The 71,058-nt window shown below is 45.7% G+C and overlaps 3 protein-coding genes across 11 annotated transcripts in view; 1 reads left to right on the forward strand and 2 right to left on the reverse strand.

Annotated features, from left to right (window-relative positions):
- ZNF544 (zinc finger protein 544) overlaps positions 1-3,021 on the reverse strand; it is a 27,612-nt gene extending 24,591 nt beyond the window's left edge. For 5 of the 6 annotated variants that reach the window (XM_032388577.1, XM_032388576.1, XM_032388575.1 and 2 more), the window contains exon 1: positions 2,523-3,021. The gene's annotated coding sequence lies outside the window, so the exon portion shown is untranslated. Of the gene's footprint in view, positions 1-2,448 lie in introns of all 6 variants that reach the window. The other variant, XM_032388574.1, reaches the window with a different exon arrangement.
- Positions 3,022-20,210: 17,189 nt separating this feature from the next.
- ZNF274 (zinc finger protein 274) lies at positions 20,211-44,506 on the reverse strand. Of its 4 annotated transcripts, none has more exons than XM_032388582.1 (8): positions 44,155-44,506; positions 43,606-43,677; positions 42,757-42,883; positions 41,901-41,996; positions 26,494-26,976; positions 23,299-23,399; positions 22,000-22,126; positions 20,211-21,538 (listed from the first exon to the last, which is right to left on the reverse strand). In XM_032388582.1, exons 2-8 carry the CDS (start codon positions 43,636-43,638, stop codon positions 20,637-20,639), a joined length of 1,869 nt encoding a protein of 622 aa, XP_032244473.1. In that variant the 5' UTR covers positions 43,639-43,677; positions 44,155-44,506; the 3' UTR covers positions 20,211-20,636. The 4 variants fall into 4 exon arrangements, with proteins under 4 accessions (XP_032244473.1, XP_032244471.1, XP_032244472.1 ...); XM_032388580.1 differs by having other exon boundaries at positions 22,000-22,147; XM_032388581.1 differs by having other exon boundaries at positions 22,000-22,147; positions 43,606-44,506.
- Positions 44,507-70,838: 26,332 nt separating this feature from the next.
- Positions 70,839-71,058, forward strand: part of ZNF329 (zinc finger protein 329) — a 15,773-nt gene continuing 15,553 nt past the window's right edge. Inside the window, exon 1 of the mRNA XM_032388615.1 lies at positions 70,839-70,925. The gene's annotated coding sequence lies outside the window, so the exon portion shown is untranslated. The remainder of the gene's footprint in view (positions 70,926-71,058) is intronic.

Below are 71,058 nucleotides of genomic sequence, written 5' to 3' on the forward strand. Positions count from 1 at the left end.
CTAAACTTTAGTGCAATATCACTAAGAGAAAGACATTTTTTAGGGATAAAAGTTGGGCTGTAGGCTGGGCGCCTGGGTGGCTCAGTTGGTTGGGCAACTGCCTTCGGCTCAGGTCATGATCCTGGAGTCCCTGGATCGAGTCCCGCATCGGACTCCCTGCTCAGCGGGGAGTCTGCTTCTCCCTCTGACCCTCCCCCCTCTCATGTACTCGCTCTCTCTCATTCTCTCTCTCTCAAATAAATAAATAAAATCTTTAAAAAAAAAAAAAAAAAAGTTGGGCTGTAGGAAGATATAATAATCTTGACCATTCATTTGCCCAACAGATACTATAGCAAAAATATAAAGCAAAAACTTGGTAACATAAAGATGAGAAAAACCACATGGGAAACGTCAACCTACATTTTTTTTTTTTTAATTTATTTATTTGTCAGAGAGAGAGAGAGAAAGCATAGCAGGGGAAGCAGCAGGCAGAGGGAGAAGCAGGCTCCCTGCTGAGCAAGGAGCCCGATGTGGGACTCGATCCCAGGACCCTGGGATCATGACCTGAGCCGAAGGCAGACGCTTAACCGACTGAGCCACCCAGGTGTCCCACGTCAACCTACATTTTAGAATTTGACTGATTAAGAAGACAAATTAGAATATAAAATAAAATTTATATAAATTTAAATTATTTAAAATATAATGTCAAGCTGAATTGTATATACAGTTTTTTATTTACACACTTGTGTGCTAGATAGAACTGTTTGGTTTGCCCAGGGAAAATAAACCGTATTGTCCCCATTTTGTGGATGAGGCAACTGAGGCAGAAAGAGCTTGAATAAAACTTAGTCAAGGCCTCATGGCTGAGGACGAGGAAGCCAGGAGCTCTACAGCCCACTGCCTTGAGCACACTGCCGTCCTGGTTCTCTGCCTCTCCCTCTGGGACACCCTTGCCCAGCCCACTGCCCCTGCCCTCTTCCTTGAATCCTCCATCAAGGACCCACCTCAGCCTCTCTCACTCAGGAGCTCTGCACGATCTGCCTCAGGCTACGGGCCACCCTCTCTGCCTGACCCTGATGGTTTCTGAGTCCTAGGTGGTATGAGACTGTCTCTATTGCACCCACAGCAACCAATCCATGTTCACACTCACCCTTCCCACCCCTCTCACTATTATCTGATCTGTGCAGATTCACTCCAATCAGTGGCCGTAGACCTCACCACCTTCCTGGCACACAGACTCCTCTAAGCCCACACCGTCCCAAATGGCTCCCTTCAATTTCTCAGGGGAGAGACTTTCCTTCTGATCGAGTAAACTCCTGCATCCCAGTGCCCCCCCCAGCTACTTCCATGCTCCTGTTCCTCACAGCTAGGCCCTCAGAGCAGCCAACACTCCAGTCCCCCCGTCTTCACCCTGTCCATCCTCTCTCTGCCCTCTCACTCCTAAACACACACACTACAAATGTACACCACACGCAAGGAAGCTGACCAAGATTCTGTATCCATCCGTCTTGTTCCGACACTCCTGCCCATCCCTGGGCAGTCTCCCACTGCCTGTGACCATTTCCACCCTCCCAGCCTCTCCTTCCTTGTCTGGAGGAATCTGAGGGCAAGGGCTGGGAAAGCTACTCTGCAGTCACACTGCCTGCTTTCCAAGTCCCAGCTCCACCACTTGCCTCTGTAATTCCTAGTTCTTAAACAGACCTCCTTAACCTCCCTAGGCCTCAGTTTCTTCTTCTGTAGACATCTGGGAGAATAGCTGGTCTTGTGTCATGGTGCTGCTGCGATTAAATGAGTTGCATTTATAGAGCTTAATGTCATACTGACACACAGGACACAGCAGACTTAGTCACATCGATTATACTTGAACATAAAAGCCCCCTTCTATTCCTCATGCTGGACCTGAGAAGGGGCTGGTGTGGCAGAGTCCCTCGGTCTGCAGGGCTGGGGCGGAGGCTGCTTTCTCCTTCCTTTTCCAGTTTGCTCTTTCCCTGCCTGTGGGGTGGGGTCTCAAGTGCTGCCCCAGGCTTCATGTTCAGCCCAGACCTCCCTGCCCCTGCCATTTCCTCCTCTATTTCCAGCCCTACATCCCATAGACTCCTCAACTCAACACATCTGGGTGACCAGGAATTCTCTCTGTGACCTCCATCCTAGTTCCTCACTAGAAATGGAAACTCAGAGTCCTCCTCAGCTATTCCCACTCCCTTTGCACTCTCTCTTGCACTGAGTCATTTCTACAGCCAGATGATTCTACTCTGAGGCTCTTTGAAATCCAACTCCAAGCCCTTACGCACAGGACAGCTTCACGTCCCGGCTCTTTACACCTCCAGCCCCTCTCTCACCCAGCCCCTAACACGGGGGCTCTTTACACCTCCAGCCCCTCTCTCACCCAGCCCCTAACACGGGGTATCAACGAACACAACCAATACCGGCACCTCAACACCGTAGACGCAGAGTTTGCTGGTGCTCTACCTGGACTGCCTCTAATTCTTTGTTCCCTCGGAAAACATGCACTTTGTCTTCAAACTGAGTCCAAGATCACGTACCAGTGGAAGAAAACGTGTCCAAGTTCTGAGGCTGGGCTGGACGCTGGGGAAAAGAAAGCCTCACTTGCCGGGGCCGCTGCCAGCAGGCTCTGGGCTACCAGCTCCCGCACGGAGCGCCTCCGGGGTAGGCGGCGTTAACGAGCCGAGGGAGGAAAAAAAGACGCGTCTGGGTGGGCAGGCCCCAGATTCCCATATGCCGGCCTGAAACCCCCAACAGCTGGCCTCCTTTGCAGCAGGAGGGCTTCCGTCCCGGAGTAGGAGAACCTCAGACAAGGTCCCATCCAGCCGCGCTCAGCTGCAGGGGGGTCCTGGCTGCACAAGCTTCCTCCCGGTCTCTGCAGCCGGAGGGACTCGCATGCGACAGGCCCATGCGCAGCCCGGCGGGAGAAGGGACCTCCTCCGGCGCGGCGCAGGTCCCCGCGGCCCGCCCTGGCCCCGCCCAGCCGGCAGCTGAGCCTCCACGCCCCGTTTCAGGCTCACCTGAGCGCGCGGGGCAATGGCGGTGCTTCCGGTGGGCGGCGGAAGTGCGTGCGCTCGGCGCAACCAACTGCAAGTCCCAGAAGGCAGCGCGGCGGCGGCGCCGGCCGTTTCTCCCTGACTGCGTCGGGGGCGGGGTGTCTCGTCCCCGGCGGCGGCCTGACACTCGTTATAGCGGCTCGTGTTATGGTACAGACAGTTGTTCTTCTTAGGCTGTGCTCCGTGGAGTGCCTCTCCCCGCAGCCCGGGTTCACGACGCGACTCACTCTCCGAGGCCGCGACGCCAGAATGGCCGGCGTCGGCGACCCGCGTCGAGGCCTGGGTTCGTGTCGGAACTGCGCTCGGCCGCACCCTTTCCTGGTCGGCCTTTCAGTCACCTCGACCCGCTGTGGAAGTGAACGCAGACGCCTTGAAGGGGGCTCGGAACGGCTGTCGGCGCAGAACCCGCTACAGCGAGGCAGTCCGCAGCCATCCAGGGGAGCGGCCGGTGTCGAGTGTGGAAGCCGAGAGCGGCTAGCTATGAGCGGGCCTCCTGGGTTTAGGGTTGCTTAGGGGAGAATTATTTTGCTTTCTCCGGTTGGCCCTAAGTGGGACGGGCAAAAAATAAAAAATAGGGGAGCTGGCAGTTAGTGACCAAGTCCTGTTCGGGCCCTCTTGCTGCAGAGGTTATGGGTCCGTCCTGTTCCATGTGGTCTGTTGCTGAGTGTGCGGTCTCACTGCGTTGTGGGGTCAGAGTCTGAGACCCGCCAGCAGCTGACCCACCCCGGCTCTCAGAAGGGAGACCACAGGAACCTTCCCGGGCCGGCGGAAGCCACTCTGGATCTGCGCAAACCTCGTAAGCTCCTCAGTTGTTGTTCCCTTGTGTCTGGGGTGCTCCTGTGACCAGCCCTCCTTGCTTGGACTCTTCCTGGGGCTGACCCAACGGCCGTCATCTTCTTAAGTACTTCATGCTTGTTAGCAGCACCCTGCCATTTGTAGATTCTTCCAGGAAGTCTGGAATATAGCTTCCAAAGGGAGAACCTTGACGAGTGGGCTCGTGCCTCTTGCCGTGTTACTGAATTAGGCAAGGGCATTCTGGCCAAGGAGAAGTGACACATCTGCTGGGGGCTCCTGGGGAAGTTCCCTTCACAAATGGCCATAAGACACTAGTATGTCCTCTTTCATTGTCTCTGGACAGTGTTGTCTGCGTATCATGTGTAGAACAGTACTGCCATGTCAGCACTTGAGGAGGCCCAAGAGGCAACGTCGACATGCTGAGAATGGCAGAGCAGAAAGATGGAAAGAACCAGAGTTGGCAATGGGATCCTCTTGGAGTCACTGCGTCAATTAATATTGCCTGTGTCCACCCTGGGACTTTTCCTTATGACATCATAAATGACCTTGGTTTTATTACGGGAAAAAAAATTTTTTTTTTTTTAACAAAAAAGATTTTATTTATTTGACAGAGAGCACAAGCAGGGGGCGCCACAGGCAGAGGGAGAAGCAGGCATCCCGCTGAGCAGAGAGCCCGATGCGGGCCTCGATCCCAGGCCCTGGGATCGTGACCTGAGCCAAAGGCAGACGCGTAACCAACTAAGCCACCCAGGAATCCCAATTATGGAAAATTTCAAACATATAAGAGTAAGGCAAATAGTGTGATTAAAACCCATGCTTCCCTCCATGCATTTATCCAACTTCATTTACTGTCATCATTCGGCTTTTTAAATTTAATCTTATCCCCACTTGCTCCCAGCCACCACCGGGTTATTTTGAAGCAAATCCCGTATCATTTCACTCATAAATACCTAAGATTCTATCTGTAAAAGAGAATGATTTTTGGTAGAATAGGAAAATCCATAGAGAAAGTAAATAAGTGGTTGCCTAGGGCTGGGGAAGTCTGAGGGAAAACATGAGTGATTGCTACATGGATATCAGTTTTTTTGGGGGGTGACGAAAATGTTCTAAAGTTGATGGTAGTGATGGTAAAACTATATTAAAAACCATTGAATTGTACACTTTAAATGGGTGTATGTGAATTATGTCTCACTAAGACTAAAAATCAGTACATATGGGGGTGGGAAGATGGGTTAGCCTGGTGATGGGTATTGAGGAGGGCACGTTCTGCAGGGAGCACTGGGTATTATGCACAAACAATGAATCATGGGACACTACATCAAAAACTAATGATGTAATGTACGGTGATTAACATAACAATTAAAAAAAAGAAAAAAAGAAAAATCAGTACATAAAGGGGCACCTGGGTGGCTCAGCCAGTTAAAGCATCTGCCTTCTGCTCAGGTCATGATCCCAGGGCCCTGGGATTGAGCCCCATGTGGAGCCCCCTGTTGAGATCCCTGAGTGGGGCTTCCTGCTCAGCGGGGAATCTGCTTCTCCCTCTGCCCCCTGCTCATGCTCTCTCTTGCTATCTCTCTCTCAAATGATTAAATCTTAAAAAAAAATAAAATCAGTACATAAGGGTGCCAATATCTATTGGGGAAAAAAAGATACAACGGGGAAGAAGATGACTTTTAAATACATAACTACAGTCATTAACACACCTAAAAATATTAGCAATAATTCCTTAATACCAAATATCCAGTGTTTACCCCACTTGTGTCCATTTTTTTACATTTTGTTTATTTAAATTAGGATCTGAACAAGGTTCACACTTTGCGTTTGGTTAATGTGTGCTTAAGTCTTGTAATTTATGGATTTCCCCCACATGTACTTTTTCCTTTTGTTTCTGTTTGTTGAAAGCAGGTAAATTTTTCCCATAGGATTTACTACATTCTGGATTTTGGTAATGGTATCCTTATGATGTCATTTCTTGTTGCCTTGTTTTTCCTGTAAACTGGTAGTTGGATCTAGAGGCTTAATCGGATTCAAGTTTGTATATTTGACAATCCGAAGTGTTGCATGTGTGTTCTTTTGTATCATATCACAAAGCGCGTAGAGGCATCTGGGTGGCTCAGTTGTTGGTTAAGCGTCTGCCTTCCAGCTCAGGTCATGATCCCAGGGTCCTGGGATCGAGCCCCGAGTCAGGGAGCCCACTTCTCCCTCTCTTCCCTGCTCGTGCTCTCTCAAATGAATAAATAAAATCTTTAAAAAAGAAAGAGAGAAAAAGAAAGAAGAAAGGAAGGAAGAAAGCGAAAGCACAATGTCTGGTGCACTTCTGTGATGTTTATTTTGATGAAGTGTTGACAGCCTGATTCACCTATCATAGAATTGTCCAGCATTTTTGGCAGAATGGTTTTAGCAGTCATTGCTTATACCCGCTATTTCATTAGGAGTTATAAAATGGTAGTTTTCTAATTATATCATTTCTTTTGCATCTTTTTGCTGGAATTCTTCCATAAGAAAAAACTTTCCCTTAACTAATTTTTTGGTTACCCTGAGGAGGTAGAGTTTGTTCAGGAAAAACAGGATAAATGCTTCATTCTTTGCCTTTGCTTTGAGAAAACAGATGTGCTAGCAATCTCCAAAGGTAGCCAGTGAGTATGTTTTATATACATAGATTTTTAACGTATTCTGTGTGTTTTAATCTGCTGCAGTGAATAATTAGATGCTTCGGTTGTCCAAATGGTGGCCACGAGCAGCTCCCTCAAGCTGGCTTCTGTGTTCTTTTGACATGATCTGAGTAGGTTTTGATAACTTTGCTTTCTAGTCAGAGAAGATGTCGCAAGGCTCATTCTGTAAATTTCCTGCCCCTGCCCTGGAATTAGCTACTTCTCTGAGGAACCCTGGTTCTTTGTAGTGGGAAATGTGTTTTAGAGATCTGGGCACTAGGAGTACCATTACTACTAGGGTAGTTATTGTTATAAACCTCTTCAGTGGACAAAGTTGGGATATACATTTTCAAGAGAAAACACATTTTGGATTTATCTTGATAATTCTAATTCAAATTTAGGAATTACTGGGCTTTAATTTTTTATTATTGCTGAAATCTTGGTTCCTAATTACATCAGGAGAATTACTTGGTTTATGTTTCAAATTATCTTCAATATTATTAGGGAGAATTCAAGATTTCTGTGCAATTCTTTTTGTCCTTAGACTATATCTCCACAGTGAGATTACTGTGCTCTAAAGTTACTGGAAATAATTATTATCAATGCGGTAACCTTTTCACTGAATACTTTGTTTTTAGCGATCACTTTATTATTTTTTTTTAAGATTTTATTTGGGGCACCTGGGTGGCTCAGTCAGTTAAGCATCTGCCTTTGACTCAGGTCGTGATCCCAGGGTCCTGGTGTCGAGCCCCACGTTGGGCTCCTTACTCAGTGGGGAGCCTGCTTCTTCTCCTTCTGCCTGCCGCTCCCCCTGCTTGTGCTCGCTCTCTCTGTCAAATAAATAAAGTCTTTTTTTTAAAGATTTTATTTATTTGACAGAGAGAGAGAGAGCACAAGTAGGCAGAGTGGCAGGCAGAGGGAGAGGGAGAAGCAGGCTCTCCGCTGAGCAGGGAGCCGGACGTGGGGCTCGATCCCAGGACCCCAGGATCATGACCTGAGCCGAAGGCAGCCGCTTAACCGACTGAGCCACCCAGGCGCTCCAATAAATAAAATCTTAAAAAAAAGAAAGACTACCTCTAATTATTAAAAAATATATATATTTTGTTTATTTGAGACAGCACAAGGAAGAGGGCAGAGGGAGAAGCAGACTGAGCCCGATTCGAGGCTTGATCCCAGGACCCCGAGGTCATGACCTGAGCTGAAGGCAGACGCTTAACCGACTGAGCCACCCAGGCACCCCTAGAGATCGCTGTAAAGAAACCTAATTTGCGGGACGCCTGGGTGGCTCAGTCGGTTAAGCTTCTGCCTTCGGCTCAGGTCATGATCCCAGGGTCCTGGGATCGAGTCCCACATCGGGCTCCTTGCTCAGCGGGGAGCCTGCTTCTCCCTCTGCCTGCCTCTGTCTCTCTCTCTCTGATGAATAAATAAAATCTTAAAAAAAAAAAAAAAAAAAAAGAAACCTAATTTGGGGCACCTGGGTGACTCAGTTATGTGTCTGCCTTCGGCTCAGATCATGATCCTGGGGTCCTGGATCAAGCCCGGCATCTCGATCCCTCTCCCCTCCCCCGACTTGGGTGCTCGCTCTCTTAAGTAAATAAAATCTTAAAAAATTTTTTTAAAAAAACCTAATTTATATTAATACAAAACACTTTTATGGCTCCAAAGTGAAAACTACAAAACCAGCATATACTCAGAGAAGCCTAGCCTCTATGCCTGCTCTTCCCTCTATTCCTGCTCTCCTCCACTGGTAACCATTTATATAAGTTTTGGATTATCCTTCCATTTTATTTTTTTCCCCTTCCCTGCCCCCCACTTCTTCCATTAAAAATAAAAATATATGTATATGCAAACAACATGCTGCTTGTGTATTCTACCCCCTTCCTTGGGTAAAGGTCCTATACCACACAGAGTCCTATAATGTACTTTGTTGTTCCCACCTAACCATCTGGCTGTGGAGACCCCTGTCTGACAGTTGTCCTGGGCACTACTGAGTGGCAGGATGGCAGTTCCTTCCATTAGCCCTCTACTGAGGACATATAAGCCGTGTCCAGCTTTTCGCTATTAAAAATAGTGCTGCATGGGGTGACTACTTGGCTCAGTCGGTTAAGCCAAACTCTTAGTTTTGGCTCAGGTCATGATCTGAGGGTCATGCGATCAAGCCCTACATTGGGCTCCATGCTCAGCACGGAGTTTGCTTGAGATTCTCTCTGTCCTGCCCCCAACTCTTTCTCTCTGTGCTTGGGTCATTTTGTCTTTCTGCCAGCGTATATTTGGAATAGAATAGAAGTGGGATTGGTTGGTCAAAGGTAAATGTATATGTACTTTTGCCCAATTCCTCTCCTTTGGTGTTGTGCCTTTTTGCATCCCACGAACAATGTAGGAAGGGCAGACAGTCTCATAAGCTGGTTGTGGCATCAAACTTTTGACTCTTTGCAAATCTGATAGGTAAGAAATAGTATTTCAGTGTAGTTCCAGTTGGCATATCTTTATGAGTAAGAATTTCTCTAATTATGAGCATCTTTTAATATGTTTAAGAGCCATTTTATTTCTTGTTCTTGAATTGTTTATATTTTGCCCATTTTTCTGTAGGGTTGTTAGTCTTTTACTCTAGTTTTACAAGTTCTTTATTGGCAATATTTTAAATATTTTAAATTACAAGTTGCAGTTTTTCAGTTTATAATTTTTTTTTTGTTGTTGCTAATAGTGTTGTGGGTTTTTTTTTAATCCATGTTAAAATTTATCAAATTTATAATTGTTTTCCTTTATTGCTTCTGGATTTTGATTCATGGATAGGAAATACTCTCAAGTTATGGGGGAATTCACCTATGTATCTTCTAGTACTTATGTAGTATTAGATGAATAGTACAGTACTTCATCCTAGTGTATGGTGTGAGGAATGACTTCCATTTTATCTTTTGCCATATGGCTCTATAGTTATACTAGCTAGTTTACATTTTCCTCACTGTTTTGAGGTGCCCCTTTTATCATAAACTAAATTTCCACATGCATTTGAGTACTTCTGGATTTTTTCTTTTTTTTTTTTTTTAAAGATTTTATTTATTTATTTGACAGAGAGAGAGATCACGAGAGCAGGAACACAAGCAGGGGGAGTGGGAGAGGGAGAAGCAGGCCTCCCGCTGAGCAGGGAGCCCGATGTGGGACTCGATCCCAGGACCCTGGGATCATGACCTGAGCCAAAGGAAGACACTTAACCGACTGAGCCACCCAGGTGCCTCAAGATAGACACTATCTTAACTTCCCTGTGAAACAGCTAGAAAAACTGAGGCACAGGAAAGGTTAAGTAAGTAGCTCAAGGTGGCACAGCTGGTAAGTGGAAAAGCTGAGATTTGAACTGAGACCATCTCACTCCAGAGCTTGGGTTTTCCCCACTACCTGTCAGTCTTAGACCAGACTGACTCAGAAATCCTGGAATCCTTCAACTCCTGGTTTGGTCTCAGCCATGTCTCCTTTTCTCCTGGAACCTCAATTTCCTCATTGCTGCCAGGAGGAACCCTTAACTGGAGCCCTCAAAGTCAGGGTGTTCAAGCTGAGTGTTGGTGCCACTGTCAGGAACCCCTCCACCTCACACACAGGGGGGAAGGTTGTAGGCAGAAGCAGCCCAGAGCATCCCACCCTGGGACTGGACGGAATGCTGCTGATTAGCTCTCCTTTGACCCAGCTGGGCCTCCTAGGTTTGGATGTGTTTCCAGCTCCAAGAACAAAAGATCATTCTGCCTGACATTAATTATCCAATTGGACAGCCCCTCACACAATTCCAGAGGGCACCACTCCCTTATAGAGCACTGCTCACTCATCCTTTTTCTTCCCATTTTGTGAGTTTTTAGCTTCTTAAACCTGCTTTTCTTTCTCTTGGTGTTGTGAATGGAATTTTTGCCGTTGGCTCTTCTCAATGCAGGTAGAAAAACCCCAGTGAGATGAGAGCAGGGATATCCCCTTTGCCAGTAAAGCTGCAGAAGGCTACTCTGTAGAGTAAGAAGACTTGTCAGCCAGCTGGACTTCAGATGTTGTTACACCCTCTTTGAGAAAATGTTAATCTCTAAGTATAGCCTCCAATTCTGATGATCTCATCCCCATTATGCCCCTGATGATACATTTCTGTTAACATCTTTGTTTCCTGGGGCGCCTGGGTGGCTCAGTCGTTAAGCATCTGCCTTTGGCGCAGGTCATGATCCCAGGGTCCTGGGATCGAGCCCTGCATCGGGCTCCTGCTTGGCGGGAGGCCTGCTTCTCCCTCTCCCACTCCCCCTGCTGTGTTCCCTCTCTCACCGTGTCTCTGTCAAAAAAAAAAAAACCCAAAAAACAAAACTTTGTTTCCTGTGAGAATGTTGAACTTTACCCCACCCTGTATTCCTGGAAAACAGCAGCAGTGGAAGATACCTCCCCAGCCTTATGTTCCTGGAAAAGTATTACTGCAAAAAACCACCATTCCCCACTTGAATTAGATAAGACCCCAGATGACACCCTTGTGTATCTAGGATAAGGCCAGACACTTTCCCATCCTTTGTCTCATATAAGATTAGCTGAACTATTTGTCCCTGTTGATCAGTTGGAACAAAATATTTGTGACCTTGGGATGCCTATCTGGATCAATCCATAGAGCGTGCAACTCTTGATCTTGGGGTTGTGAGTTCAAGCCCCATGTTGGATATAGAGCTTATTTTAAAAAAGGTAAAAAGTAGGTATTTGTGACCTTGATATGACCAAACTTTAGTTAATCTCTCCTCCCCACAGGACCCTAAACTCTGAGGTACCATCAGCTTGGGCAGCATGAGAATGCAGAATAGCCCCTCAACACCCCTCAGGAAAATCAGGTGACAGAAGGAGGAGGAGAGGGAGGAGAGAGAGGAGAGAGAGGAGAGGGAGGAGAGGGAGAAGAGGAGAAGACGTTCCTTGATCAACTGTCCAATGCCTGTTCTTTTTTTCTAGCAACTCCATAAAAGCAAAACCTTTTTCTGCCTGACCTTTGAGAGGCAGATCTGTGGTCAGAGCTTCCCTTTATTACTGTAGTTTTTTCCAATAAAGTCTCTCTTTTAACCCCAGATTTTTTTCACTTGACACCTGCAAGGTTTTGGGAGAGTTTTCACTGTTAAGCCCCAAAAGACAGTTATTGCCATGTCTTCTTCCCCAGCTCTCCCAACCCCCTCAAGCACCGTGCCTGGGGTGGGATTAAAGGCTTCTGCTAGATTTCATATTTAAACAGAGTTTGAGAGTCTGTGTCTCATTTAAGTTAATACCTAAGATGTGCCTGAGAGTGCAGGCGCAGAATGAATCTGGCAGAGGGCTTCTTCTTGCTCAGAATTTGATTTCAGCTAGTAACAGGATCCTATTGGCTTAGCTAGGGGAGAATCCTCTGGTGCTTTCTGGACCTACTAACTAATGCCACATGGGACAATAAATGCCTTCTCCCCTCTTCCAATTTAATCAATTTGGTTGTCCTTGTTAGCAACGACATAAACTGCTGGTGGCTGATTTGAGGCAGAAAAGGGCCCTATTGGAAAGATTTCAGGCAAGGAAAGCTGGAGAGGTAGGCATGGAAAGGGGCTGCAATCAAGGGAAGTGGCAGCAGAGACCTTCTAGCCAGGATGCTTTCCTTGGCCCTGGTGCCCCAGACATGCCTCCGAATGGAATATGTTATCTCTGGAACTTCTTGTGGTTGTCAGAGTGATGTCCTCCCCTCCCCTCCCCTCCCCACTAAGATATACATATCATAACCCCAGGAATTTGTAAATATGTTACCTTATATGGATGGCAAAAGGACCTGGCGCAGATACGATCAAGCTAAGGATCCTGAGATGGAGAGATTGTCTTGGATTATTCTGGTGGGCTCAATGCAATCATGGGGTCCTTATAAGTGAAAGGAGGAGGCAGGAGAGTGAGAGTCAGAAACAGGTGTGACAAAGGAAGCTGAGATTGGACTGATAAAATTACTGACGGGGGCCACAAGTCAGGGGAGGCAGACAGGCTCTAGAAGCTGGAAAGGCAAAAAACCATTCTCTCCTAGAGCCTCCAGAAGGAATGCAATCCTGCTGACTGCTTCATCTTAGCACAGTGAAACCCATTTTAGACTTCTGACCTCCAGAACTGTATGATAACAAATTTGTATTGTTTTAACCCACAAAAGTTTGTGGTAAACTTGTAAATATAATTTACAAATAATTTAAAAAATATGCAACATTTGTAAACAATATGGGATTCCTGGGCATGGGTCCCAGCATGTATTTTTCAAGGACTGCAAGTGATTTCCAATGTGCAATCAGGGTTGAGCGCCTCTGCAAACATCTAAGAGAGCTGGTAAATTAATGCTGGCAGAATTCTGCATTCTTTTAAATACTAAATGCATACACTAAATATTTTGATACCCACAATACTTTGTGAGCTACGTTTTATTTTCTTCAGTCTAAATGCAAAGAGATTGAATCCAGGGAGAGCAAGTTCAAAATCAACCAATTAGGAAGTGTTGCTGACAGGATTTGAACTCAAGCCTTTTTGCCTTGCCGCACTGAGTCTTAACTCCATCATACTGCTGATGCTGCTACTACTCCTGTCAAATTGAGAGACTTTATTTTTTAGAGCAGTTTGTTACTGCTTGAGGAATGCTTTTGGTTTCCATCATGGGATGCTTTGCCCCTTGGGTCTTTTTTTTTTTTTAAGATCTTATTTATTTATTTGACAGAGAGAGACACAGCGAGAGAGGGAACACAAGCAGGGGGAGTGGGAGAGGGAGAAGCAGGCTTCCCACTGAGCAGGGAGCGCGATGTGGGGCTCGATCCCAGGACCCTGGGATCATGACCTGAGCCAAAGGCAGACGCTTAATGACTGAGCCACCCAGGCACCCGCCCCTTGGGTCTTTTGCCTAAGAGATGAGCTGGAAAGACGAGCTAAAGGAAAAATGTGGAATAAAGGTCGGTGCATACAAGCAGGTGAGCAGTAAAGGTCAGATCTTGGGGTCTAGCTGGTGACAGTTTCACAGCCTTCTTTGGATCCTTGCTGGCACCTAAATGTTTACAGATATCAAGTCACCTCTTGACTCCAACTCCTCCCAATTCCTCCTCTTCCTAACATAAAAATGAAAGAGGACCTCGGCTCCCTCCATTTTGACCTCAAACTTTCTAGTTGGGTTCTTCTTTCCACTTGTCTCTTGGCTCAAGTGGAAGAACCTGAGGGCAAAGCATCCCCTGAAGGAACCAAAGCTACCCCCTCAAATAAGAAGGACTGCCCTGAGCCAGCAAGACCCCACCTGTGACTGACTCCAAGACAGTGACTGATTTGACCCTCGGTGCCTACCTTCACATACCCACCCACCTTTGCCCCACATTTTCCTTTTATAAATATGGAAGTATTTTCAGCACTTTGGAAATAGTCTTTGAGACATTAGTCCACTGTCTTCCTGGGGTTGGCCTCACTGAAATAAATTTCTTTCTTGTTTCACCACCACCTGTCTCTCTGCCTTTGGATTTTGTCGGCATTGAGTGGGCGAACCTGGTCTGTTAGGACCACCCAAGAGCTTGGGCTACAAAAGAAGCTCAAATTTCATGCTAAGTTAAGATGGTTCATTAGGACATAGTCCATCACCTTCTCAGTCTGCTGGATTCCTGAATAAAGTCACTTTCCTTACCCCAACATCTTGCCTCTCCACTTATTGACCTGTTCCACTATGAGTGGAACAAGCTTGGACTTGGTTACATCACCACTTTCCCTCCAGAGCTGGATGTTCTCTTAGGGCCTGACCCCTTCTTCCCCAAGAACAACTTATTTTAACTTGGGCTTTCTTCCCCAGTCTTTCTACTCAGAAAGATTTGAGATGGAAGGACAATGGAACCTTAGTCTTGGACCATGGCCCTGTTTCAGGTGGATAAAGTAATGAAGATAATGGCAATCATATTCAACTAAAAAAAAAAAAATCCTGTGGGGCCCCTGGGTGGCTCAGTTGGTTAAGCGGCTGCCTTTGGCTCAGGTCATGATCCCAATGTCCTGGGATCAAGCCCCACTTTGGGCTCCCTGCTCAGCAGGGAGTCTGCTTCTCCTTCCCCCTGCTCTTGTGCTTTTGCTTGTTCTCTCTCCCTCTCAAATAAATAAAATCTTTTTAAAAAATCCTGTATAGGGGCGCCTGGGTGGCTCAGTCGTTGAGTGTCTGCCTTCGGCTCAGGTCATGATCCCAGAGTCCTGGGATCAAGCTCTGCATCGGGCTCCCTGCTCAGCGGGAAGCCTGCTTCTCCCTCTCCAACTCAACCTGCTTGTGTTCCCTCTCTCGCTGTGTCTCTGTCAAAAAAATAAATAAAATCTTAAAAAAAAAAAAAAATCCTGTATAACATCAAATTGCTACTTTTAAATTTTGCTCCAGTATTAACAACACTGGATTTATCCCACTCTGTCCACCCACTCCCTGGCCCTTTAAGGTAGGGTAAAGCTAGCTGGCGTACATTGACTACATTTATAGGGATTCTGTCCAATACGAGTTCTTTGATATTCAATAAAGTGAGAATTCTAGTTGAAAGATTTTGCACAATTGTGACACTCATGAGATTGCTCTCCAGTGTGAGTTCTCTATGCCTGATAAGTAAAGAACTCCAGCTGAAAGATTTTCCACACTGAGGATACTCATGCAGTTTCTCTTCAGTATGAATTCTCTGGTGAGTAACAAAGTGAGAACTCCGACTGAAGTATTTCCCACACTGAATATATCCATAAGGCTTCTCTTCAATGTGAGTTCTCTGCTGTGAAATAAAGCCAGAGCTCTGAAAGAAAGATCTCCTATATTGACTATACTCATAAGGCTTCCCTCTATTATGCCTTCTTTGATAAATATTAAAATCAAAGATGTGACTGAAAGATTTCCCAAACGAATTACAACAGAATAGTTTCTCTTCAGTGTGAGTTTTCTGATGCCTAATTAGTTGAGATGTCCTACCAAAAGCGCTACCACATTCATGACATTCATGGGGTCCCTCTCCAATATGAATTATAGAATGTCTAACAGGGAAGTCCAGCTGAAAGGCATCCCATGTTGATTATTCATAGTTTTTCTTGGGGATGAGTTCTTTAGACTGTTGAATAAACTTTATTGATAAATTTTCTGAACTTGAAGCATTCTTGTATTCCTGAAATAAACTGGTCATAGTGTTTTGCTTTAGATACACTGCTGGTTTGATTAAATACTTTCTTTTCTCTCTTTTTAAAATATTTTATTTTTAACATATATTTATATTCGTAGATGAGTCTGGATGATAAATTTCTTTGTTATACCATCTATCAGATGTGGGTATTATGTTATCTTCATTTAATATTGTGTGAAGCTGTCCATTTTGTTTTGATGTGGAATTATTTAACAATTTGGAATAGTTAATGTTAGATTTAAAGTCAGCTATAAAGTCTCCTGGGCTTTGTGTCCATGTCACTTCCATGATAATTATTCTATTTGAATTTTCTGCTGCTTCTTGGGTCACTTTTGTTTATTTATATTAGGAAAATGTCCATATAGTTCTGTGTAAGGTCTTATAATTCATCTTTTCTGTACCTGAGGTTATCTTTTTTCTCATTTATAATACTTTTGTTTCCTGAATCAGGCTTGTGAGGGGTTTATCTATTATCTTAACCTTTCCTTTCTCTTCATTCTCCATTTCATTAACTTTGGCTTTAATCTCAATTAACTTGATAAATTTCTGTTTCATTTTTGGTTTATTATTACTGTTTTTCCAATTCCTTAAAGTAAAATATTCTTTTTGATAATTCTACTTTAATAATACAACCAAGGCCATAATTTTTCCTGTTATACAGCTTAGCTGTGCACCATTTATTTTGTTGTGTTCTCATTTTTATTATTTAAAAAAATATTTATTTATTTGAGAGAGAGAGTACGCACATGCATGCACGAGCGCCGGGGGAGGAGCAGAGAGGAAGAGAGAAATCTCAAGCATACCCTCTACTGATCGCAGAGCGCCTGATGCAGGGCTTGATCCCACAACCCTGAGATCATGACCTGAGCTGAAATCAAGAGTCAGATGCCCAACGGACTAAGCCACCCAGGAACTCCATGTTCTCTTTTTTAAGGTAGTTTATAATCTGATTTTATTTTCTCTTTGGTTCAAGGATTAGTTTGGAAGTTATTTCTTAATGCTCAGGAAATTAAGATAATTTTATAATCTTTTTATTATTTACCTATACTTTTTTATTATTTACTCATACTTCTGTTAATTTATGATCAGATAATGTCACCTATAAAAATTTATACTTTAATATTAAAGTTTTTCGTGATTAAGCACACATATATTCTTGAAACCATAGGGTACAAAAATCCTACATACACCTATTAAATTGAACTTATTAATTTTTATTCAATTTTTCATTATGTTTATTTCATATACTAGATATGTCTGATTCCAAAGGCAACATATTAAATTCCTTCTCCACAATTGCTTTTTCTTTTCTTTGCTCTAATCAAGTTCTCCTTGTATCTCAAATTGATTTTTGTTTTAAGTGCCATTTTTTAGTTGCATATAGGTTTTAAATTATCATTTCTTCTTTTACAGTACCTTGCTCACACCGAAATGTCTTTGTTCTCTTCAAACTTTTTTTTTTTTTTTAATTTTACTTATTTGAGAGAGGGAGCGAGAGAGAGAGCACAAGCGGGGGTGAGGGGGAGGCAGAGGGAAAAGCAGACTCCCCACTGAGCAGGGACCCCAACACAGGGCATGATCCCATGACCTGAGCCGAAGGCAGATGCTTAACCAACTGGGCTACCCAGGTGCCCTTCTTTTATGATCTTCCATTGGCCATATTTTTCTAAGTATAATTGAAGCCCCTATGAGCGGGTGGATGATTCTCATGTGGCGTTTGAATTGTTTTCTCCATTCAAGGACTGCTTGTTGAGCAAGTGACCCAAAGCATGTACATCTCCCAGCTCTGCCACTTCTACTTCTGTCCCTTTGCACAACTTGCTGAGTTTCCTTCTGTTCACCCACAAATCAGGAAGAATACTGCTGGCCTGAGAAGGTTATTGTGCGCACTAAGATACTGAAATGAAGCAGGGGCTCTGATGGTTGTCCAGATTGTTGGCTGTCATTAAATGCCAGCTTTGAAGAGTAATAAGGGGGGTTGTTTCTGTGTTCTGTGATCCAAGGCTCTGAGGAAAGCCAGGTCTCAGCTTGTGAACTGGGCCATTTTCTCCAGCCTTCAGATGACTCATAATTCTACCTCATCCATTTCTACAAGTGCAGCTGCCTCTCCCCCAGATGTTACATTTGCATCCTTTTCTAGCAGACAACAGTCCTTGTCTCAAGCTCACAAAAAAAGTCTGAGCATCCTCCTCATCCAGACTGTTAATCTCCACATTTCTGTGAGAACTGAGATTCATTCCACTAGAATCAAACCACTAGTTCCCTTTAGGTTGCCAACCCCAGGCACAGGGTCTGCCCCCGTACCCTCCAGCAGATCCAGTGCTTCCCATTGAGATACACCATCCCTTATGGCACAGATCAGCACCCACTGGTAGAAACTTGCAAATCATGTATAACCCATGCTTTAGTTTGCTATCAATGCAGAAACAAATTACCACAAAGTTAGTGGCTTGAACAATACGGATTTGTTACTTTACCATCCTGGAGGTCAGAAGTCTATCACTGGGCTGAAATCAAGGTGTCTCCAGGACTGTGTTCATTCTGAAGGCTCTAGAAAATGAGTCCATTTCCTTGCCTTTACCAGCCTTTAGAAGCCACTCACATTCCTTGGCTTATGGCCCTGCATCACTCCAATCCCTGCTTTTGTCATCAGATCTTCCTCTTACTCATACCCTTCTGTCTCCCTCTTAATAATGACCTTTGTGATGACACTGGGCCCATGGGGATAATCCAGGATGATCTCCCTGTTTCAAAATCCTAACATAATTGATCACAACTGCAAAGTCCCTCTGGCCATGTGAAGCACCATTTTCACAGGTTCTGGGGACCAGCAGTGGACATCTGTGGGGCCATCACTGTGCCTCCCATGATCCCCCAGATTCAAAGACACTGAGCCCTGATGGCAAACTCGTGAATGTAATGGTGGGTGCTGCTGATATGAATTATGTGTGGGTGGGGAAAGATGGGAAACCACCAGCTGCATATATTCAAATCCTGCATCATCTCAACCTACTTTAAGGGAAGTGGGAACTCTTCACTTCAGAGATGAATTTCTCTGGCCTTCTAAAGCAGTCAACTGGATTTCAAATTTGGTCACTTTCAGTAAATGCCCCAAACCTCAGGGGCCCTGGATGAGCTGCTAGGCCAGCTCACCGTCATCTGCTCACCCCCTTAGGGGATGATTTCTCCTCTCCTCATTCACCACCCAACATCATGTAGCCTTGTCACAGTTTCAGCTGATAACACCACTTCCATTTCCCTGAGGAAACAGAAAATCCCAGCATCCTTAATGACCTCATCTCATGGAAGTTACACAGCTTGACTTCTGCCAACCCTATGGATGGAAGCAGTCACAAGCCCAGCCAGATTCTAGGAATGGAGGAAAGGCAAAGCATTTGTGGCCATATTTGAAACCACCACAGATGTGAAAGCAGTCAGCTCACCTCCTTCAGTGACTATCTTCTGGCAACAAATCAGTGGATGACGTTTCAGGATGAACTGACCTCATTTGAGGACATGGCTGCGGCCTTCACTAGTGGGCACTGGGCATCATTGTGAGGTCACTCCCAAGGCGAATAGACATCCCTACATCATGACTTGGAAAAGGAACTGCTGATGTTCTCCATTCAAAACTGCTCTGTCTCCCCTGGAAAGATCTCCCAACTGTGTAGTGGGAGGGCAGCAGGCCCTGGTAAGTTCTTCGCCCCTAGATGTTTAATCTCTCAAAGAAGTTAGCACGTGAAGATGTTTAAATGTGATACCGCAGCCCTGCGCCCTGTGCCTGATGCATGATTCAGGCAAGAGGACAGCTGGTGTGCCACCAACGTTCTCCAGGCACCTGGCCTCCTGGCTCCTCTAGCCTGTCTCCAGGGGCTCTTCATTTCTGTACAGAAAGGAGTGAGACTCTCTCACTCCAGAAGGCATGACTGTGCCTCACCCCTGTCAGCATGAGCCCAAGGGCTCTTAAGAGGCGTGCTCAGCAGCATTCACCCAATATCTGATGAGCATAAGTTCAATATCTGACCCAGAGTTTTAGAACACGTTTTGAAATATTATGCACAACTCAAGAGAGCAGAGGTGAAGTTGTGGAGCAAGGGGTGGGATGGGCTGCAGGTTATAGGCTGCGTGACGGGAGAAATGATTTTAGTCTGTCCTTTCACGTAAAAAAATGAAATGCGGGCATCAAACACATGCCCTAACGCTGCCAGTTTCCTGCTGCTTAACTTGGTGATGAGCATCCAGCCAGGGTAGTTCCTTCCCTTGAAGGAGTCCTGTAGGAAAAGTGGAAATGTGAATCGAATGAACATTCCCGGGAATTTCCCACGCTGGCCTGGGGTTTCCTTCCCTCTAGATCTCCAATGGTTGTTCAAGATTCCCATTCCCTGAACCGAACATTCCCTGCATGTTGATGATGTTCTAAGGATCAGAAAGAGCCACTCAACCTAACTCATTTGGAATCTTGGGCCGGAGGGTGTGCAGCCTTGCATGGAGTCTTCTAGAACTGGTCTGACAATCTGTTTTGTTTTAATGCTGCTTACTTTAAATACCAAATTATTAATGAAAAGATATTTAATAGGTGGTAAAAACACAGATTCTATCACAGAAATAGTTTATTTATCCTTGTTCTCTTTTAGTCCTTGTCCATACGCATAAATACTTTACCACAAATATAATATCAGTGCACAGACTTTTTGGTACCTGGCTTTTAAACTTACATTATAAGCATTTTCAGGTTTCACTAGTATCATTTTTAATGACCAAATGAGCAATTAATAGCAAATCAAGTGAGTGAAAAATTAAATGTTTTTCCAACCTATATTCATTAGCAACGACTCCCCACCAATTTGCTTATTTACTCATGTGCAGGGTGGTCTCCCTGGTTGTCCTTTGGTCTTGAGAACATCATCACTCAATGCTGCTTTTCACATTCAGTTCTGAATGCCAACCAGGTCTGTTCGTGTTACGTTGCAGGATCAGGCTGAAAAGGCATTGTCTCTTCAACTGGCTCAGCCGGAGGGCTATGAGGTAGGCTGTTTCTTCTTGCATTTCACCCCACTGTGTGTCTTCTGATGCCCAATGAGGTGTGAGCTCTGGGTGAAGGCCTTTCCGCATTTGCTGCACGTGTAGGGGCGCTCCCCGGTGTGCGTCCTCTGGTGCCTGATGAGATGCGAGCTCTGGCGGAAGGCTTTCCCGCAGTCCTGGCACGGGTAGGGCTTGGCTCCGGTGTGAGTCCGCAGGTGCTGGGAGATGGCCGAGCGGTCATTGAAGGTCCGGCCACACTCATGACACTCAAATGGCCTCTCTCCTGTGTGGACTCTCTGATGCTGTGTGAGGGAGGAGCTCTGAACGAATGCCTTCCCGCAGTCCTGACACACGTACGGCTTCTCTCCCGTGTGGATTTTTTTATGGACAGAGAAGTACCTTGGGTTTCGGAAAGTTTTGCCGCATTCGCTGCATCTGCAAACTTGGCTCCCTTTGTGGATTCTCGTGAATGTGATCTGCGGAGCGCTCCGGCTGAAGGCTCTCCCACAACCACTGTTTTCTCTGGCTTTTTCCCCTTTGTGGCCCTTCTGATGAACTTTTACACATGGACCGCGCGTCACCTTCTTAACCTGCGAGCCACGCTTGCGCAAGCGTTTTCTAGGGAGAGTTTTCTGGAGTGAAATATGGCTTTTGACAAGGCTAGTGTTTCCCCGGGATGGGGGGCTTTTCTGAGGGAGGGTTTCTTCCTGAGTTGGCCCCACCTGCTTCAGTGCTGTGTCCAAGACTTCCTGGGCCTCACCTTCTGAGACGTCTCTTGACGTAGGGGACCAGGTGTCATCCCTTGAGAATTCTTCCATTTTCAGGTCGTGGGCTGGTTCTTTCTCAGGAATGTCAGACTTTGGAGTTAACTCTTTACTTTCCAGTGTAGTCTCCCACCCTGAAAGTACCCAAAAGGTGTGGATATAGTAGACAGAAACTGCTAAATGGGCTGACAGTATGACATAACCAAGTATTCAAAAGTTGTTTTTTTTTTTTTTCCAAGTACAGTCATACAACCTGGGGGAACTATGAAAAGCAGTGAAGCAACAGAGAGGAACATGAGCTTGGCAATCGGGGATAGGGCTAGAACTGGGAGCACTCTCCTGGCTCTCTGACTCCTCTTATGCCTTCAAGGTGGGCAGCAAGTCAGTCCTTCACTGGACCTGAGGCTGCTGCCGTCCACACAATGCCCACCCCTCTAGGTCCACAGGGCCGGCTGAAGGCATGGACCGTGCAAGGAACATTCGAGGGCATGCCCAGTTCTCACACTAGGCCCAGAGAAGGCAAGAGCCCCAACTCAGGGCGTCTGGTGCTCCCAGAACTGGAAGGATGGAATGGCCAGCATGGGCACAGCCTTACCCACAGACACCAGGTGTCCAAAGGTTTCCAACATCACATCGTGGTACTCGGTCCTCTGCGTCGGGTCCAGCAGCCCCCACTCTTCCTTGCTGAAGTCCACGGCCACATCCAGGAAGGTCACTGGTTCCTGTAATGCCACAATCTGGGCCTGCTCAGCAGGAGGGTCATTGACAGGGACAGAAGGAAGGACGACTGGGGCCTCCCAACAGAGTCCGCTGTGCTGAGGACGCTCCTGCTCTGGGGTTTGCTTAGAAACACTGACTTGGGCCGTAAGAGGCCCAGAGAGTCCATTCTCACAAAATCAGAGGCCGGGGCCCAGGCTGGAGGCAGGTCCTTGCTTCACTAGGAGTTACAAGTGCCGCAGGCAGGCTGCCTCCACTCTACCCAACCCTGTATGCAGCTCACCCTTTCCCTGCAACTTCCCACAGAAGACTGCCCCCGAGACAAGCCCCCTCCTAGGCACACCCCGTTCTCCTGGGAACAGTCCCTCCACATGTGGGAGAACCAGCCCCTGCCTTTGTGGACTGGGACTGCTTCGGGGTGGGGTGGCCGGAGGCCGCACTGAGATCAGTCCTTTCTGGGCAGCTGGCCAGAACTCTGGCATGAAGAGGGCTCCCAGTGGCACTCTGCCTGGATCTGGGAGGCCTTTTGCCCATGAGGGGCACAGCCTGCTTCGGAAGGAAGGAGAGAAAGCAGAACCATTAGACCAGGACTAGACAGGCGTTCCTCTCTCTCATCACCTGGAAGCCCCTGAATACAGCCTTGCCTAAAGCTTACCTCAGACCACTGAGTATGTGAGCGCCAATAAGGTCACCTTAGGCTTGAGCCAGCTGCAGGCCACTTGCAGAGAGAATCCTGAGAATGCCACGCACGGCATCATTCGGTCGCACTCTCTGACCTCCACAGTTAGCAAGACAGGGGCACTGCTGTTTCATCTGTGCCCTGGCTCTGGGCTATTTCTGAAGCAAATCCCAGACATTTTTTCTGTCATAAACACCTAAATATGCATTTCTGAAGGACAAGGGCTCCCTTGTTCTCACCCAGATCCAGACATGGTCTGCATGCCCCTGCCTGGGGCTCCAAGTGTCTATAAACACTTGGCCCCTTCCTTTTGCTTCCAAATTTCTTGACTTCCAGTCACTGTGCCCCTTCTCGGTCTCCGTGGTGGCAGCAAGGCAGTCCAGCCCTTCATGCTCAGAAACTCTGAAAGGCCTGGCTGGTGGAAGATGGGGTATGGGGGAGGTCACCTCACAGGGGATGCTACGACCAGACAAGGAAGGGGTGGCACTGCGCACTCACCTCAGGTGGTGCCTTTGCTGGCCAGGGAGTCATGTGCTCCTCCTTCTCTTCCTGAGGAGCTGTGGTCTGGGCAGAGCAGGCGGGGTCCTGGGCGGGTAATGCTGGGAGGAGACATGAGCACAGAGTCAGCCAGCTGTGGTGCTACATCCAGGACAGGGCAATGACAGCCATGTTTCTCTCTGGGACCCGTGGGGCCAGCACACACGTCGTATCCTGCTGTGCTGTGAGGGCTTCTGTGCCCACCCTTCTCCTCACCAGCTCAGGTCCCCACTCTGGCTCCTCTTCACAGCCCATGGCCCCAACCCCCACACTTGGATAGCTCAGGGTGCATCACCCCATGTGACTATAGGGCACTGGTGTCCCCACTGCTGAGACCTCGATCTCACTCCCTCCCCCTCCAAGAACTGCTCTGGACCCAGTCCCTCTTCCGAGGCAGCTGCCTCATCTCCCCATTCGCCTCAGCAGCTGGCCTCACACCTGTCCTCAGAAGCAAAGACCCCATTTCTGGCCTCCAAGTACTCCACACTCTTCCTCTTTCCTTCTTTTCCATGGAGATTGGGACTTCCTCTGATTCCCAGGACTGGACCTATTCTTGTAACACACGCCCACCTTGATGAGAATTTTATCAAGTTTCCTCCACCTCGGAAAACAGTTCTACCTGGCCTACGGCCCCCTTTCAATCACAGCTCCTTCATGCCTGACTCTTCATCTGTCCCCAACTGGTCCATGGGCTTCTATAATGATGACTCCACACCCACTATCAAGGGGAACACATGACGTGACCCAGGCTGGCCCACCAGGCTGCTGCTTCCTTCTGGCCACAATGATTAGATCATGGATGAATACAGGGCCCACAGCTAGACAATCAGAGCCAAAGAGGCTTTTGTTGGAACACTTAGGAAAGAGAACTCTGTGCAGGGAGCCCCCACATGGAGACAGCTTGCCTGTGAGTGAAGCTGACAGACGCCAGCAGAACTATGATAGAGGAGAGAAGACGAGTCCTGAGGACACTACAGGAGCTCCTGGGTCCAGCCATGCCTAAAGCTTGTAGATCGCCCTGGGACTTTTTCAGTAAATTCTCCTCCCTTGCCAATCACAACCAAGAGTCCCAACTAACTTGCTGATCACAAATGCAGGATTCTCAGAGTTCTCTGGAAAGCCTCTTCCCACCGTCCTCTGTGATATTAACTGATTTCCCATCCACCCCCAAGTGTAAAATGTAAGACCGACTGGCTTTCATCTCATGAGCTCTACAACTGTCTCCTTGGCATCTCTATCAGTTTCCTATTGCTGCAACAACTTGCCACAATAGTGGCTAAAAATAATGCAAATTTGATTTCTTATGATTACAGAGATTAGAAGTCTGACACCAGCCTCACTGGGCTAAAATCAAGGTGTTCTCCCTTTTGGAGGCTCTGGGGGAAAATATATTCCTCACCTTTTCCAGTTTCTGGAGGACACCTAAAATACTTGGCTTCTGGCCCTTCCTTGTGACACCCTGCTTCGGGGTCACGTGTCTTCTCCACCTCTAATGTTCATGACTGCCTCTTTGTAGGTACCCTTGTGATTACATTTGGGCCCACCCAAATAATCCAGGATAATCTCCCCATCTCGAGATCCTCAATTTAATCAATGGCATCTGAAAAGTCACTTTCACTGTGTGAGGTTACATATTCGGGTAAGCAAGGAAGCAGTGTCCGTGTTCCATGGAACTCAGCCTGACAGAAATCAAGTTTCATGCAATCTCACCCCCCAAATGCACCCTACACATACACTCCCATCTCAGCTCCCCACCACTGTCACTCCTGCCCTAGCCACACCTCGTGGAGGGCATGGTGACAACTCTGGGTGGCCAATCTGCTTCTCGTTTTGACCCTGTTCTCCGTCCACCATCCAGAGCAAGCTGCACCCTGGTAAATCTTTAAAGCGGAATCAGGGTATGTCACATACCTCTAGGGAGGGCTCACGGATCGGTTCCCACTGCTCTAGAATAACACTTCTCATTGCTTTAGAACATGAAAATCTCTTCAAGGGCCCTGCCAGCCCTGCCCCTGCTCCCTTCTACTAGAGACCTACCCAATTTCTCTCTGATTTTGGAGTATACTGTTATTGCTCCCATTTTGGGCCTTCACAGGTGATGCTCCCCTGCTTGGCACATCCTTCCTGCCCACTTCTTCTTCTTCTTTTTTTTTAAGATTTATGTATTTGCAAGAGAGAGAACACGCATGTGCATAATTGGGGGAGGGGTAGAGGGGAGCTGGAGAGGGAGAGAAGCAGACTCTCGGCTCAGCATGGAGCCTGCCTTGGGGCTCAATCTCATGATCTGAGCCGAAATCAAGAGTCAGCCACTTAACCGACTGAGCCACCCAGGCGCCCCCTTCCTGCCCACTTCTGAGTTCCACTCCACACCAAGTGTTGGCCTCCAGCAACTTGCCTCCAGGAGCCCCGCCAGCACCCTTGAGTTCTTCTCAACCCCACCATTGTCACATGCATATTTGTTTGTCAAATTCCCATCATTCCTGCTGGACCTAAGGTTTGTTGAGCTCATGAGTCTAAGTCTTGACTGTCTTGGTCACCACTGTACCCACATCCCCCACCAAGTGCAAGACATCAGAAGGCACTCTGGGAGGGGCGCCTGGCTGGCTCAATTGGTAGAGCATGTGACTCTTGATCTTGGGGTTGTAAGTTTGAACCCCACGTTGGGTGTAGAAATTACCTGAAAAAATAAAATCTTAAAGAAAAAAAAGAATGCATTCTGAGAATATGCCTAAGTGACTAAAATCATGTTTTCTATTAGTTGTAGTGCACCAGGGATCCCAAAAGGGTGAAAACAAAGGATTTAAACGTAAGCTTCTCTCAGAAGCCTGGGGAGGGCTGGTTAAAGTGTAGTCCCAGACCCTACCCAAAGGTTTCAGTAGCTGTGAGGTGTGGCCTGAAACTTTCCATTTCCAGAGACAGGTCCAGGGATAAGACCATTCTCAGATCCCCTGACCTAGAGACAATGGTAGGTACTTCAGCAAGGAAGTATCTAAAGTTCTGACTCAGGAACATGTTCAGGAGGCAGATGCCCTTGGCCTAAATGGAGAGAGCACGACCCTTCCCCGACCTCTCCCAGGAAGCCTTAATTCTTCCTTCCCCCATCCTCCAAGATGCCCCCAACAGGAGTGTCTCTCACCACCCGTCCATTGCACTTACTCTCCTCCTCAGATATCCAGGTTACATCCTCCACCAGGGACACTGCCTCCTGACAGTCCTCTGGGTGCTGCGACTCCACCCACATCCGGAGCTTCCTGGGCAGCGCACCCAGGAACTGCTCCAGCACCAGCAGCTCCAGCATCTGCTCCTTGGAGTGCGCCTCGGGCCGCAGCCACTGGCGGCACAGCTCCCGGAGCCGGGCCAGGGCCTCCCGGGGACCCGCCACTTCCTCAAAGCAGAAGCCCCGGAACCTCTGGTGCGCGGCTTCAGGGTCAGCCGGATGCTTGCCTAGCTGTTGAGTGGGCTCCCCGAGCACATCTGGGCTCAGGCCCTCATCTTCAGCATAGAGGGCCCGGATCTGGGCGTTTCGGGGACGAGCTATCTCTTGGTTCAGTGTGAGGACTTCAACGACTTTGATCTTCATCAGGGGATTCCCAGCAGGAAGAGGATCCAACTGAGGGTCCAACTGAGCTGCAGGATACTCTGTAAGTCAAAAGCACAGCCAGACAGATGGCCAACAAGCACATGAAGACGGTCAACATTATTTGCCCCAGAGAAATGTCAATCAAAATCACTGTGAGAGGGGCGCCTGGGTGGCTCAGTCGTTAAGCGTCTGCCTTCGGCTCAGGTCGTGATCCCAGGACCCTGGGATCGAGCCCCACATCGGGCTCCCTGCTCCGCGGGGAAGCCTGCTTCTCCCTCTCCTACTCCTCCTGCTTGTGTTCCCTCTCTCGCTATGTCTCTCTCTGTCAAATAAATAAATAAAATCTTTAAAAAAAAAAAAAAAAATCACTGTGAGATACTACCTCATACTCACTAGGATGACTATTACCAAAGACAGACGGTAACAACTATTAGTGATGATGTGGAGAAACTGCTGTTGGTGGGAATACAGAATGCTGCACCATTTTGCAGAACAGTCTGACAGCTCCTCAAAAACTTAAACATAGACTTATATTATGACCCAGGAACTCTCCTTGGTATGCATCCCAGATAAACGAAAATAGATGTCGACACCAACACTTGTACAGGGATGTTCATAGCAGCATTATGCATAAGAGCCAAAAAGAGAAACAACTCAAAATGTCCATCAAATGAAGGGTGGATAAATTAAATGTGGTCTACCCACACAATGGAATATTATTTGGCAGTAAAAAGGAATGAAGTACTGACCCACGCTACAGTACGACTAAACCCTGACAAGAAGTCAAACACCAGAGGTTATTTATGGTATGATTCCATTTACATGAAATGTCCAAAAGAGACCAATATAGACACAAAGTAGATCAGTGGTTCCAGGAGATAGAGCACTGAGGCAATTGGGGGTGCTGGCTAATAAAAATGAAGTTTTTTTGGAGGGTGATAAAAATGTTCTGAAATTAGATTGCAGTGATGGCTACACAACCTTGTAAATATAATAAAAACCACTGAACTGTACACTCTCAACAGGTGAACTTTATAAATTATATTTCAAACAGAGGGGAAGAAAAGAAGAGGCAAGGAGGATCAAGAAGAGACCTATGATGCTGTATAGGTCTGCAGCCACACACACGGAATAGAACCTGATCCTGCCTCCATGGGGGCCAAGAAGATGACTGGGAAAGTCAGGGGCTCTGTGTCAGAAGAGCATCTGCTGAACACAACCCCAGAATGGCCCCAAAATGCTAAGGAGGACACACAAACCAACAGGACATGAGAAAGCTCTTTACAACTCCAAGAAGAAATGCTAATTGACTAAATGACTTAAAAGCTTTAAAAACAGTAAACAGAAAAAAATGTAACCACGGATTATAGTTTACTTCCAATTAGATGTTGATTTATAAACACAGAAATGGCAGGGCTGATGTCTGTCAAGAACAAATGTACCCTCTCAACCTTGCTGTTTCGAATATACATGATTAGCACAATTCTACCTGGAAGGGAATTTGCAGCATGAACTCAGAGCCTTAGCAACGAATGCCCAGGGAAATATCGGGGGGCTTTGACCTCGTGGTCGGGGAGCTCTCCGAAGGGGACACGGATGTAAACACACCAAGGGAAGTATTCGGAGACAAAGGCCCGACCACAGATGACGGTAGAACTCTGACACTGAAACCTGCGGCAACAAGCCCAGACCATCAGAACTGGTTGAACGACTGCCAGTCTCTCTTTTTCACCCCGCAAGTCAGTAACCCCCGTGAGAACGTTCCTGTTTTTCGCTGTAACTCCTCCCAGTCCCTGCCTCCCCTGCTGCGGTGGGCTCCCACGAGACGGCCTCTGCCTATCCTCATTTGGGTGGTCTTTTTTCCACGACACTTTGCTGAGCAACGAATGGCATATGATGTAGCAAAACTGGGAAACAGGCGGGCGCCTGGGCGGCTCAGTCATTAAGCGTCTGCCCTCAGCTCAGGTCATGGTCCCAGGGTCCTGGGATCAAGCCCCCATCGGGCTCCTTGCTCTGCAGGAAGCCTGCTTCTCCCTCTCCCACTCCCCCTGCTTGTGTTCCCTCTCTCGCTGTGTCTCTCTCTGTCAAATAAATAAATAAAATCTTAAAAAAAAAAAAAACAACTGGGAAACAGGCAGTGTTAAAACACGGCTCAAGAAAATTGTGAAGGATTCATATATCAGCATTAAAAATAACGTTGTTTTTGGTGTGATTATTACAACGCAGCAAAGCTCCTGCCACGTGAAGCAAAGAAGCGGAGCAGGAAATGACTGGTGTGGAGTCACTGCAGCTGTGTTTTCAAAACCAAACAAAACACACACCACCCCAGCCGTAAAGACACGAAGCACAGCCGCTGCCCGCCTAGGCCGCGCAGCTTTTCCTCCTCCGTGCCCATCCTTCCGGGCGCCTGCGGATTAAAGCGGCCGCCACGCAGTTTTCTAAGCGGCGCTCGGCGGCTGGGCTTCCAGAAGCGCGGCGTTGCCGGGGAAGCGGCTCGGGCGGAGGCCGCAGCCACAAGCACACGTTTCCGCTCGCGTTCGGGAAACTGAAGCAAGCCTCCGTCCCCCTCCCCCCGGGGAAATGGGGCGACACCGCCCAAGTCCCCACAGCCAAGCCCGGATCCCCCAGTCCCCAAGAGCGCAGGCCGCCACTTCCGGCCGGGCCAAGAAGTGCGTCACGCGCCCGACACAGACGCACTACAACTCCCAGGAACCTCCGCGACGCACACTTCCGGTGTCGCCATGTTGAGGCTCTGGGTCCGGCCCAGGCCCTGACCAGACGGCGGCCCCTTGGCTAGTTGCTGGGCCCTGAGCTGCGGCCTCTTCCGCTCTCGTTCCCGCCCCCGACCCCCCGCGACGGCGGACGCGCCCTGGGGCGGCGCGGCCGCAGCCGGAACTTCCACACCCACCTTGCTCATCTGCAAGTTTTCTTTGGGCAAGTGCGGGGCGGGGGGGAGCGCGGTCGCTTCCCCCTGAGGCAGCGATTCTCCCGGATTCCTAGTCCATCTTCGTGCCCCCGATTCGAAATCCTCCCCCCGTTCCCGTAGGCTGTTTTCTTCCCTCTCTCCAAATCTCCAGATTACAAACCTTGGCTCGGATGTGGTTTCCTCGGGTGACGGTCTCATAAACCTAACTAGTGCTGGGACCGCTGGCGCGCTACCCGAGAAGTGAGTCAGCTCGGGGTCAGGAGTCGCCCGCGATGGGTGGGGCCGCCCCGCCGCCCCGGACGGGCCTTGGGCGCTTGGGGTTGCAAACGCGTCCTGGCCACAGCCACACTCCTTTCCTAGGTTTGAAGTGACTGTTTTCCTTGATAAAAGTAACTGCAGCGTTGATCTCCATTTCCGACCTCTTCCCCTAAACCTCTGTACTAATCTCACGTGAGGGCTTCCCTTCCCAACTCGTTTGTATCTGCCGTTGTAGTTAGCATTTAATTCCCTCCTGTTCCTTAGGACTTCCGGCGGTTCATCCCCCCATTCTTGATTGGAAAGCAAAGTTCATGTATTCCCTTTCAATTAGAGCTCTTAGAGCTGGAAATTTCCGAGTAACTCAGGAAGCCAGGGATGGCAGTTTCCTCAATTCCCAGGGGAATTCCGAGGGGAGGTAGCGCTCCCTAGTGGCTCCTTGCTGGGCCACGGGTACCATGTTGAGCAATAATCCTGCAGGACACTAAAACTTTTAATTCTCCACAATGCTTCCCAGCTTTCTAATTTCTAAAACTTGTTTTTTATTCCTTGGTTAATCACAGAGATTATTTAGTACTTTATCTCTTAAGAAATTAACTGTAGGTTCATTTTATTCCACTCCATCCCCCTTATTTCTCCTTCAATCCTGATCATGTATTTTGTTCCTCCTCTTATTCTTGGGGGCACCAGGGCAATTTCTCAAAATCTTGAACTGAATACTCATTCAAAAATATTAACTCTTACCGTTTTAAGTTTTAGAGCCTCTGTAGGTTTGGTTGTTGGGAACTCTGATCATTGTGGTGCTGAGAGGCTCAGTGGATCTGCAGTCTGGCTCTCCCTGCTGTTAGCAGTACTGCTGTTTCCCTGTGTAGGTTTTTAATTTGCCTTTTGTCCTTCCAGAAAATTAGCTCTTAGGTTCTTTTTCTTCTTCTCCATTTTTGATTCATTTATTTGAACTGTATTTATCTTTCCTCTTTCCTTAGGACAACACACATTCTGCAGGGTAATCGTAAAGCATCGACTGGGTGCTATGCAACGAGATGGGTCACAAGCCTGGAAGCCACTGGTAAGTGTCATTCTAGGCACTGCAGTCCTCTAAATCTCTTACTCTTTGGACCATCCCCCAACCACTGTCTGTGCCAGCAAGTATTCACCCCACTTCACAAAGAAGGTGAAACCTCTTAAGTTTACCAGCTGGCAGAGTTGGAAATGGATCCTCAACTCATGGGGCACAGCTGGGACTGACTGACCCACTCATCTGCAGGGAGCTACACAAAATAATCTCTATCAACTGCAGCTCCAAGTCCTGGTTTTCAATCCACCAACTGAATGATCTGGGGTAGGAAAAGCTGATAGGAGTTGCTGTTTTCTTCCTCCTCTTAGTTTTCTTCTCTCATGTTGTCTCTGCTGCTTCCCTTCCAGGGTAAACCATCTCTCCCTCAGTGCTCAATAGTTCATGACTAACCACGTATACTAAGGCTACCAGTCCACAAATGTAACAGTAACTAATAATAGTGACTTTTCACGATCTTGTTGTGGGCCAGGGTCAGGAGGAGTGCTTATCTCAGCTCCCCGCATCCCTGTGTACACTCCCTTGTGCCTTTTTTCTCCTTGTCCAGAATGCCCCCAGCTCTTCACCCTTTCTCCTCCTCTCCCCATCACGCACTCTTCAGCTCTGCAGGCACCCCATGGCATCACCTTCTAAGTTTTTTTACTCCACTGGACTGCTGAGGATGTCAGCTGGGTCTTGTACATTCGAAACTCTAAAGCCAGGCCCAGAGGAGGATCTGTCAAAGGTGTTGATGATCATCTTTACATCAAAGTCTTTGAATAGTAGTAGTTACTGTTACATGAAGGCCCCCCAAGACCTGGGCTTTACACACCACAGTCCCACTAAGCAATAGCATCCATCCTTCACACAAAGGAAATCCATGCTGGGAGAGCCTAGGAGCCCTGCACAGGCCACAATGGGGAACACAGCAGCTGGGATCCAAACCCTGTTCTTTTATGCCCTTTACACCAAAGGGTGCCTCTCACAGCCACTACCTTAATTTTCCTCAAACGTGCCAAAGTGTGCCTTGCCTATAGGTATTTGTACTCCCCTCACCCCTGCCTCGTAGTATTTCCCCTAACATCTTCACCTGGTATCCCCTTCCAGCTCTAAATTCAAGTATCACCTCCTCAGAACTGTCTTCCTGCCCAGTTCTAAACTAGTATTGCCCACCCATGTCACTCCCCTCTAGCATATTCCATTGTTTCATTTTTCCTCAGGGCACTCACGGCCATTTCAAAGTATCTGCTTCATTATCACTCTCTACCTTCTCTACAGCACTGCCCAATGGAGCTCTCTTCGTTTAAAGAGATGTTCCAGATACACCGTCCAACAGTTGTCTTTAGCTGCAGGTGACCAGTGACCATCTGAAAGATGGCCAATGTGACTAAGGAACTGAACTGTTTTAAGTTCATTTTAGTCTGTTTAAATGTAATCAGCCACATGCTAGTGGCTGCTCCGGAATAAATACAGGCCCAGTGAGACAGACAGGGTGCCTTACTACCCTGCTCAACACTGTGACCCACCCCTGTAACAGTATGTGGCATTTTGGCAGGTGCTCAAGCAGTATTTATTGACTCAACACAGCTTCAAAGAGTGACTTGAGTGTTTTAACTGTCTGGATTTTCCCGTATTTCTGTCATATTACAGGGAATCTCACTAGCATTTTAGTTGTGTCCCACCTGTAAATTATAATGGGAGGACTGCTGTTGCTACAAAGTTCCCTTCTACTTGAGAGCCAGAGCAGGATGGGAGTGTAGGCCACCAAGTAAGAAGACACCTGGTCTATACTCACCCTGCTTCTTCCCAGACCAGCCAGGTCAGAGACTTGCATTTCTGCTTCTGCTGGTAGAATGGCTACATCAACACTTCTCTAGAGGCTGCTGGCTGGAATGATGGTAGGACTTAAGAATGGGACTTCGTGGGCACCTGGGTGGCTCAGATGGTTAAGCGTCTGCCTTCGGCTCAGGTCATGATCCCAGAGTCCTGGGATCGAGTCCTGCATTGGGCTCTCTGCTCCTTGGGAGCCTCCTTCTCCCTCTGCCTCTCTCTCTCATGAATAAATAAATAAAATCTTTAAAAAAAAAAAAGAATGGGACTCGTAACACTTCTAGCCTTTGTAAGTCCTCAAAAAGAAGTCACTGCACTCTACCTCTGAAACTAATGATTAAAAAAAAAAGTCACTGCTTCTACTTATTCTATATCCAACTTACAATTTTTTTAAATAGAAATTCCTTAATACTTTATTCCTTAAAAATTCCTAATCATTTCTTAAATAATTTATTCTTAGGGCGCCTGGGTGGCTCAGATGGTTAAGCGTCTGCCTTCGGCTCAGGTCATGATCCCAGGGTCCTGGGATCGAGCCCCGCATCAGGCTCCCTGCTCCTTGGGAGCCTGCTTCTCCCTCTGCCTCTCTGTCTCTCATGAATAAATAAATCTTAAAAAAATAATACTAATAATTTATTCTTAGATCCCATTTCAAACACCTATTAACAAAATCTTTCCTGTTAAATTGGCTACTCCTGGTATAAGCCAAAGCTATTAGTCTCTGTATTATTTTGTAATTTGTCACACTGATGAACAAACTATTTCAGAGGATTAGTTTTTTTAAAGTGGTTAATTGTTAAGTTACAAATATTTCCTTTTTAATATTTTTCTTATTTTGTGCTTGAGTGAGAACAATGCTATGTATACTTTGCAAAGCCTGTCAACATTCCAGCCTGTTCTGTCATTGAACTGCTCATGTTCCATGGAAATTGTCTTTTAACAAGAAGTTGGAAAATATTCACTGTCCAGGTCAGTAACAGGCAGATAGCCACTTTGTTCTAGAAAAGTTAACTTTAGTATTTTTCTGTGACCCACTTTTGACAACCTTACACTTTTCCAGAAATCTTTCCATTTTATTGTTTGCTCATTCTTACACTCAAGAAGTAACTACTGGGCACCTATACTGTGTCAGGGACTTGTAACACAGCAGGAAAAAGATAGCAGTTTCCAATTTATCAGCATAGTTATGGGCAACACTTCTTAAAATGCAAAGTTACCCACCCACCCAGTTTCCTTCTCAGGAAGTCCTCACAGCCTATCAGCTTCTATATTCAGTGATAACCAACTGACACACACATTTGTGTTTGTGTATTTTTTTTTTTTAAAAGACACTGATATTACGTTCATCTATGTATCTTTATACATCTTAAACAATTTATTTTTAAGAAATACATATATCTTGGAGACTTTCACATCAGTACATAGACCTGGCTCATTCTTTGTTACAGTTGTACAAAGTATTATAAACTACACGTGTTGCTGAATGTGTGTGTACTGCTGTTTCCCTGTGTAGGTTTTTAATTTGCCTTTTGTCCTTCCAGAAAATTAGCTCTTAGGTTCTTTTTCTTCTTCTCCATTTTTGATTCATTTATTTGAACTGTATTTATCTTTCCTCTTTCCTTAGGACTTTTGGAGTCAAATGCTTCTTTGTTCATTTGTTTTCCTTTTTTTTTTAAGCAATCTCTTCACCCAACATGGAGCTTGAACTCAAGACCCCAAGGTCAAGAGTCACATGCTTGTCCTACTGAGCCAGCCTTGTGCCCCTATTTTCCTTCTTATTCAATTAAAAGGCATTTTCAGGCCTTGAAATTACCCCAGGGATTACATCTGGACACCAGGCAGAGCAGCTTCCAGATAAAAGGATCAAGATTACATGGGTCCAGGGTGCCTGGGTGGCTCAGCCGGTTAAGCCTCTGCGGCTCAGCCGGTTAAGCCTCTGCCTTCGGCTCAGGTCATGATCCCAGGGTCCTGGGATCGAGTCCCGCATCGGGCTCCCTGCTCTGTGGGGAGCCTACTTCTCCCTCACCTCCCCACTTGTGCTCTCTCACAAATAAAATCTAAAAAAAAAAAGGATTACATGGGTCCAAAAGAGCAAATATATGGAAGGTGACAGAGAATGTATTCTTGAATAAAGGTTGCACAGTATGTGACCACACTCCGCTAGGCTGGATTCTTGCCAAACATGTTTTGATAGTCACTCGAGAGTGTAACTCTTGGCCCACTCTCCAGGATGTGAGCCTTTCAGAGTTCTTTTTTTTTTTTTTTAAAGATTTATTTATTTATTTGAGAGAGCGAGAATGAGAGAGAGAGAGTACATGAGAGGGGGGAGGGTTAGAAGGAGAAGCAGGCTCCTCGCCGAGCAGGGAGCCCGATGCGGGACTCGATCCCGGGACTCCAGGATCATGACCTGAGCCGAGGGCAGTCGCTTAACCAACTGAGCCACCCAGGCACCCGCCTTTCAGAGTTCTTAATAGCACTATGTATCTCAAGATTTCCCCTTATCATCCCTTACCCATCCTCTAGTCTGAGAGCCTGGCATTGTCTTCAAAATCTCTTTGAAGACATCCTCGTTTTTTAGTTTCTTCAACCATTCATTCACCCAACAGTTTCCTGGGCTAGAGATTGAGTCATTGTCTTCGCAACTGGGAACATACACGGGAAACTGAAATAAAGACTGCTCTCATGTTGTTTAATATTTGTTCTAGGGTGCCTGGGTGGCTCAGTCGTTGAGCGTCTGCCTTCAGCTCAGGTCATGATCCCAGGGTCCTGGGATCGAGCCCCACATTGGGCTCCCTGCTCGGTGGGAAGCCTGCTTCCCCCTCTCCCACTCCCCCTGCTTGTGTTCCCTCTCTCGCTGTGTCTGTCAAAGAAATAAAAAATCTTAAAAAAAAAAAAATTTGTTCTAGGTGTTCAGGTCAGGTAACAGAACAAGTTGGAAAAATACATGATCTGTTTTCCTATATTTTTATATATTTATATGATCAAAGTTTTATTTAAAGTTTTCCTTCTGTATGATTATCTCATATAAAATAGGATGAGACATTTCATTTTTATTCTTCAATGTGGTTCTCTCCAGTATAAGTTTTTTGTTTTGTTGTTGCTGTTCTGTCAAATAAGGTGGGAACTAAGGCTGATGATTACACACAGATTACATTGAGGGTCTGCTCTCATATGAGTCCTCTGATGTTGAATACAATGAGGACTCCTACTGAAGGACTTCTTGCCAGTGGGTTCTGTGCCTCCTGAAGCCTTCCTAACACTGATTACATTCTCAGGTGTTTCCCAGTATGATTGCTGTGATGCTGAGTAAGAGAGCTATGCATGAAATCCTGTCTACAGCAGTCACACTCCCTTGGCTTTGGAGTTCTCAGAGGTAATTATTTGGTGTGATAACTTTTCCACATTTAATACAATTGGTTTTTTTTGTTTTTATTTTTTCCAGTATGAGCTTTCTCAAGTCAGACCAGAGTGAATCAGGCCAGAAGCCTTTCCAGCTATGATCATATTCCTGGGCTTTCTTCCCTGTTTGAGTTCTCATGTCAAAAAAACTCATGAAAAGAACTTCCTCCATTCAGGGTCTTAGCATGTTAGTCTCCCATGTGAGCCTTTCCTTAAAGCCTGAGCTTAAAATAGGCTTTCTCACACTAAACACATTTATTCAGTCTTGTTCTTAAATAAATTATCCTTTGTATAAAACAACTGATTTCCTACATCCACTACACATTTGCTTTATAGCCCGTGTGAGTCCTCTCAGGCTACACAAAGGGTGAAATATAGAAAAGGATTCCTTCTCTTCCTCCCAAAAAATAATCTCCTTGTAGAAGTTATTTTCTTCTGCTAAAGCTTGCACTAATTTGTGTTGCTACATTCATATTTGTAGGGCTCATCTCTCCTGCTTCATTCCTTGACAAGTGAAGAATTAAATGTCCTGCAGGCTTTCCTATAATCATGACCTTCAAAATAGTGTCTTTACTCCATTGCTTTCCTATGGATTAAATCCAGATTGTATCAAGTTTTCCACCCAAACCACCCATGTGGCAATACTTTCTTGAAAGGACAGAGTGATGGCTAAAGATCTGAGTGCCATCAAATAGTTGTCCACATTCCTTATCTTCACAGCATCTTCCCAAATCAGTGCCTTCTTAAAGATGAATGCCATGTCTTAAGTGCTTATTACTCAGTGTCCCTTCTACTTCAGCCAATGACCGTGCTGCCATTTTTGCTGTCAGGGAGAGCTGGAGAGCCACACAAAATGAGTTGCCTCAGAAAGGCTGAGCTTTCCACTTAAACCCAGTCCCCTGCATTGGGAAGAGTCACCACTACACCAGTGATGGCAGAGAACACTGTTGGAGATGATGGTCTCATCTTATAGTAAATAAAGCATGCCATTCCAAACACTAATGATTCCCAAGTTTTTATGCCCCACCAGGACTCCTGAAGTCCAGAGAGGTGCATTGCACTGGCTTCACAAACCCCTACCTGGATGTCTCTAAGTCCCTTCTCATTCACACTTCATTAACAGAACCAGTCAAGACCTGGGACAGTTCCACAAACTTGAATCTAGGTGAAAGCTGTAAGGGAGTTCTTTTTACTATTCATGTAACTCTCTTTAAAATTACTTCAACTAGGTAAAACAAAACCAAACCTCTATTTCTACCCTTCAAAAGTTTATGCCAGATTTCCTCATGTCACTGACTAAAACCAAAAATTCAGGAGTAGTGATTTTTCTCCTTTATTACGCTCCTTTCAAAGTTAGATGCTGGGGCGCCTGGGTGGCCCAGTCGGTTAGGTGTCTGCCTTCAGCTCAGGTCATGATCCCAGGATCCTGGGATCGAGCCCCGCATCGGGCTTCCTGCTCAGCAGAGAACCTGCTTCTCCCTCTCCCTCTGCTGCTCCCCCTGCTTGTGCATTCTCTCTCTCTCTCAAATAAATAAAATCTTTTAAAGTTAAATGTTGATACATACAAAAAGAATGTATGTGGTAAACACATACGTTACAAATAGTCACAGGAAATCCCTGAAACCTTCGCCTCTGAGGGATTCTTGGCAGCTTCCTTTCCTTTGGTCATTACTCACCTGACCCCAGTGAACCCACTTATGAACTGGGAGAAGGCCATGCTGGCTTCTCCCCAATCCCCCTGCTACTCTCAGGCCAGGTAGTATCACCTCTTCCCTAGATGCTACCTACCACAGCTCCCTGGCCTGCTTCCACCTGGGCCCTACTAGAGTTCTTTCTTCTTAAGCACCTAAAGTGTGCTTGAAAAGCCGTACCACACACCTGCCTGATAAAAATCAAAACTCTCCTCAGAGTGAAGGCCCTGTGTGCACTGCCAAACCTAGCTTGCATGTCAGTATACCTCAGTTACCTCCTCCCAGCCCATTCAGTGGCTGTTTTCTGAATGTGCCAAGGTTGTTCCATTCTCATGGTCACCCCAGATGCTGTCTCCACGCCTGGACGCTCTCTTTACCACCACTCCTATGTCTGTAGAATTTTCTTTGGCAATTGGCTTAAAATTTCACTCCTGCAGTGCCCCCCCACCAACCACCTCCTCTAGAGTAGTAATTTCCCATTATCCCCCACATTACATCACATTCTTTTTCGTCTCAGTACTTACCACTACTTATCTGTTCACAGAGTTGTATCTGGGGAACTTGTTTGTAAAAGCCATAATCTTTTAGACTACAAAGTCCACAGTGGCAAGGATCATGTTAGGTCTTTGGTTCACTACCGAAGTGTTTAGTGTACTACATGGGACGCAAGAGGACTTCCACAAGTATTTGTGAGGTGTAACAAGGGGAGGCAGTGGAGGGAAAACAACACGTAAAGGACTCTCTATGACAGAGCGGAGAGGAGTCCGGCAACTATTACCTCAGGCACACTCTGTAATGAAGTGTCCTGATAAGCCTCCCTGCGCATGGTCTCTTGCTCTGGGACATCACCTCAGAATCTCCTGTCACCTGTTAAGCCAGTTCTCCCAAGATGTGCAGAACCACAGGTGCCCCAAATCCCTCATGGCAGCTAAGTTCAGGGAACTACTAGATCATCCAGAAGTGCAAGGCTGGAAGGTCTGCCAACACAGGACTTGAGCCCCGGGAGCATGAGACACAGACCTGCCACAACCAGAGCGACCACACAGGAAGGGACTTCGGATGGCTGGACCAAGGGGAACCACCAGGAACGACACCACGGTGGGTGGACACGAAGCGCTTGTGTTGCTGGGGACCTTTCAAGTGAGCTAGTTTAGTGACCTGTGCTAGTGGTTGGAAGGGAGGTTTTCAAGGTAGGGAATGAAAGGAATGACTCTGAATATGGAATAGAAAAAAACATTAATGCTGAGCCATCAAACTGAATCCAGAAAAGGGGGGCAGAGAGTCACAGAGATGCCAGTCTATGCTGTGGCAAACAGAAAAGCATCACCAAAGACGGGTACCAGGTGCAGATTTCATAGCTGAATACTGCTAGAAGCAGTAGTTCCAATGTCACTTGCATTAGAACACAGAACAAAGGGAAGGAAGAGCATCCAAAGTTTTCTTCACAAAGTCAGCACGCTCTGATATAAAAGTTGATTAAGATAAAAAACACAAAAAAGAAATCCATCCACCTCCCTGACCTAATTTATGAACACCGATGTGTGAGTGGATGCCAGCAGCAAGCTACAACAAAGGCACCTCTATGTTTATTAGGTCACCGTGTTAACTTTTCAGAGGAGAAAATCACTGTGATCACCTGGGAAGGCTATGAGGGAAAACCGGGGCTATTACTGATTATCATTTATTAGGAAGGGCTAGATGACAATTTCTTTATCCAGATAAAACTGATTTGAATCAAAGCAGAATCCAGCCCCATGCTCATCAAAGCTGTTTAGATCAGACATTCACTTTTCACTCTCTCAGCTTCAGTGTTTTGCAAGTACCAGCTGCGATGAATGTCATTATGGAATTGGGCAAAAGAAATAAAAAAAATACTAATACAGTTGCCTTCTTTATACTTGCTGGTAAAATGACTGTACTGAGAAAATGAGAACCTAATAAGATCACTAGTAAGAGAATTTAGCAACATACCAGGCTCATCTGGATCAACTCTGTGAGACTGCAAAGGAAGACTAACATGAGCAGATTAACAGCAACCGCAGTGAAAGCCCAACAGCACTCAGAAGGCCTGACACAGCCAACGAGGAGAGCAGATCTCTTTGTAAACTCGTGTCAGAACTTGACTAGACAGACCAATTCTGCGTCAAGGAATTCTAAATCCAATCATTCTAACAGGATTTTCTCAATGAATCCCAGACAAGCTGACGCTAAGTGTGCATCCGGCAAACCACGTGGCTGAGAACAGCTAAGAATTTTTTACAAAATGAGAGGAACTCCCATTTATCCAAGTTTGTTATAAAACTACCATACAGCAATATGGTGTTTACTCACACTGAGATCAAGGAAGCAGAAGGGACCAAGACGGAGGCCTGCACCCGATGAGGACTATGGGAATTTAGTCTATGATAAAGATGGTGTTTCTGATAAGTGGAAGAATCTAGTCAGAAAATACGTTGAAAGAATTCATGCTCCATGCCACAAAAATAAATTCCATAGAAGTGCAGCAATTAAACAAACAAAAAAAAGTACTGAAACACAAGTATTTATAAAATCTTCCTATCTATGATACGAATAGGAATAAAAACAGATTTGAAAGGAAAAATACCTGAATCATAAAGCTTAATGGAGACTAAATTCAAAGGGAGATGATAAATGTTGGTCTGGGATATTTGTATTACTAATACCCATAATTAATATAGAGTTGCCAGCAAAATACCCCACCCAAAAATAAAAACCAACAGAAAAAAACAATGGGGGGGGCGCCTGGGTGGTTCAGTCGTTAAGTGTCTGCCTTCGGCTCAGGTCAGGATCCTAGGGTCCTGGGATCCAGTCCCGCATCGGGCTCCCTGCTAGGCGGGGAGCCTGCTTCTCCCTCTGCCTCTGCCTCTCTCTCTCTCTCTCTGACTCTCATGAATAAATAAAACATTAAAAAAAAAAAAAAAAGGATCCCAGGGTCCTGGGATCAAGCCCCGCAACCGGCTCCCTGCTCAGCAGGAATCCTGCTTCTCCCTCCCACACTCCCCCTGCTTATGTTCCCTCTCTCACTGTGTCTCTGTCAAATAAATAAAATCTTAAAAAAAAAAAAAAAAAAAAGGGAAAAAAGAAAAAATATAAATGGTCTGTAAACTTACAAAAATATGTGTAACTTCATGAGGGAAATGTGAACTACACTCAACATACTATCAGATCTGCAAACCTTAAAAAGATCATTATAAATCTCTGGTAAGGGGAAAAGCTCTCATGTAATTGAGCAGCTACACGGATTTTAAAGGGCTTTAGAGAGCAGTCTGTTGCTACCAGATTATCAGCTTCTATCTCAGTTGATTCTGAAGTTCTATCTCAACAAATCCCACCTACAAAAAACAAAACAAAACAAAAAAAAACTTGAAAGTGCAAAAAAATGTATGCAACAATCTGAAAGACTATTGAGGAAAAATCAAATGTGGACTACACAGTATCTGTTAAAATGAATGAAACATGCCTGTTTGTATCCAGTAGAACACCCCCAGTCATAAACATACATTTATATACATACATGCAAACATCTATAAAGTCTGGACAGACACACCAATTACTGGTGATTACATGAAAGAAGAACAGAACAGATGAGCCCCTACGGCCAACCTGCCACTGGCAACAAGTTCACGTTCAACCAGGCGGTACACCCCTGACTCTGAGACCAGAGGAAAACAGTTTGATTCAGCATATCTGCAGCTACTCATCATACCACCCCATCTGGGGTTTTCCCCTGTCCGTCTTCTTTTCTAAGACACCAGTCCCTGACTAACCAGTCAGCCCATTCCCTGCCAGGACTCCCGTGAGCCTGGTTCTCACCTGAAAAGGTGTCTTGAGGAATTCCTCTCTCCACCGACCAGAGCGCTTCCTCCTCCTCTAACTGAGATACCACATCTGGCTTGGAAAGCTGATGTTCTGCCCAAGGGAAAAGAGACAGGACTTGGGGGTCTGTGTTCGGGAGAAAATGCGTTTCTGCTGTGGCACATGCTGTCCCTGAATTCCTCCCTGCAAGGGCATGACTTCTGGTTTACCGCGGGGATGATAACCCAATCCATTCCCTTTGTCAGCTACTTGCCTTCCTAGACTCCCTTGCCAGTAAAAGTAGCAGTGGGACCCAGTTCTCGCTGGCAAGATACAAAGAAAAATATGTCAGCTGGGGACCTTAGGGCTTTTCTTTTCTTGCTAAATATGGGAGGTGCGAAAAGAGAACCAGCCAGGGCTGCCCCCTCCCCTTCTCTCTGTCTCGAATATGAACATGATGCTGGGTGCCACAGCCATGCAGCCACTAACCTAAGAGTGGAAAAGTTCACAATAACCACAAAGAAATGGAGAGGATCAGTCTTCAGTGATACTCCTGAACTGCTGGAACACTGACCCCACATCCTATGAAATTCTTGTTACATAAATGAGCATCCAGTGCTGTCAGCTACATCCCTGACAGACCTACCTCCCTAGCATTCAAGGCCTCTAGGATGGACCGTAGGTGGCTTCAGAAGTCATATGTGAAGTTGCCCTTCCCCTACAGGTACAAATTAAAGCCTTCTCCCTCAGGCTCCGGGGCCTTGACAGTTGCACTCTCATCCCTGCAACCTGAGCCCAAGCAGACACACACTTCAGAGGCACCACATTCGTGCTGCAAAGCGCAGATCTTTATTGACAGGGAGACCATCCTTACCCACTGAGACCAGGTTCCTGTAGTTCTCCAGCATCACCTCCCTGTACAGGGACTTCTGTTCGAGGTCCAGCAGTCCCCATTCCTCTGAGGTAAAACCCAGGGTCACATCTTCAAAGGTCACTGGTTCCTAAAACCCACAGGTTTCTGTTCAGCCACGGTCTGTCGTCACCCACACTGACAGGAGGGGGAAGGCTGACCCAGCACATGAGGGTACAGTCTACAAGATGACCCAAGGGCATTCCAGGTGGCTCATGTGTTCCTGAAATTGTCTGAACCTGAGCAAACCCAAGCTTGATCCTATTCAGGTCACAGCAAGGAGGACAACATGCGAGGCCAGAGAGGGCTCTTCTTCCCCTGGACCTCTCCGTTTTTTATTGACTTGGGGATTCCGTACTGCCTCTACACCTCCTAGTAGGTAATTCTGTGAGCTGAACCATCACACCCGAGCCTTCAGCCCCCACCCACTGCCTGCGCTGCCTCTGCTCCCTTCCCGTGTCAAGGATCCATCCTCCTGTCTTCTCTTGATGACTGAGCTCACGTCCCCTCTAGCGTCGATGCCAAAGTAGCTGTGAACTACAAATGTGAGTCTAATCCCTGTCTGAACCTATCAGTGTCCACCTCCAACATAAAGGATAAATCGGAGCCCCCCAGAGCCCAGCCTGTACCCTACCCATTCCCTCGGGAAGCTAAGCAGCCTGCGGCTCATCTGTTCTGCGGCGTCCCTCAATCCTCCCCAAGATGCTCTGGGCCTGAAGTCATCTCAAGGGAAGGTGGCGTCCCACTCTCATCCGGCTACCCCACACCCAGATCCAGGGGTAGGCTCAGAAACTCAAAGAAGCCTCTACTCACACGGAACCAGGCCGTCGGAAGCCCGGAGGTCATACCTTCCTTCTCGACGTTACCTCGTGGGAGTGGGCAGTCCTGAGAAGGTCGAATTTGGGAGGTAGAAGGGGTGTGAGGGCTACGCAGAAGGGGGGGCTCCTCTGCCCAGCAGCGGCCCTATCAACGTGAAATAAGTCCACCCCCAACCTAGGAAAACGCACTTACAGGGTCGTCTCCACCTACTCCCCGATACCTAGAGGGCCGGTTTCCACTAGTCAAGAGGAGACCCTCCTCATACCTCTCCACCCAGAGGGAGTTACTCCCCTCTCCAGTCCGCACACGCCCCGAGCGGGTCGGCCCGCCTTAAGCCCCACGCCCGGAGGGAGTTGTCTTTCCTCTGGGCCCCGAGTCCCCTACCACACCGCCCCTTCCGGCCCCGCGGCGGGAGGCGCCAGGCCAGGCCGGCCTCCGGCTGCTGAGCTTGGCGGGGAAGGCCCTGAGGCTGCACACCCCGAAGAGCGGCTGTGGGACGATTCCGCACAGCCCCGACGGGAGCAGATTTCGCGCCACACTCACCCAGCGCGCGGCGCACAATGGCGACCGTCAGCCCGCGGCGAAATGCGTCAGCGCGTCGGCCTGGACTACAACTCCCAGCCACCCCTGCGGCGTGCCCGCCTGACCTCGCCCAGGCGGCGGCCATCTTGGCTGGCCATCTCGGGTGGCCGGCGAAGCCCGGGCCGCCCGGAAGAGGTCCCTCGCCGGCGACCCTCGGTGGTCCAGCTGGATTGGGGGAGGGCTCAAGGCGGGTACGCCAGGCCACGGGGCCTCCACACTTTTCCAAGTAGCACCACAGGCCAGGACATTGTCGTGCTCCGCCACGAGGGCGATCACTCGTGGGATGAGCCGGAAGTTAGGAAGGGAAGGAGTGCAGAAGGGGTGGGCCGGAAGTTGGTTAAAGTTGGGTCGGGGGTTTGGCGGGACGGATTACTACATCCCTGCGCGGAGGAGGAAGAGCGGGTCGGACGGAAGCGTAGAGGGCTGGGGCTATCTGCTACTCCTACCCGATGCGGAGGAAGGAGGGGTGGGAACAGGGCGGGCGGGAAGCGTGTAGGGGGCGGAGCTGACGTCCGGCCAAGCTCGAGGGAGGAGGAGGAACGGGCGAGTAATGTGGGGGGCGGAGCTAAAGTCCACCCAAGTTCCGGGAAGAGGCAGTGAGAGGATGGACGGAAGTGAGTGGGGGCGGTGCTGAGTGTGGATCCTTGTCTAAGGGGAGGAAGAAGGGGCGGAAGGGGGGGGGGGCTAAGATCACCTCTGATTTCTGAGAGGAAAGGCGAGTAGGGCCTGCTCAGAACGCGCAAATGGCGGGGTTCTGTGCCCTCCGTGGGGAGGGGGAGAGGGTGGGAGGAGGGCCAGGCATGAACGTCCACTCAAGTTGTGGGGAGAAGGGCGGGGTTAATTGTGCGCTAAGCACGGGTGTGGGGGTGCGTTGTCAAAACCGGAACTAGGCAAGTTAAAACTGTGGAAACAGATTTTTTCCACAAAAATGTCAGGGGAAGAGACACTGCAGTATAGAGCTGGGCTCAGTTCTGAATACAAGTAGATCAAGTGGGGATTTATAGCTAAGAAGCAAGTTGGAGCGCGTGTCGGGCGGTGGGGGTTGTTGGTTGGTAGGAAATTACGCTGGGGGCTTCTGGCTGAGCCAGCCTGGTAAGATGCTTGCCAAGGCAGGCCAGGGTGACCAGACACCGCCGGGGCGACAGAGGGGATGAGATTGAAGGTAGAGAAGTCTTGTTAAACTGACTTACTAGGATTCTTGCTAAAACTGGATTCTAGGAGGAAGTGCATGGATGGGCCTCGTAGGGAGAGGGTTCGGGGAGCCTGACTAAAGTTTGGGTGAGCAAAGAATCTTTCTCGGAGGAGGAGTGAGCCGGGTAGGCTCCTCTGCCCAGCGTCCTCTTCTGTGGGCCGAGGTGCCCGTGTCTAGGAAATGAGAAGTCTGTCGCTGCCCAGGATCTGGTGTGTGCTCTCACTGGGGCCCGGTGTGTTCTCATCTTCCTTGGGAGCCAGGGACTAAATAGTCTCTTACCTTCCTCAGAGTCCAGTGTCCGGTATTCTCACTCTCTCATCTTCCGTAGGTCCCAGGGCCTGCTGTGGTCTTGTCTTCCTCAGGGCCCAGGCTCTGACGTTCTTGGGGCTCTCCTAACATTCTCGGGCCCAGGACCTGGTGTACTCTCCTCTTGGAGTTTCCTAGCAGGTTTTAGCAGCCCTGTGCATCCCTTTGGGTCGTCCTGCCCACGGCCTGCCAAACTTGTTCCAGGAGTTGTTAATTTTTATGGTCACTCTGGAGAGCGTCCACCTGCAGGCTGCGCGTTGTTCATCTTATTTGTTGCAATTAGTCTTGATTTTGATTAGTATTTACTCAGAGACCATACAGATGTCTTTCATTTTAATAGTATTTCCTTGGATTTTTTGTGGCCACTGTAGATAAAACACTATCCCCATTCCATAAGGAATTTGGCTTCTTCCTTTTCCATGTTTTGACTTTAAAAAATTGATGTTACATAGCCCTAGGTAGTACAGCAGAGTCACATTAATTAGTCGTGTTGTTATTGCTTCATTTTGGATGTGACTGGGGATGCTTGTAGTGGTTTGCCATCAAATTTGAAGGAGAACTTTAACAACTTTAGGAAACAAGCCACCTTGTAAGTTCTTTCAGTTATTTATTTCTGTTTATAGGGTATGGGATAAAAACATGATTTTTAGTTAAAAGGTAATTTTCAATAAGTATATTACTGAAGATTGATTCATGAAATCCACTTTAATACAACTTTTAACAATATCATGTCCTTTTCCTCATTTAGCAAACTAAGCATGCTACTTAATTTACTGTAATTTGATTAGGTTAAAATATTTTTGAACAAATGTTAACTATTATGCATGTAAAATATCAAAAATGTTATGCATCCTGTTTGCACACAGGGCCCCAATCCTTCATTAAAGGCTTCAGGGCCAGAACTATTTTGGAATCCACAAGTGTTTGGATTTTAGCAGGATAGTAAGGTGCATATACCACACAGTATGTAACTTCCTGAACGGGTCTGAGGCAACATCTGGCCATATATACATATATCTGTAGCAAAATACATGAAGAGTCACACTAGGTTGGAGAAAGACAATATGTAAATAGCGTGGTTATTTCTGGTAAATTTGGCAGATACATAATAGGGGAGGAAACTTGATTAGAAAAGGTTTGGGAATTTAGAACTGCAGAAGAGGCGTTGTGGATCACGTAAAAATGGCTAGATTAGCAGTACTACTTGTTTCATTCCTCTGCAAATTTTAATTTGTACTTTTCCTCTCTTCATATACTTCATATAGTCAAAGACGTGTTTATGGAGGTACTGAATTGTTGAAATATATTAACATTATTCCATATGCTTCCTTTAATATTCCACTGATTTAATTTAAACAACATATGACTAAGAATAAGAGATATAAAACTATATTGGCCAAATCACTATGGCAGCTGGTGGCATTCAATTGAGTCCTAAACCTGCCGTGAGACTCAATCATGGACCTGATTTGATTTCCACTCACCACTCTCTATTCTTATTTCATCACAGAGCATCTCAGATTGTTTCATGTGAAGGGGAACACAAGTTTAAAAGTCACTTAAAAAAAGAAGAAAGGCGTATCTTTTTGTCTTTAAAACACAGGCCTGGGCGCCTGGGTGGCTCAGTCGTTAAGCGTCTGCCTTCGGCCCATATCATGATTCCCGGGTCCTGGGATCGAGCCCCACATCGGGCTCCCTGCTCGGCGGGAAGCCTGCTTCTCCCTCTCCCACTCCCCCTGCTTGTGTTCCCTCTCGCTATGTCTCTATCTGTCAAATAAATAAATAAAATCTTAAAAAAAAAAAAAAAAGATAAGTTAAAAAAAACAAAAACAACAACAATAACAACAAAAAAAAACACAGGCCTCTAGGACACTTCTCAGAACTCCTCAGACCTTTAGAAATTCAAGTTGGAGAAGCAGGAATAAATCAGCATTTTACCTATAAATTATTGCTATATAAATAGTAATACTATGTAAATAAATATACATAAAATATCTGGGATTAATTTGTTGGGAAATTCAGGGGACCTACATGAAAAGTTTCTGGAAAGAGTTACAAGTAAACTTGTATAAATAAAAATGCTTATCATGTTCCAGGATGGGAAGTCCAATTGTAAATCCCAAATGATCACTAGGTTCAATTCAAGAGAAAACAGGATTATAGCAGGGTCCTTTGGGATTCTGGACCTTGGACTTTACTCTGTATTTCCTTCTTCCTCAAAATGTGAGGAAAGGAACTGACTAGTTTTTCACAAGAACGATCAAGACTGGTGCGCATGGGTGGTACAGTCAGTTAAGCATCCGACTCTGGGTTTCTGCTCAGGTCGTGATCTCAGGGTCATGGGATCAAGCCCTGCGTCGAGCCCCAAGTTGGGCTCTAAGCTCAGAGTGGAGTCTGCTTCAGACTCTCCCTTTCCCTCTGCCCCTCCCCACCCACTCTCTCTCTCAAATAAATAAATAAATCTTAAAAAAAAAAAATAGAACAATCAAGATGGATTCAAACTCATCTTAAGAAGAAATGGTCCCAGAAACTACTACAAAAATGTCCCTTGTTTTTTTGCCAATAAGTTTAGACTTCATCCATAGCATACAGTTAGAACATTTTTTTATGGTGGTGGTGGGAGACTCATTTTGTGGTTCAGCAAATTGGCACATTTTTTAGATAGAGGTGTGTGGTTTGTTTCAAGCACTCTTATGTCACCTACTATGAAGAGGGACTTGAGGGAGAGACTGTACCCATGTCTGCGTGTGTAATTTGATGAAGGCACCATCTTGCCTTGGTCCCACTCTGTGTTTTCACATCATGCCCTTGGTCTCTGAAATGTCTCTCTGCCTTCTCTGCAGCCCCTTGACTGTGCCTCTGAGATTGCAGCTGAGATGACTTGGCTCTTCCTGCTGATTGCAGTGGATCTGTGCTCTTTGTGGGGTGTCCACCTCCCAAGGATTGGCTCTAAATCAAGTGAGCAAAGGTCAGCCTGAGCCTGCAGAACTTGGTTACCTGTGATGGCTACTTCCCTCCCTAAATCATGGTTCACCATGACTAAGGAAGAGACTTGAAAGTAGAAGCTGGTTGGGAGCAAGAAAGGGTTATAATTCAAGAAATTTGTGGTCCCCGCCACCAAGTAACAAAATATGCCACCATTCATTATCTGACACTGCATAAAATCCAGAGGCAAAGGGCTTCCAGGGATAGTTCCTGGGCTCTTCTATCACCTTTAGCCAGGTACTGTCCATCTTTTGGTTCAACCCTCCTTAGTGTATTGTCTTGGGTTATTCCTAAGGCTTGTGTCCCCATGGTCTCAAAGTGGTTATCACAGTTTCAAATGGAGCCATGCAACATTTGGCTGAAGATACTGGCATCAGGGAGTATATTTGTTTCCTGTGCTACTTTAACAAATTACCACAAGTTTTGTGGCTTTAAAACAACACAAATTTATCATCTCACAGCTTTGGAGTTCAGAAGTCCAAAATAGGGGCACCTGGGTGGCTCAGTTGGTTAAGCGTCTGCCTTTGGCTCAGGTCATGATCTGCGGGGTCCTGGAATCGAACCCCGCATCTGGCTCCCTGCTCAGTGGGGAGTCTGCTTCTCCCTCTCTCTCTGCCCCTCCCCCGCACTTGTGTTCTCTCTCGCTCTGCTCTCTCTCTCAAATTAAAGAAAATGTCCAAAATGGGTCTTAATGGGCTAAAATCAAGATGTTGGAAGAGCTGCATTCCTTTCAGAGGCTCTAAGGGAGAATCCGTTTCCTCGCCCTTTCCACTTTTAGAGACTTCCTGCATTCGTTGGCCCATGGTCTCTTCCTCTATCACCAAAGCCAGCAGTGTGCCATGTTCAAGTCTCCCTCTGACTCTGACCTCTGCTTCAATCATCACATTGCTTTCTCGGATTCTGCTTCTCCTGCCTCTCTTAAACAAGGACAATTGTGTTGACCTTGGGCCCAGCAGATGTAATCAAGGATGATCTCCCCATCTTAAGATCTTTAACTTAATTACATTTGTGAAGTACCTTTTGCCCTGTAAAATAGCACATTCACAGGTTCCAGGCATTAGAATATGGGCATCTTTGGGAGCCATTACTCTACTTAGCACAGAGAAGGGATAAAATCTTTCCAGCAGCCCTTCTTGTAGACTTCCTCAGACCCCACTAGTCAGGATTGATACTCGTGTCTGTGTCCTGTTTGTAAGAAAAGCTGGTAAAGGAGTGGCTGACATTTTGGCATCTGTAGAGGGAGATGGGCTCTCCACAATGAGGAGGGTGACTCAGCCACAGGCACAAAAGAAGTCTTCTTAGGTGAAGCTCATCTGCCCCAGAGGCCTCTCGTCAAGTTGAGTTATAAGGCCACATGCTACATTTGAGAGCAGGTGATGTTGGAAGTTTCTGGGCTTGCTACCAGCAGAGGTCTGGAACTGAATGAAGTCTCAACGTCCAGGGGACAGCAAGGAGATTGCTGGGAAAGGATCTGATGGTTGTGCTGGAAAGGAAAGGTGGTATTCCATGGAGTATGAGAGGAGCAGGAGCTCTCCCTTGGGTCTAGGAGGAAAGTCAGAATTTCAAAGGATTCTCATAAAGGGGGAGGGAGAGGGATGTCTTCAGCATTCATGTGTAGGACATTCTCCCTCACATTTTCCCCAGAACACACCAGATAGCCTTTTGGGCAGCTATGGTCAGGCTGCCTCCTGATCCCATTTTTTTAAGAGATTTTAGTTGAAGTTTATGAGGTTTGCATTATCCTTGGAGTATGGACATTTCACCAGGCTGCGGTAAGTCTTTTTATTCCTACCTGGATCCTGGCTAAGCACCTAGAAGTGTGAAGATGCACAGAACTCTTAATGATACCTTTCTTAAAGTTAATAGTAGAATGCCATAGGTGAAATATTGGTGAGTTAGTATAAAGCTCCCTGATTTGTTTGAAGTGATGACATTTGGGTTATGCAGGGAAAAACGGATGGCATATTCTTTAGTTCTCTCCTATGAATACTATAAAATTATGTATATATTGATCCCCATGATACTAAAAGATGAATGATCTCTATATGACACTTAAAATTTGGTGGTTCTCTAATTCATATACGTTGTAGAAAGATATGGTATCGTTATAACATTTACATTTTATTATCTATGGCAGTCATTTCTATGATACATTGTCCATCATGCCTAGACCCTGAGTCCCATTAAATGGTGTTTCTATGGCGAATCAAGGGCATATGTAGAACATAATTGCTTATCCATGACTGCAGGGAACCACAAGTGCAGTCTTATCACATGCAGATACCTGTTTATGGGTCAAAAACACTTTGTGGATTCTGCCTCCTTTGTGGTTTATTTCTGATGTCAAATAAAATGGAACTCCAACTAACAGCTTTTCCATATTGATTACAATCAATGAGTTTCTCAAATCTATATGAATTTCCCAGGGTCAAATAAGGTGATAGCCATAGTTGAAAGCCTGCCAACATTGACTCTATTCATAGTGTTCTCTAGTATGAGTCCTCTTGTGTTGAAAGAAGTGAGAACACCTCCTGAAGGCTCTTCCACATTGATTACATATTTAGGGTTTTCCCAGTATGAGTTCTCTGACGTAGCAAAATAAGTGCTATGTTTAATGCCTTTCCCACAATGAGTATATCCATAGGTTTCTCTCCAGTGTGCATTCTGTGGTGTTGAGAAAGGAAGGAGAAAAGCACGACATTTTTCCTGAATGATTGCATTGTAGTGTTTCCCTTCTTTATAAATTCTTAGATGTAGAGTAAAGCAGTCCGTCCTTGAAAATTATTTCCTGAATTCACTGCAAACATAAAGTTTCTCTTTTTTTAAAAGGTTTTATTTTTTTAAAGATTTTATTTATTGGGACACCTGGGTGGCTCAGTCGGTTAAGCATCTGCCTATGGCTCAGGTCATGATCCCGGTGTCCTGGGATCAAGTCCCGCATCTGGCCCCCTGCTTAGCGGGGAGCCTGCTTCTCCCTCTGCCTGCCACTCCCCCTGCTTCTGTTCTCTCTGTCAAATAAATAAAAAAAATATTTTATTTATTTATTTGTCAGAGAGAGACACAGCGAGAAAGGGAACACAAGCAGGGGAAGTGGGAGAGGGAGAAGCAGGCTTCCCGCTGAGCAGGGAGCCCGACATGGGGCTCGATCCCAGGACCCTGGAATCATGACCTGAGCTGAAGGCAGATGCTTAACCACTGAGCCACCCAGGCACCCCTAAAGTTTCTCTTAAGTGTAAATTCTTTCATACTGAGTAAGGGATAATCTGTGTTTATACATTTATATGGTTTTTATCCTGTATGAGTTCTGAAACCTATGAAAGGCAGTATTTCTCAGTGAAAACTCTACCACACTCAACACATTTCTGAAATTTGTCTCCTGAGTGAATTTGCTGTCAGTTAAAAGGGTTGAGCTCTGTTTGAACTTTTCTATATTCATTACATTTATATGATCTCTCTAGAGTATGACTTCTCTGATGTCATTGCAGTGGAAGAAGGATCAAGTTCTAATTAACTTTCCCCCCAAATTCATTATTATTGCAGCCTCTGTCCTGATTCAGTGTTTCCTGATATGTTCCCCCTATCTTTCATGGTCCTCCTGCCTCTTCTTAAAGTGGGCTTCACATTTCTGGTCTCTGACAAAGATGGGGGGATATAGTTCATCCTTTGTGAATCTATTTCAAGACAGCCTATGCTTCTAAGAGAAATGTCCTGCTTTCTGGTTAACTCTTTACTTTTGAGTCTAGTTTCCCAATCTGGAAAAAAACGTAATTTTAAGTGCTTAGAGAAAAACTCCTGGAGAGAAAATAGTGATATTAAGTGAAGAAGCACATTGGAAGCATGTGGATTTGTTTTCAAATCTGCCTTGCAAGGAGTGATTGAGCTGTGAGCAGAGAGAGTGAACCCAGCCCCTTGAGGTGGCTGATTGGAAGATAGATGAGTCTAAGCTATTGCTCACTCCTCCCTCTCCTTTTCTAGATGCTCTTTTGGACCCCAATTCTTTGAGGACTAGTCCCAAGCCCTTTTTTTCTCTCCTTCTTGTGTAATCTCTTTCATTCTCCTGGATTCAAACACCATTTTTAAAGTTGATATATCATACTTCTATAGCTTCATCCCAGATTCTTTTCTGAGCATTGGACACATTCAACTGTCTGCTGAGCATCTCTATTTATCCTACAACCACAGCCTGTCAAAATTGAATACTAATCCCACATCCCTACCTGCTCTTATCCTGGCCTTTCTCTACCAGTGGACAGTATCACCATTAACCCAGTTGCTCATGCCAGCAGCCATGGACCCTCCACCTCCATTTTGACTCAATCACCAAATTTTGAGTCCACCTTAAGTATACATTAAGTTGGTCTCCTTTGCATTTCCATTGCCCTGTCCTACTCCAAGTCAGTGCACTTGTCAGAGGAACTACCACAGTAGCGCTTTCACTGTCATTCCTTCTTCTGTTCTTACCTCTGTCCCGACGGGGTATCCAGCACAATCTTTCAAAAATGTAAGCCAGATTGTGTCATTTTCCTACTTAAACTTAACCAATCATTGCTCTTAAATATTTATATATTTTTTCTAGAATATCTACCTCTGCTATGATGATAGATACATACAGGCAAATACCATATCTGTTGGTTTATCCTTTTAGTCCCAGCATCTGGCATGAGAGAGCCAAGATTATTTGTTGACCAACTGTCTGAGGTAACTCATACCCCTCACCACTTCACTTTTGACTGGTATGTGGATGATTTCCAAGTTGAGATCATTAACCTCCGGCTTCTAAATTTCCAAAGTTTGTGACCATATGTCTGCTGAAGATCTTTCCTACACAGCATGCCATGAATTTCTAACGATGTAAATCAGATCATGTCACTCTCCAGGGTGACCCCACCCCGGGTGGCTTCCTATTGCATTCAGAAGCTCAAACTCCTAATTAGTGTTCATAAGGCCTGGCACATCTGAGCCTCTGCATCTGAGCCTCGTCCTTCTGTTCTTTCCCCTTATGCATCCATTCTGTCCTCACTGCCTGACATCTGATTGCACCAAATTCTTCTCACCTCAGAGCGTTTGCTAGCACTTCTCTTTCTGCCAAAATGCTCTTCCCCAGCTCATTATATACTGGCTCCTTCTCATGCCTGAGAGGTTAGATTAAAGCTGACCTCCTCAGAGAGGCCTTCTTGAGCTGTATAGAGAGCTCAGTAATAGTCCCCCAAAGATGTTATGTACTAATCTCCAGAACCTGAGAACATGTTACCTCACATGGCCTAAGGGACTTTGCAGATGCGATTAAGTTAACGATCTTGAGATGGAGAGTTTATCTTGGATCATGTGGGTGGGCCCAGTGTAATCACAAGGGTCCTCAAAAGTGTAAGAGGCATGCAGGAGAGTCAGAATCAGAGGAGTTTTGGTGATAGAATCAGAAGTTGGAGTGATTTAGGGTCATGGAGTACACAGTGTGAGTGGTTTCTAGAAGCTGGACAAGGCAAGGAGATGGATTCTCCCTCAGAGTCTCCAGGAGGAATACTAACCCATTTTAGACTTCTGACCTCCAGAACTATAAGGTAATAAATTTGTGTTATTTTAAACCACTAGGTTTGTGGTAATGTTATAGCAGCAATAGGAAACTAATATAGTCCCTATGACCTTGGGTCCTTTCTTCTTTGTTCCCTCATATTTTCTTGTTCTTTTCACTTGCCGTGCTTATCTTGCTGTGTAATGATGACTTGTGTACATCAAGATTTCCCAGAGAGTATGCAGCCCCGTAGCACAACAGCTGCCTGGCACTGAGTAGGAACTGAATAGTGTTGGTAAACGAACAGAGGCGATGGAGTTAAAAGGAACTATGAGGGAAGAGTCTGGACCCTCGTACCTCACACTTGGATTACTGAAGCAGTCTTAATCTTTTCTCTTTAATCTTTGCTCTGTGACTCACCTTGATGCCAGAGTAATCCTCCTATGCCCCAGGAATATCATCTTCAGGACACTCTATGGTCCCAGTGGTCTTGAACTCTGATCCTCCCAGCATTGTGACCTGAGCTCATTGGCAGTCATGGGGCTTCCACTTTTCTCCTTACTGAATTACTTGGCTGTTCAACTGAGAGACATAAGAGATGTATGTAGCCTATAGTCCTTAAGGAAGATTCACCCAAGGGACACTTGCAGCCTGCAGCCCTCAAGGAATCTTGTGTGGAGGAGGTGTAGAATGGAGATGTCAGGTCATGAGTACAGTGTAACCAAAAATACCAAGGCAGGAATGACTCTAGGCAAGAAAGAAGCCTGTCCTGCAAACTTCAGGGATCATAGATGACAGAAAAACATCCTAAATTGTACCATGAGGGTGTGATCAGGAAAATCCAGACCATGGAAAACTTTACAGGCTGACAGACCATGTTTCACAAGAGATCAAGTAGAAAGAAAATAAATAGGTGCTGTGTTATAGGCAGCTTCCAAGATGGCCTCTAGTGATTCCCCACTCCTGGAATTCACACCGTCCTGTGGTTCCCTCCTCCCACACCGTGCCAGGATTGGTCTGTGTGACTCATAGAATGTGGCAGAAATGATGGTACATCCCTTCTAAGAGTAGATTATAAAAGACACTGTGACTTTAGTCTTGATTGTTTCTCTTCTCATTCTGGAGGAAGCCAGATGCCATGTTATGAGGACACAAGTAGCCTTGTACAGAGGCTCAAGGAATGAGGATCTGAGGCCTCTTGCCAACAACTACATAAATAAACTTGTAAAACGTACCCTCTATTACAGCTAAGCCTCATATGACCACAGCCCCAGACAATATCTTGATTACAGCCTCATGAGAAACCCTAAGGAAGAACCATCCAGTTAAGCTGCTCCTAAATTCTTGACCTACAGAAACTGTAAGGATAACAAATGTTTGTTGTTTTAAGCTAGGAGTCAACAAACTACAGCCTCCAGGCCTAATCTAGTTGGCTATCTTTTTTTTTGGTTTCGTTTGGTTTTGGATGGCTCACAAACAATAGTTTTTACACCTTTAAATAGCTAAAAAAAAAATCAAAAGAAGAATTGTATTGTATGACATGTGAAAATTGTATGAAATTCAAATTTTTCACTGTCCGTAGAGTTTATGGGAACACAGCCATGTCCATTCATTACTTATTGTCTATAACAAAAGCAGCATTGAGTAGTTACAACAGAGACCAAATCTAAAATACTTACTATCTGGCTTTACAGAAAAAGCTTACTACTCTTGTTTTAAGCCACTATATTTTGGGGTAATTTTTGCATGGCAGTGGATAACTAATATACACTATGTTTCCTTGCCCCTGACTTTGGACTAAGGCATGAGACTTGCTTTGGCAAAACTGGGGTTAGCAGCTGTAATGCGAGTAGAGGTGTGGAATGTGCTGTTGTGTTGGACTTACCCTTTCGTGTTTCTGCCGTTGCCACAACAAGAACAAGATGGCTAACACACTGGTCTAAGGAGGATGGGAGACAAAGGGAGCAGACCTGCTCTTCATGAAGCCTGAAGGCCAACTCAGTTAAACCCAGCTTAGATCAGCAAACCCCAAGTTGACCCGGGGGTTTATGTGCCAGATGAAATGACTATTGTTTTAAGTTTTTTTTTAAGATTTTATTTATTTATTTGAGATAGAGAGCAAGAACAGGGGGAAGAGGGAGAAGCAGTCTCCCCGCTGAGCAGGGAGCCCAAAGTGGGGTTTCTATCCCAGGTCCCTGGAATCATGACCTGAGCCGAAGGCAGATGCTTAACCAACTGAGCCACCCAGGTGCCCCTAAGCCACTAAATTTTAAGGGCAGTTTGTTGCACCATTTTCTTATGGTAATAACTGATACATATTCCCAGTTACCAATGGCTTTTGGTCAAAACAGAAATAGTCATTGTTTTTAATCTTGATATAATATTATCTGATAAGAAAAATTCTATATGGTATGATCTTAAATAGGGCAAAAAAAAAGCACAAAGGGAAGAAAACAACTAATGAAAGTAAATATGCTAAAATGTTCAGAGAGATCACATTTCAGATAAGACTTGTTCAGTTGTCACTAGTTGTCACAATTCAATTGACTGTTTTTCAATCAATGAAAAGCATCTAGTATGTGCCAGGTATGGGTAAAGACCTAAAGAGGTGAAGGAATGAGCTGGGTAGATATCTGGTGGAAGGGTGTTCCAGGCAAGGGGTACAGCATGTGCAAAGGCCCTGAGGTGGGAGCATATTGCGCATGTGAGAGCACCAGGGAGAGAACCCGTGTGGCTGGAACTGAGTGAGTCAGAGGGAAAGGAGTGGACAATCAACTCAGAAAGACAACAGCAGCTGACCTGGTCAGGCCTTTCAGGCTGTGGTATGGACTTTTACCCTGAAGGAGTTGGAAACTCGTGAAAAATTTTTTTTAAGATTTTATTTATTTATTTATTTGAGAGAGAGAATGAGATAGAGCATGAGAGGAGGGAGGGTCAGAGGGAGAAGCGGGCTCGATGCGGGACTCGATCCCGGGACTCCAGGATCATGACCTGAGCCGAAGGCAGTCGCTTAACCAACTGAGCCACCCACGCGCCCCGGAAACTTGTGAAATTTTTAAGCAAAGGAGGGTGGTGCTATAGGACCTCTCTGGCTGCTGTGGGGAAATGGACTTGGGGATAAGGATGGACGCAGGGAGGCTGGTGACATGATCACTGTGAGAGATGCTGGCAGCCAGGAAGGAAGTTAAAGCAGGCTGCATTCTTGGTAGTTTTGAGCATGATGCTCTCAGGACCTGCTGCCCAATCACATGCAGGATATGAATTAGGAGAGTGTGGATACCAATGAGGTTTCAGCCTGCACCAGGGAAAGAACAAAAATGCTAGTGACCAACACAGGCAAAGCTGTGAAAGGGGCTGGGGATGGGGGAAGCACCAGTGTTTGGTGTGGAGCCTGTAAGATGTTCATTAGACCTGCAAGTGGAGTGTCAAGGAGGTAGGCAGCTATTTTAGTCAGGAGTTCAGGGAAGAGTCTGGGCTGACATTATACACTTAGGGGTCACAGCAAGCAATAGAAAATCTGAAGAAATGAGGTGCTAACTAGAAGAAGGGGTAGAGACAAGAGTGCTATAAGCAGAGGAGTCTGATCATGGCAGAGAACCTAGTGTGAGGATCAACATAGTAGGTGCAGATTGTGACTTTCTTTCCCAAGCTTGAGGCACTTTGGCTTTCATGGGCTTCTTCTTTCATCAAAAAAGATAGAAAATTATATTTTATGACTGTATTGGTATAAAGATTAATATAATCCAGATGGGATTATATTCATTTTTCACTTCTAATTTTAAAAGAAATACCATTTTTGTGGACCCTTAAAAGTATCTTTGACCCTGGGTACTGTGCTTTCTGTGCCTGATGGAAATCTAGGAAGTCTAGGAACTGAAAGATCAGAGGCCACACACACCAAGGGGCTAGAACTGATGAGGCTGAGGGACAGGGCTCAGATCAGCCATCATGGCCTTGTAAACTGAGTGAAGGATCTTAGTCTTTTTTTTTTTTTAAGATTTTATTTATTTATTTGACAGAGAGAGACACAGCGAGAGAGGGAACACAAGCAGGGAGAGTGGGAGAGGGAGAAGCTGGCTTCCCGCCGAGCCGGGATCCCGATGCGGGGCTCAATCCCAGGACCCTGGGACCATGACCTGAGCCGAAGGTGGACGCTCAACGACTGAGCCACCCAGGCGCCCCAGGATCTTATTCTTTGAAAGTAATATGTATATCAACGGAGGTGAAGGTGCCATGGATAGAGATTTTGTTTGGCTGCTGCCCAAATTCCCCTTCAAGGAGGGGCCTGCTGTTAGCTGTGAGCTCCTTTAGGAGCCAAGGTCACGCTCCTTTCCTAGCAGCCCTGGCCATTAAGCAAGTAAGGATATGGTCCAAAGCCTGAATGTTTGCACTTAACATGACGCTCCTTTAACCAGCAGTCTCTGCTCTGGAGCTTATTGCTGGGCAGCACTGTGGTCGGACCATGCTTCCTCCCCAATCCTGCTTCCTCCCCTTTTATTCTTTTTCTCTCTTTTACCAGTGTTATTCCCCAATAAACCATTTGAGGCAGGTAGAATAGGAAAGTGCTGGGAAATTGCAGGAGGAACAAAACACGGAGAAACTAAGGATGTTACATCATGATTAGTTTACCTTGTATAGCAAAGACGACAAGATTTTGAAGATGTAATTAAGGTTACAAATTAGTTGATTTAAGCTAATCAAAAGGGGGATTATTCTGGGTTGGCCTGACTTGGTCAGTCTGAAGTCTTGAAAAGAGTGTTTAGAGACTCTCTTCTGCTGGCTTGGAAGAGGCAAGCGGCCGTGAGCTCCACAGCTGCAAGGAAGTGTATTCAGTCCGAATCTGAGTGAGCTTGGAAGCACATTCTTAACCCAGCTAGGTTTACTGATGAGAACGTAGCCCACTGAAACCTTGATTGCAGCCTTTGGAGACTTGAAGACAGCAGACCCAGCTAAGCCAGACTTCGGACCCACAGGAACAATGAGATAATAAATGCATGTTGTTTTAAGCTGTTAAACAGCAAGAGAAACAATAGAGACATGAAAGGGACTACCAGAAGAAGTCCCAGGTGGAAAACATTGTGTACCGAGGGTGCTTTGTTACTGTTACAGGGCTTCCACTAAAGACCAGAACCAGGATGCAGCCAGGACGCGGCCAATCCCATATACAAGCCAGACTTAAAACAGAGGACCCTGGCTGCAGAAAGCACCAATGAGCTGCCTGAGTTGACTGCCAATATTGACCAATCAGAATGAGTCATTCCCCCCTTCCCTCGTTAGCATATTGGACCTGAGTGGGAACCCGAGGGGAGGGGCACTTTATAAAAGCAGGGCCTCTGCACAGCTAGGAAGGGTGAGCTTAGTCGTTGTGTCGGTACTATCTTCCTTCAGCTTGAGCTGTCACCCCAAGATACCCTTGCCTGTGCCTTTGGTTTCTGGCCCTGCCTCATTTCTCTTGTTGGTCCCAAGAACCTGACTTCAGAAACACCTGCTGGCGAATGCGGTGGAAGAAGTATGAAGGGAGATTTCATAATATATAAAAGTATTTATTCATACTATTTTCTCTGGCATCTACGAATTCCACTTGTGACAGTTCTTCTTAAAAAGGCCTTAGTAGCTAAACAGCAGTGAATTTGCACTGAGGGTTTAGCGTGTGTGTAGAACCCACAAGTATTAGCACTGCAGTCCTCACACAGCTCTAATTACTGCGATCCTCAGCTGATGGTGAGTCCGAGCGAGTTGGGCTTTTACTTCAGTCAGAGCTAGAAAGCATCCGTGCTAATCTGAGGCGCAGGCTGTGTCTGCTTAAATGCAGCCACTCCTACTCCCATTCGATTTTTATCAAAATAAACCCAATGCTGTATAGTGATAAAACACATATCGTCAAATGTTTCTTGTCTAATTTAGGGGCAGGGTACGTGGTGCTCACACAGTCTTGTTAAGTTTTCTGAATATTTGAAAATGTTGTAGACAGAATGTTGAGGAAAAGTAAATCCAATAAATGCAATATTTTCTAAGGTTCACATATCTTGGCCTGAGGGAGTTACCCCTCATTCGTTTCTAGACAAATTGTCTCTAAGCTATTGACTTTTCCTTGTATTAAAAAAAATACTCTAGTAAGACACCTAGTTGGCCAAAAGGACATCTGTCCCCAGATAAAGGTCTCTACCGCCCTGCAGGCCGGCTGGGTGCTCCGCGTGTAGCTGGCAAGGGTGAATCCAGTGAGGACCGCGGTGATTTCAGGCTCTTGGTGGCCTGTGCTGGAGGCCGAACTCCGCTGACGATTTGTCCTTTCACCCGTGGGCTCACCTAAGAGCCCTGCGATCGGGATCCTCCCTGAACGCCTCGAGGACCTTGACGTCCAGGATCCGCTGTCGTCTCCCCTTGTCGCCGGTAGAGGGCGACGCCGCCGCAGCTAACGCGACTTTGCGGGAGGAGGTGTTGCGCCGCGTCCCGCGGCCTTCTGGGAGATGTAGGCGGTGGGGCAGCACGCATGCGTAGTGCAGAACCGGAAGTGGGTGCGCTTACACCGGGAGGCGTGGGCGACGGCCTTGCGAGAGGGAGGTGATGAGAACCTGGCATCTACCTTGCCGCTGGTGGTAAAGCCGCGCGATTAGCGCTCGGGCTGGGGCGGCGGGGCTGCCGGGAGGACCCCGGACAGCGCTGTAGGCGGCTCCAGTGGGGGCGGGTGCCTGCTGCTGGCCGTCACTGGGGTGTCGCCTCCCAGATGCACTGTCCGGGCAGGGGCCTTTCCCCGGATCCAACCCGCTTCCCAGCAAGACCTCCATCTTCTGGAGGAGAAGCGCTGGTGGCAGACACCCTCTGGCCCCTGGATATCTGTACATTTTCCTTCCCACGCATACTGCACTCCCCTCCCAAAGGGGCAGCTCAGTTCCTGCCCAGTCACAGGAGAACACTTGGGATCCACTGACCTTGAAGCTAAAGGGCAACTTCTGAGCCCCACCCCCGCTCCCAGTGTACAGGGGTGAGCGGAGACTAGATTCTCAAAGGAAAAGGCAGATTCCAGTACAGCACTGACGAAATTCTGTCCTGACCACAGAGGAGGCTTCTGTATTTTTTTTTTTAACTTAAAATCAATTAATTAACATATAGTGTATTATTAGTTTCAGAGGTAGAGTTTAGTGATTAGGAGACTTTTTTTTTTTAAAGACCCTGATTCTTCCCTCTGGAAGAAAACCCCCTATTCTATGTCCTCTGGGGTCCCTGGCCTGGCCTCCTGGAGGCCTTTTCTCCATTCTGGAAGGGGGCATCACAAATATACAAATCAAAAAACAAAATATTAACAGCACTCCCAAGATGCTCCCTTTCTGTTTCCTTCCAGTGAATATCATCTCCCCTCCAAAGGTTTACAAACACTGTCCTGATTTCTATTGCCATGGATTCCTTTTGCCAGTTTTTGAACTTTGCATAAATGGAGTTCTTAAGTATGTATTCTTTTTTCCTTCTTTTGCTAAACACTGTGTTTTTAAGATTTATCCTTTTTTTGTGTAAGTAGTGGTTTGTTCGGCCTGGAATCACATTGCATGAAAATGCCAAATTCAGTTCATTCTACTATTGGTAGGTATTTGGGTTGATTATGCTTTGGGACCTTTATGACTACTACTGTTATGGACATTCTTGCATATAGCTTTGGTTGCATCTTGGTATGCATTTCTGGTTGGGAATATGCCTCGGAGTGGAATTGCTGGGTGATAGGTTGTCGTATTGTTTCACTTTAGTAGATGCTGCCAAACAGTTTTCCAAAGTAGTTAAACTAATTTATACTCCTACAAGTAGTATGTGAAAGTTCCAATTCCTCTACATTCTTGCCAATGCAAAGATATTATGAGTCCTTTTTAATTTTAGCCATTCTGGTAGGTGTGACTTGGTATGTCCTGTTTTTTTCTTTTTATTACCATCATTGAGATTTAATTTATGAACAATAAAATACACCCATTATACGTTCAATGAGTTCTGACAAATGTATGCAATTCTATAACCATCAACACAAACAATATAGTGAACATTTCCATTCCTTCAAAAGTCCGTGTGCCCCTTTTGGTTGATTCCCTCTCTTCACCCAAGACTCTTAGAATTCTGACCTGCTTGCTGTTTCTACAGTTTTGTCCTTCCTAAAATTTCATATAGTTTCTGGTGCTGGTCAAGCTGGTGTAAGCCAATTACAGCCTATCTCTCCAATTGACTACAAATGAAATCTCTGAATAGAGTTCAAAAACAACTACCTAAGAACTCTGAAAAGTAAACAATAGCAGGCAGATTGAGTACTGAAATAAAAACTTGAATGATGGTATCTATGTAATAGAGGTGTGGTTTGTGTTTTCTCCCCCTACATTTTCTCCTAGTTTGGACAGAAGAGCAGGCCAAATCCTGGAACTATACCATAGGCACAAACAGCAAAACTCCAGGACCCTCCCCCCACCCCCCTATTTCTAGCCAGAGGACCAGTAAGAGAAACCTTACTTGACCAAAGAGTTTCAGGGGATTTCTACTAATCTTTTCCCCGCTACTTTGCCTGGAAAGCATACCCCATTGCATGGAACTGCACAATAGCACAGGAGCTAAAACTTAGAAAAAAATGTCTCCCTGGCAGAGAAATCAGAAAAAGGCCCCTTCTGTCTGAAGACTGTGTGTGTGTGGGGGGAATCTCAATTACTTTTTCTGTTGTTTTCCTCTCACTGCTACACCCTAAAGGTGGCCCCAATGGGACAGAACTGGACTCTGAAAGAACCCCAAATTTCTGGCCAGAGAAACTAGGAAAAAGAGCTGCTGGGTGCCCAAGAGTGTGGGGGGGAAATCCTGGTGAGGAGAGAACTGAAGAAGAGGATCCTGAATTCCATTTATGAACTGACATAAGTCTTGGGCTCGCCCTCATGAGCAAATATGAAACAGCCAAAGAAGCATAGGAAAGGGTTTGGAAACTAAAATAAATATAAATCACCACCCAAATTCTAGAATAACTCTGAGTGATGCATATGTCAGGTAGACCCAAACACCATAGCAGACTTTAAAACCGAGCTGACATTGAGGGGTGACTGGGTGGCTCAGTTGGTTAAGCCTCCAGCTTCTATTCAGGTCATGATCTCAGGGTCCTGGGATAGAGCCCCATGGTAGCCTCACTGCTCAGCGGAGAGTCTGTTGTCCCTCTCTCTCTATCCCCCACCCCCAGCTCCTGCTCTCCCTGTCTCTCTCTCTCTCAAATAATAAAATAAAATAAAATAAAACTGAACTGACATTGGAATCATCATCCACAGAAAATGAGGCAGAACTTAACAGTCTAAACCTAGCTGGTTTGATTGCTGATAAAGCAAAAATTCAACATTTTCCAGCTGATTTTAATAAATCCCAGAGTCTTATAAGATTCAAAATATCCAGGGCACAATCCAAATTATTTGACATAAAGAGAATCAGGCAAATGTGAATGATGACCAACATTTAAAGGAAAAGACCCAGATGCTAATCCTGAGATGAACCAGATGTTACAAATAACAAAGACTTTAAAGCAGCTATGATAACTATGCTCCATGAGGTAAAGGTAAACACAAATGAAATGGAAAGATAGAATTCTCAGTAGGGAATTAAAACTGGAAGTTGAAATTAGACCATATGCAAGTTTTGGAACTGAAAAATAAATACCTGAAATAAAGAGTTCACCAAATGGATGTGCTCAGGAGCAGTATAAAATAAGAGGAAAGAATCAGTAAAGCTGAATGAAGATCAAGCTGAAGAATAAGCAGAACAAAAAGATCAAAATTAAAGAGCCCAGGGACCTATGGGACAATATCAAAATGTCTAAAATTGTGTCATTAAAGCATTGGGAAAGGAGAAAGATTGGTAAAGAAAATACTTGAAGAAATAATGGCCACAAACTCCCCAAATTTGGTAAAAGGCGCAAATTTACAAAATCAGGAAGGTCATTCATCCCCAACAGATGTAACCTAAGCAAAATCAAAAAAACTCCCCCCACCAAAAAAAAAAAAAAAAAAAAAAAAAAGAAGGAAGGAAGAAAGAGAATATTGAAAGCAACAAGAAAAAATAATTTAAAAATTTTTTTAAGGTTTTTTTTTTTTTAATTTATTTATTTGACAGAGAGAGACACAGTGAGAGAGGGAACACAAGCAGGGGGCGTGGGAGGGACAAGCAGGCCTCCCACTGAGCAGGGAGCCTGATGTGGGGCTTGATCCCAGGACCCTGGGACCATGACCTGAGCTGAAGGCAGATGCTTAACGACTGAGCCACCCAGGCGCCCCTAAAAAAAATAATTTTAAAAAGGAAATATTTCATTTAAGAGAACAATGATTCCAGTGATTGTGGATTTCACATTAGAAATCATAGAAGCTGGGGCGCCTGGGTGGCTCAGTCTTTAGGCATCTGCCTTCGGCTCAGGTCATGATCCCAGGGTCCTGGGATCAAGCCCCACATCGGGCTTCCTGCTCAATGGGAAGCCTGCTTCTCCCTCTCCCACTCCCCCTGCTTGTGTTCCCTCTCTCGCTGTGTCTCTGTCAATTAAATAAATAAAATCTTTTTAAAAATAAAAAAAAAGAAAAGAAATCATAGAAGCTACAAGAGAGTAGGAAAACATCCTTAAAGTGCTGAAAGAAAAAAAAAACCCGCTAAATGAAAGCTCTCTATATAGCAAAAGTATCCTTCAGAAATGAAGCAAAGGAAAGGCATTCTTTGATGAAGAAAAAGAGACTTCATCACCAGCATACCCGCTCTATTAAAATGCTAAAGGAAGTTCTGCAGGCTGAAAGGAAATGATACCAGAAGGATAACTGGTATCCTAACATTTCCTCTTAAATTCAATAAAATATGCATTGTTGACTTTAAAATTAAAAGTTATTTTACCAGCAAAAATAGGTTTATTCGGGAATAGCAGAGGGTTGCAATTTGGGGTAAACAAGCTACAGCAAAACCATTAGCTAGCCAAAAAACAGAGGAGAGGAGAGGGATGTTATTTTATGGGGAAGAAAGAGGAAGTTGGGAAGGAGTGTTTTGAACAAAATTCCACCAGAGTAAAGTAAGAGTTTGGCATGATGACAGTTTCTCATGGACTGAGTCGCAGGGACAGTTGATTTCTTGTGGGAGATGCAATTTTCCATCTTTTCCTGTTGGGGCCTGTAATTGATGATTCTTTCCTATTTAGATTCTTCTGTTAGAGTCTGTTATCGATGATTCTTGGAGTGGTACACCATGACAGCTCCAACTTTTGGCTTCCCAATTCCTTTTTAGTGAGGTTTCCCAGTGTAATTTTTGCAGCATGAACATAGAAAGCAAAAACTATAACATTGCCTGAGGGTTTTTCAATGTATGTAGATATAATAATACATATGGGTAAAGGGATCTATATGACTGTAAGGCATCTATATTTTATTTGAAGTGTAAAATATTAACCTAGGTAGACTACTAAAAGTTAGATATGTATACCATAATCCCTAGAGGAACTGATGTAGTTTTGGAATGTAGGTTAGGTTTGGTGGGGTGAGGTCTGGAGCTGATGACCAAGAAAAAATTCTTGAGATGTCTTTGGTGCAAAATCATGGTTTTAATAAAGCATGGGGACAGAACCCATAGGCAGAAAGAGCGGCTGCACGGGGGTTGTGTGGGGTGACTGATTATATACTTGGGAGTTGGGGGAGGTAAGGAAAAGGAAGGTTTCAAAAGGATTTTCATATGTTCAAGACTCACAGGATACCTGACGCCTTGCCATTGTCAAGTTAAGGTTGTTTTTCCCTCTAGAAAGGCATTAACATTAAGATAGTTGGAAGTTTCCTGGAGGAATGTCACACATATCCCACCCCGGAGTGGGGTGTGGGGGAGAAGATTGCAGGGTGTCAGCTTGTGCTTTGTCCTCAGCTAGCTTTCTGCTCCCTCATCAGAACCACCAAAAAAACCCCGCAAAGATATGTAGCTAAAATGCCAATAGATAAACTAAGATGGAATGCTACAAAATATTCAAATAATCCAGAGAAGGCAGTAAAGGGGAAACAAAGGAACAAATCGTAGAAGAGACAAAGAGAAAACAAATAATATTGTAGGCCTTAAATTCAACCTTATCAATAATTACATTAAAAGTGAATGATGTAGGGGTGCCTGGCTGGCTTAGTCTGTAGAGCATATGACTCTTTTTTTTTTTTAAGATTTTATTTATTTATTTGAGAGAGAGAGAATGAGAGAGAGCGAGTACATGAGAGGGGGGAGGGTCAGAGGGAGAAGCAGACTCCCTGCCGAGCAGGGAGCCCAATGCGGGACTCGATCCAGGGACTCCAGGATCATGACCTGAGCAGAAGGCAGTCGCTTAACCAACTGAGCCACCCAGGCGCCCGAGCATATGACTCTTGATCTCGGGGTTGGGAGTTTGAGCTCCACGTTGGGTGTAAAGTTTACTTAAAAAAAAAGTGAATGATGTAAACAATTAAAAAACAGTGTCATAGTGTTGTCAAAAACCGAACTCCGTGTTTCAGAGCCAAAATATAATTCCAAGACAGAGTTTGGAATAAAGAGAAACAATAGCTTTCTTGCTTTGCCAGGCTGTGGCCTTCAAGAAACTGCAAGCCTGGTCAAGGGAGGGATGGTGGGGGGTGGGCGGGGGGGGCGGCAGGTCATAGGGAAATACAGGATCTAGCTCGTTTTGACAGAAATTGTGTATTTGCTCCCACCTTCCTTTGTCATGTCTTCAGTGTGGTACAGGGTTCCTGAAACAAAAGGCTAAGAAGGGAGGAGGGGAGGTTTTCAGAAGGGAGGAAAAAGGTTATTTTAAAATCGAGCTTTGGGGGCGCCTGGGTGGCTCAGTCAGTTAAGTGTCTCCCTTTGGCTCAGGTCACGATCTCAGGGTCCTGCGATCGAGCCCCGCGTCAGGTTCCCTGCTCAATGAGGAGTCTGCTTCTCCCTCTCCCACTGCTCCTCCCCCCTGCTCATTCTCTCTCTCTCAAATAAATAAAATCAATCAAGCTTTGCTGAAACATTAGCACAGCCATTTTGATTTTTGTTCAACTCTATGCTTTTAAGCGGTTTTGATAATGGATAAAACACAAACAAAAACCAGACCCAACTGTACGGTACCTTCAAGATTCCTATTTTAAATATGATGATATAGGTAGGTTAAAGGTAAAAATACGGAAAAAGAATATATGGCAAACACTAATCGAAAGTTGGCATGGCTACGTTGTTATCAGACAAAGTAGACTTTTTTATTTACTTTAATAAAGATTTTATTTATTCATTTGACAGAGAGAGAGACAGCGAGAGAGGGAACACAAGCAGGGGGAGTGGGAGAGTGACAAGCAGGCCTCCCGCTGAGCAGGGAGCCCGATGTGGGGCTCGATCCCAGGACCCTGGGACCATGACCTGGGCCGAAGGCAAACGCTTAACGACTGAGCCACCAGGCGCCCCCAAAGTAGATGTTAGATCAAAGAAAATTACCAAGGATAAGAAAGGACATTACATAAAGATAAAAGATGAAATTTATGAAGAAGACATAACTATCCTAAATATGTATGCACCTGATAATAGAACTCCAAAATAAATGAAGCAAAATCTGGTAGAATTAAAGGAAAACTAGATCCATAATTATATTTGGAGACTTTAATACTCCTCTCTCTGTAATTAATAGAACAAGTAGTTGGAGATTGATAAGGATATAGAGGACTCAAACAACACTATCAACAAACTTCACTGATTTGTGATTTGCCCCATCATAAATCATATTTCGGCCTTTCCATTCTTTTTCTATACTCTTTTCACAAAAACTGAATCACAATACTGTTCAATATAACCTTTTGCTTACTATAAGGTGAATTTATTTGCATATGAATAATTACAGGACTGTTGTAGGATTGTTGAGGATTATGGTCAAGAAAGAATTCTTGGGGCGCCTGGGTGGCTCAGTCGTTAAGCGTCTGCCTTTGGCTCAGGTCATGATCCCAGGACCCTGGGATTGAGCCCCGCATCGGGCTCCCTGCTCAGCGGGAAGCCTGCTTCTCCCTCTCTTACTCCCCCTGCTTGTGTTCCCTCTCTCGCTGTGTCTCTCTCTGTCAAATAAATAAATAAAATAAAATAAAATGTAGCAACCAGCTCTATGTGATCCTTAAAGGAACTACACAGGCTATAGGTTGGCCTTCTGGGCTAAAGGTGAACATCTTCCTGTTTCTATGCCTTATCAGGACTAGAGATTTCTTCCTAAATTTTTGTTTTAGAAGTAATTTTAATCTTACAAATGTTAAAAAACAAAATCCAACCAAGTAAATTTGAACTCTGATTTGCTTCATTAAAGGATCCTTGAATTGGGCAGCATCCCATCTAGTAAATAAAGAGGAGCTCCAAAGGGCTACAGAATGGGAAATGTCTTTAAGTGCAAGGCAAGGAAGTCATAAACAGAAAAAAAAAGGATTATTGGTGAGGTCACTTTCATTTGGGGACAAAAGTGTCTTAGGTATTACTGGTGGATTCACCTTCCTTTGGGGGATGAAGAAGGCCCATGTGACAGATTATCTTTTTGGTGCTGACCAGAAAATTCCTGACAATATTTTAGGACTACATTTATGAGGGAGACTGAGAGTGCAGTTAGTTTAGGTATTAAGTTCCGGTTTGGTGACTTGCCCTAAGTAATACCATCTTGGGCCTGTGGTTTTCTTTTTCTTTTAACATTTTTTAAAGTAATCTCTACACCCATAGTGGGGCTCAAAATCACAAACTGGAGATCAGGAGTCGCATGTTCTGACTGAGCCAGCCAGGTGCCTGTATGGTTTTCTTTTTAACATAGAAAAGCTGCAAAAATAATAGACTTCCATAGACCTTTCACCAGCTTCCCCTAATGTTAACATTTTAGGTAACCATGATATACTTACCAAAACAAGGAAATTACTGGGGTGCCTGGATGGCTCTAGTCGGAAGAACATGCAACTCTTGATCTCAGGGTTGTGAGTTTGAGCCCCAAGCTGGGTGTAGAGATTACTTTAAAAACAACAACTACAAAAAATAAATAAATAAAAATAAAAACAGGGGCGCCTGGGTGGCTCAGTCGTTAAGCGTCTGCCTTCGGCTCAGGTCATGATCCCAGAGTGCTGGGATCGAGCCCCGCATCGGGCTCTCTGCTCGGCAGGAAGCCTGCTTCTCCGTCTCCCACTCCCCCTGCTTGTGTTCCCTCTCTCGCTGCGTCTCTCTCTGTCAAATAAATAAATAAAAATCTTTAAAAAAAAAAAATAAATTAAATAAAATAAAATAAAAACAGCAACTAAAAATGATCATTGGTTTAATGTTAATGACTTAAGTACAGACTTTAATTCTGTTTATCGCCAAATGTCCATTTTTGTTTAGGATCCCACATTGCATTCATTTATGGTGTCTTCTTCGTCTGTTCTGATCTGTGACAATTCCTTAGTCTTTCCTTCTCTTTCATGACCTTGACACTTTTGCCCTTGCAGAATACTGCTCAGTTATTTTCTATAATGTCGCTCAGTTTAAGTTTGTCTGGTGTTTGTCATGATTAGATTGAAATGGTGAATTTTTGACAAGAATTCCAGAAAGGTGATGGTTAAGGTGGTGCCTGCCAGGTTTCTCCACTGTCAAGGTAGTTTTCCCCTTTATAATTAAAATATATACCGGAGGACATTCTTTTGGAATCACCTCCTCATCCTTTCCCAGGCTGTGCTGGAGGACCCCAACCCAGCATGCTGGGCCTCAAACCCTGCCTGTGCTACTCGGGGGGTCGCATAATCTGCCCCAACGTTAACGCTGGATGGTGGGAGTAAGAGTGTTATTTTTTTGTTTATATCCGAATTGTTATTGGAATTATTTTATACACATACATACATAAAATTGAGAACAAGTATTTCCTTTCAGAGCATATTTTGTAACTACTTATTACTAATTTTTAATATGTTTTCCATAATGCACTCACTGATTTTTATTAATGTTCTATCTAAAATCCTTACTTAGCTGTCTTATTAATTTAAAATTGCGTAGGTTGGGGCGCCTGGGTGGCTCAGTCGGCTAAGCGTCTGCCTTCGGCTCAGGTCATGATCCCGGGGTCCTGGGATCGAGCCCCGCATCGGGCTCCCTGCTCCGCGGGAAGCCTGCTTCTCCCTCTCCCACTCCCCCTGCTTGTGCTCTCTCACTCTCTCTCCCAAATAAATAAATAAAATCTTAAAAAAAAAACTGTGTAGCTTGTTTCGATTAAGTAAATAATTACACTGTCAACGAATACTGAGGTGTACTTACCTGAATTTTAACGTATTTTTCTCAGAAATAAATAATAAATTATGGTATAAAATTAAAGTTATTTAAAATTATAAAATATGCCGTAAATAAAAATAAGGCTGTACAATAATGACGGCGTCCGATGAAAACCACAGGAGACAAAAAATTACCCGTGAGTCCCTATTGAGATCAATAAACAATTGGGTGAATAAATAAGAGGGAAAGTAGGGACGGCTCCACCGGGGAACTGCCTCCGCCGACCAGCGCGGGTGGGATTAGGGCTGAGAGGCGTGGACGCAGGTCGGGCGGGGACGGGTCTGGAGGCCCCTCCAAGCCCGGCTAGGCGGAGGGCTACGGCCCCGCACGGTCCCGCCAGCGGCTGGAGATCGGAAACACCCGCTTCCACTGTCCGCGGCCGCACAGAGCCGCGGAGCCTCCTGGGACGCACACATCCGGGTCCCGGCGCGCGCACGCGCAGCCGCCCCAAACATGGCCGCCGCCTCGAGCTGTGCCGTTTGCCTGCCAGAGGTGAGTCCCACCGCGCCCCTCGACCTCTCGGTGCCTCGCTTTCCCTCGGGACGGTGATGTGTGTGTGTAGGTGGGTATGCTGAGGCGGAGAGGTCCTCCGAGTCCTGCGTGGCGTGTGCGGCGCGACCGCGGG

This window comes from Phoca vitulina, unplaced genomic scaffold (assembly GCF_004348235.1).
Source record: "Phoca vitulina isolate PV1807 unplaced genomic scaffold, GSC_HSeal_1.0 scaffold52, whole genome shotgun sequence".
Classification (NCBI taxonomy): domain Eukaryota; kingdom Metazoa; phylum Chordata; class Mammalia; order Carnivora; family Phocidae; genus Phoca; species Phoca vitulina.

Excerpts from the sequence above, each read along its gene's own strand:
- ZNF274 (XM_032388580.1), bottom strand. The coding sequence starts at position 43,638 with ATGACCTCCGGGCTTCCGACGGCCTGGTTCCGT. Across the intron at positions 23,400-26,493 it reads CTGGATATCTGAGGAGGAGA|CATTACCCGCCCAGGACCCC; the intron begins GTAAGTGCAATG and ends GTCTCCTCCCAG. Across the intron at positions 22,148-23,298 it reads CAGCAAAGGCACCACCTGAG|GCCCAGATTGTGGCATTACA; the intron begins GTGAGTGCGCAG and ends CCTGCTGAGCAG.